This window comes from Coffea arabica, chromosome 9c (genome assembly GCF_036785885.1).
Source record: "Coffea arabica cultivar ET-39 chromosome 9c, Coffea Arabica ET-39 HiFi, whole genome shotgun sequence".
NCBI lineage: Eukaryota > Viridiplantae > Streptophyta > Magnoliopsida > Gentianales > Rubiaceae > Coffea > Coffea arabica.
In genome coordinates, this window is record NC_092326.1 from 17,072,654 (window position 1) to 17,144,742 (window position 72,089).

Genomic DNA, 72,089 nt, shown 5'->3' on the forward strand with positions numbered 1-72,089 from the left:
AAAACAGTTCAAAAGTAACTTTGGAAACAGTTTAAAGGTAAATAATGCAAGAAAACGGTACAAAAGTAACTTTGGAAACAGTTCAAAAGTAAATAATGCAGGAAACGGTTCATAAATAACTTCAGAAATAGTTTGAGGTCACTCACCTCCATGGCTCAGAAATCATCCATCATATAACATTGCCTTGCTCAAATCCAAGTCTTAGATCACAAACTCAAAGCAATCAAACCCTTTAAAACTTCGGACAGCACTTCCCCTAAATTTGCTTACTTTCCCAGCCATCATGGCTTCATTATATCTTCAGCCAGTCCCAAAGGTACACATACAACAACAAGTTCATCCAATAGCCATTCAGCAAGCTCCAAGTAATACGAGTACAATTCAAGCTAGGGAAAAGTTCGGAAATGAAAGTTAAGCTCAAAACCAGAAAAACAGTTTTGACGTCATTTTACGGTAATGGTACCAAAGGCGATACGATTGTCGGATGAAGGTGCAAGATACACCGTTTCAAAACTAAGAGATAGGGCTACAATATCACAGAATGTCACTCAACCCATTTTTGAGTGCAAACAGGTCAAAAATGCAAGATACCACATCAAAAACGTAAAACAGATTCACCAAAACGCATTCTAGCGGAAACATCATAACTCAGGCTCTACAAGTCCAAATCCAGAAATTCCAAAACCAGCTGAAAGCTAAGAAACATGGATAAATTTCATTAGAAGACATCAACAACCAATTCGGAAGCATTCCTGACCAAAACAACCAATTACAGAAGCAATTCCAAAATTCGGCTAAAACCAGGGTAGGAAGGGTAATTCTGTCTTTTCTCAAGCTACGCTACTCCGAGTGACCTGAAATTTTGCAGGCACCTCTAAAATATTATTACCTATAACTTTAATGAAGACCACTCAGTCCAGTTCTCACCCTAACGAGGTCAAATTTTCCAAAATAACTCCAGATTTTCTAGTTCGAAATTCACTGCGGAAATCAACTAGCAGTCCTGCTTTATTCACTCATATCGCAGCACACACAACTCCAATTCAGGTAATTCCAAAGCCATTTGAAAGCTAAGATACAGGGATAGAATTCTTAATAAGACATCAACAACCAAATCGGTAGTATTCCCAGTCAAACTACCCAATTACCAAAGCTGATTACTATTCTCGGATAGAAACAGGGTAGCAGGGGTATTTCAGTCTTTTCACAGGCTACCGAGCTTAGATTCGGCTGAAAATTTACAGGCAACTATAAAACCTCATTCTCTACAACTTTTATGTTTTGTGCTAAGGCCAATTCGGCCTCTAACCTGGTCAAACAGAAACGGGCAGAATTGAGGAAATGAAACCCTAACTGGAAATTTTTGCATTCAAGTCAGAAATTTTCCACTAAAACATCTCTTTAGCTATCACAAGTCATTAATTTAACAAAATCAAGAACAAAGAAAGGATGGCTAGACATGATACCTTGAAATATCAAGAAAGGTAATGGCTTAGGGGTTTTTCTTCCAAAACAACTCCACCAAGAGCTTCAATCTTCCTTAGCTAGCAAGTTTTATGGAGTGGTTTGCAAATTAATCGGTTAAAACTCAAGATTTGGACAAGAAATTGAAGTGGAAGATGAAGGAATTTTCTTTCTTTTCTCTCTCTCTAATTTCAGCCAAAGGAGACAAGAAAATGAATGAATTTTGGTCAAAAATCTGATTTTATTAAAGTTACCAATCTTGGTCAAAGTCCAACACCTTTTTGATTAGCCAATCACAATTAAGCTTATGAACTTCATTGAACCTTTAGGAAGTTTAGCAATTTATGATTAACCAAAAGTCACACTATGGCCCCAACTTCTTTTAATCTTTACAATTAACTCCAATGAGTTGTCAACAATATACCGCATTTACCGCACTAGCGGGTCCCACATCCATAACGCACTTCAAATTTAACGTGGACTAACTTGTATCAAGGAAATGATTTGAAAACTATATTTCCTTATAAAAATGTATAAAAAATGAATATATTGAAGAAAACAAACTTAGAGACAAGAAAACAAAATAATGTCGAGAAAATATATAAAAATTTTCGGTTTCTCATACTCATATTTTTCGGGGCGTCACATCGGATATATAATCCAATGAGACTTGCACGTTTATATTTTTTGTACTGTCCGAAGGGGTAGTGCATGAGGTAAGGTAGGATCTGATCTTTTCGAAGACGGCAAATTCACTGAATAAATTAATCGAGACATTGCAATCTCTGTTACACATCATCTTATGTGTTGACCAAAGCAGGCAATCCATTCGGACTTCGTCCTCATTTTTTAGGACAAAGGTCTCTTCTCACTCCAAATTTTTCAAATCATTTTTCACTCAATCAGTTGATCGGATTCATCAGGTATTGTATGGTGCCTACCCTAAAGGATTGCATTTTCATGTTAGGCCTACCCTTGGCATAAAAGGGTTCCCCCATAGGACATGCTTACCGATTTTACAATTTTGTTTACTAATTTTGGGTATTTTTCTTTTATTTTTTCCCCCTTCCCCTGCATTCATAAAAATATTTCAAGAAGGTGAAAATATTTTTCTATATCTGATAACCATTTTGATCCAATAAGGTTTGAAAATTACAAGTATTACTTGATTCTTGGGCAGGCCTTGCAATGAAAACATGAAGGATCTATCTGGAAGCGTTAGGCTAAAACCTCTAAGAGATTTCATAATTGTTTTTCAAAGAAAAATTCTGTATATTTGACTTGTTAATACATTTTGTTCCAAAAGAAAAAGAGACAAAAAGTGTATATATGTGGAGCTCTTTAAAAGTTTTCTCTCCTCATTTGCATTATAATTGGACGAGAAATTTTGTTTTAGACAACTATTGTTTTGTATATAATCATGTACATTTCATTCTTTCTTTTGCTCATTGGAGATTTCATGATGAATTTTAAGAAATATGACCAAGTTGAGATTTTTCAACCTCTTGCCTGAAATTCACAAGATTAGTGATCCAAACTGTACAATAAGATTGCTAGGGATTAAAAGAAACCACTCAAACTGAGAGGTCACTCAAAAGGCCCAATGAGATACCTTTTCTCCTTCACTATACAATCCCTATTTTGCCCACTTTTATTTGCCCCCTCCAAAAAAAATCAGTCGCATTGATTGATAAATTGCAAATTGGGGCAATCTTGGCTTGAAAATGCCCATTGTGTTTAATCAGATTCTATCCACATCTCAGTGAAAGCAAAAATGTACATTATTCTTATTTGTTTTGAAAATTTGGAATGATACTTCAAGCGTTCGTTTCTCTATCTATACAGATTTTATCATTTGCTCTCCCATTTGAGTTTTTGAAAGAATAATTTTGTTTCGAATAAGAGCTTTAATGATCACTACCCTACATTGGAAAATTCTTAGATATCAAAAAGGGAGTGGATTTTAATGACCATTTCGTTACTTTGGTTGTCATGAGGTGTAAGAATGATACTTTGGCCATCGTTTCTACAACCTAAACGCTGTTTACCCCTTTCATCCTCATTTGAGCTAAAATAGGTGGTTCTTTTCAAAAGCACTTACGATCGCAACCCACATTGGGGAAGGAGATTGGAGAATTTTGTGAAAAAGGGCAGAAAAAGGCAAAAATGCTAAAACCAAAAAGGGAAAGAACCGCAAATTGGGGAGATTCGATTTTTACCTGGGTTTCAATTTTGAAAAAAAAGAAGAAAGAAGGGGAAAAAGAAGAGTTTTGTCCAGCGGATCACCTATGGATCAACAAGGGTCTTCCTCAGTCAGTTAATTCAGATACAGGCAAGAAATTTCGCATTAATGAAAGTTTCCTTTCAGAGTTAATGTAAGGAACGGAATGAAAAGTTAGGTCATCTTCTTTTTCAGTCAAACCTTCTATCCCTAGTTCTCCCTTTTGAACATGCAGAATAAATCATTTTGTTTGGCAACCCCTGAGGATCGCAAACCCCACACTGGGACAAGTTTGAGTTGAAAAAGAAAGAAAAGTCCCAAGAGGTGAAAAGTGATAAAGCAACAAAATCAAAAGGAAAAAGAACCTCGGTTCAGCATAAACTGGAGCGAAATTTTTGGAAAAGTTCAAAAGAATGGCAGAAGGACAAAAAAAGAGAACAAAATGAAAGAGAAAAGAGTCTCAATTAAGAATAAACTGGGGCAAGTTCTGATTTAACCCTAAAATAGGGTTGGCGCAATAATGCGATCTTAGATCATTCAAACCGTTTTTGAAATCCGCTTTCAAACCTTAACCTTTCTAAGCACCCCACCTGACCCCATTACAAAAGCCGGAAGCCCTGACTTTTGTTCTTTGCAATATCTCTGTCGAGAAATTTTCTAAATTAATTGGCAAGTGATGCTCACATATTGATGTCAAGAAATTTTTTAGATGTATTTTTGAATTGATTAGATGACGTTGACACTGCTCATCATGTGAAAGTCCGCAAGGGCGCATTTGAAAAGAAAAGAAAAGGCAAGCAAAATGAATGCAAAAAAGAGTTCGATACTGAAAGTCCTCGTTAAGTAATGATAAAAGTCAAACGAAGTCCAGGATTTTTCGAGTTTAAAATAGGGGCAATTTTGGAAAATTACGATCTTCGGTGCAACGTCCTTGAAAGTCTTATTCTTTAACTATCGTTTTCAAGCCATATTACAAGCTCATAAAGTCCATCGTTGACTTATCCTTCATGACAATTCAAAGTGAGGATTATACTTCTGAGGAATCCATCAATCATTTGTGATCTTAAGGCTATAACATGTTTCCACATGTTTAACTATCATTTCTGCCCACATGTTAGAAGCCTAAAAAGCTTATATGTGACTAAATTTTCTTAAGAAATAAGAATGACAAACTATTTGCTTTCACTAAGATGTGATATGGAATGGATTACATACCATTGGGCACAAGAATAAGACAGATCCTAACCTCCCATTTTTCTTAGTCACCGCAAAATCAGAAATAATACCGACTTGATTGGTCCTGAAAGATGAGTTAACAAGGAGTGGTGACCCATTACCTTAAGTATTGATGCTAAAGTGGAAAAAATCTTTTGTAATTTGGTATTATTTTGAGAAATTCATCATGAAATTTTCTGTATGAGTTTAAGCAGCACATTTAATTTTCTTCACGTTATATGTTAGGAAATACAGATTCTTATTTTGTTTAAATAAATGGAGAGTTATCCAAACAAATTTTTGCAATCAAATGGGTCCACATTGGGGTAAATTTTTATTTGTAAGATTTTGCAAAACAAGCCTACATTGGGGCAAGTTTTTTCGCAGTACATTTGAGGATTTCGTCCAAAAGTCAAATAATATACTTTTGAATCAATCACACTGATCTGTTCATGAGTAGTAGTTGCATTGATTTTAAAATAAGAAATTTAAGTACATGTTGTACTTTAATAAGCCCTCTGTGCAGGTATTCATGGCTGAAATGATGAAGAAGCATCTATTCTGGTGAAAGACCGATACCGAAAAAGTGAAACAAGAAGAAAGAAGGAGGAAGGGTTCGATACTGGGGCAAATTATTTTTGAAAAAAAAATCCAAAAATCAAAAAAAATCAAAAATCAAAAAATCAGAAAAATCAAAATCAAAATCAATTTCTTGTTTCCTAGAAATCAAATTTAATTTTTGTTGGCAATGTCTCAGCGTATGCCACGCACCCTTCTATCCCCCTTTTCTTGACAATCACACTTAATTTCTTAACCGACCGAAGGCAGGCTCGGGTGTTAATCCCACTGACCGATTAAAACCATGTCGGCAGGCTCGGGTATGGATCCCACTGACCAATCGAAGGCAGGCTCGGGTATTTATCCCACTGACCAATTAAAACAATGTCGGCAGGCTCGGGTATGGATCCCACTGACCAATTGAAGGCAATTCGGATATTATCCACTGGCCGATGCTATGGCAGACTCGGGTTGTTATCCCACTGATCAATAGTGTGGTTGGTTCAGATATTTTTCTCACTGACCAATTGAAAGCAGGCTCGGGTCTTAATCCAACTGACTAATGAAGGCAGGCTCGGGTGTTGATCCCACTGACCAATTATTGATCCAAGTGACCAATTGAAGGCAGGCTCGGGTGTTGATTCTACTAACCAATTGACCGAGTTTCAGCAGGCTTGGGTTTAATCCCACTGACCGGTTGTCAAGGCAGGCTCGGGTGTTATCCCACTGATCAATTCTCAAGGCAGGCTCGGGTTTAATCCCACTGACCAATGCATCACATTAGAGCAAATCTTTGGATAATTTTCCAAGCAAGCCTTATACAGTTTCTTCGTACATACCAGCATTTCATTTTCACTGCCACTAGCCATGGGTCAGTCCCACTAGTGAGCATTTCATTTTTAAATTTTTTTGTTGAGGTCATTTTTTTTCCTTGTTCGGGTCAGTCCCGTTTTAAAATTTTCATCTGGGTTAGTCCCATTTTAAAATTTTGTTAAAAGAGGTCAGTCCTCATTTCAAAAACGGCAGTCGTTCGAATAAGTGGGATGACGAATGACACAGGTAAGTATTTGGTGTCAACGTATTTGTCTCAAGTTTCTTCGAAACTCAGACAAAGAGGGGCAAACTGTAGACACCAAAATTTTACTCTTTTATTTATTTATTATTTTTGTTTTAATTTATCTCATAATTTCATCTTAGACATTTTTTAGCATTTTGGACATCAAGTCTTTTAATTTAGTTTTATTTGTTAATTTGACTCATTTTTATTTTTGCTTATTTGTCTATTAATTTTATTTTAAGACATTTAAGCATTAAGATTTTTCAAAAAAAAAAAAGAGAATTGCTCACAAAAAGTGGGGCTGTTACAAGTGGTATCAGAGCCACTTCGCGTGGTCTCTGCGCGGAGTGAGACTGGGCCAAGTGGTGTTGTGGTCCTAATTTCATGAATATGTCTAAGTGCTTGTTTGAGCATAAGCTATGAACCTTGAAGTGTTATAGGTCTTTAATCTTTCTCATGGTATTTAAGGACCCTAGATAAGTATGTCGGACAGGAATTTTGATTTGTAGATGGTTTACTCTTGGGACTGGCCAGCTCGAGATGTGAACTATCTTATTTCAGATTCTCGTGCCCGAGTACCCCAGAATTGAGGTGATGCAAGCTACTAGGTATTTGAGCCCTGTGTTTTGGAAACGAGCCTTGTAGTTTGGAAACGTGAACAGGCTTTGTCTGACTAAAATGAGCACAAGAGATCAATGGACATCTAGTTTGGATAGTAAGTGACGTGAGAGACCAGACGGGCTGGTACTGGGATGACTTTTCGACCGTATATTACTAAGTCTATATTTGCTTACTTGCTTATCCGTCTTTTAATATAGCGTGTTATATTCGATATGTTATTGGTATGATAGATTTTGTTATGTTAGTCAATTTATTGCATTCATGCATGGAAGTACCCTTTTGGAAAGAAAAAAAAAAAAAAAAAAAAACCCCGCGGACATGGTCATAGCAGTGACACAAAACGAGACCAAGAGTCAAAGAGAAGAAAGGGAGGAAACAACACCTGAACCGAACATGGACCAAGAGTGCTACTTGTATTCAAGACTTTCTTATGACCCATTGTTTTGCCGACAGGCTACCATCTGAGGTCCAGCAACTCTGTAAAATGGCACGTAGGGTTGAGATGTATAATGAAATCGGGGGTATTCGAGACGAAATAGAAGTCCAAAAGAATCTAGTCGCATACTGGGAAGGGCGCTGGAAGCACGAGTATACATAGAAAATTGAGCTCCTGCACAAAAACTTAGAGCTAAAAAGGAAATATGAAGGGATTTCCGAGGAGGCCCTGGAAAAGGCTCAACGCATCAAGAATGCAAAGGTGCAAGTGAAAGCTTCCCAAATACGGAAAAGGGGTGCAGTGGGTAGCGTGAGTGAGGAACCTAGCGAAGCAATGACACCTTCTAAAGTACAGAGAGTGAACCAGTTATTCGGGCCGCCATGGACAATGGGGGCGGTAGATAAAAGATTTGTCAATGAAAGCCAAACCAGACAGGGGGAGATTTCTCCGAAAAGCAAAAAGATGACTTTCCACTTGACTTGTGACTATTGCGGAAAGGCCAATCACACTGATAATGATTGTTGGAGAAAGGGGAGGAGATGTCTGCGCTGTGGGAGCATCGAGCATCGAATTGCATATTGCCCGATTAAAGTGCGGAAAAAGAAAAGAACTCAACAACCAACCCAGACCGACCCTGCACCGTCAAGTGGAGAAGGGACTGGAATGAAGAACCTCGTTTCTTCTGACTCTGAAGACGGAGAAGGTACAGGCCATTGGTTACTTTAAATTTGAAGGAAAATTTCGAGGGCGAAATTTCTTTAAGGAGGAGAGAGTGTGAGAACCCGTAAAACCCTAATAGTTTTTCCTAGGGTTTATTACCCCTTAATTGCATAATTTTTGTATTTTCTGGCTTAGCAATATTTTCTTAGTGGATTTTATGAGCAATTATAGTTTTAAGATGATTTTTCTAGCATTGGAGAAATTTTAGAAAATTAAGAGTAAATAGTGGACGTGGGACCCACTAGTGCGAAAAGTTCGGAAAAATTCGGCCATTAAGGTTAAGTTTCGGATACTGTGAAAAATTTATCGGGTGTTAAGAGATAAGTAGTGTGTGTGAAGTGATTGATGTGAGAGAGAAAAGAAAGATAAGAAGGCATTAATGGAGGTGACAAGTGTCACTTTCCTATTGGGTGGACTTTAAGAATTACTATTCACAATTTTTGACCTTTGACAAAAATTAGTTAATATCTCCAAAAATTCACAAAATTCACCATTTTTCTTCCTTGTGTTGGCCGGCCCTCTCTCTCTCAAAGAAGAAGAAAATTCCTCAACTCTCAAGCTTCCATAATCTTCAATCTTCCATAAACAAAAGCTTAGACTAGATTTCACTCCATAAAATCCTATCTTCTAGTGCTAGTAAGGGTTGTAGTGAAGTTTGTTTGAAGCTCTAAGGTGTCCACAATCTCTCTTTCCCTTGTTTCTTGGTAAGTGATGCTACAACCTCTCCCCTATACCTAATGATGGTTATATTATGCTTAATGGTGGCATGAGTGAAGGAATATATGATTTGTTTCTTGATTTGGCTTGTTTTGGTGAATCTTTTATTTTATTGGGAATTTTTCTGGTTTAATATGAATGGGATGTTGTGGCCTTGTATGATGAATGGTAATGGTTGACAATGACTCTATGAGGTGTATTGGATAGGAAAATGCAATCAATTTTGGATTTGGATGAAAAATGGAAAGTTAGGGTTCTTATTTTTCCCAATTCTGTCCGGTTTTAGATCATAGGGTTAGAGGCAGAATTGGACTTTGCTCAAAACATGAAAGTTGTAGGTATTGATGTGTATAAGGTGCCTGTAAAATTTCAGGGCATTTGGATTAGTGTAGAGTGAGTTATGACGAAATTACTGTAGCTGTTCTGCTTTGATCAGAATGCGAAAACTGAGTTTGTATTTGGCTATTTTGACTGGAATTGGTCTGGATTTTGAAGTTGGTGTCTTCTGATGAAATGTAGCTGAATGTCGTGGCTAACATATGCCTTTGGAATTTCGGCATTTGGACTTGTATGGACTGAGATATACCGATTACAGTTTTCTGCGTTTTGCAAACCTGTTTTCGGAATTCTGGTATAGTATTTTGTATATTTGACCTAGTTGTGTTAGGAACTGGATTGAATGACCTTCTACAATGTTGTAACCCTGTTTCTTGGCTTTGAAACGGTGGGTTTTACACCCCCAACCGATAATTGTAGTGAGAGTTGTGCCATTACCGCATTATGAGGTCAAATCCGGTTTTCTTATCAAGGCTTAAGTTAAAGCCCTCTCTTAATTTCTGGTTTGCTATCATGCTTGTATATGTTTATAAAACCCTATTGGGGTTGTGATTGGCTTTGCTTTATGACTCGTTATCGAGTCTCATTGTACTTGTTGTGTGTTCTAGGGCGTGACGGTGGTTCACGACGTCCTTTTGAAGGAAGTGCTTGAAACAACATTTGCTTGATTAGTGAGTGTACTACTCACTTGTGTGCTATTATATGGCTTTGATATTTGAACTTGAGATGTTGAATGTTAATGGATTGATGTGAGAGTGTACTTTATCACTCTCACTTATTGTTTCACATGTTATTGAAAAGTTATTGGAAAGTTATATGAACTGTTATATGAAATGAAATACATGACTTGGTATCGATTGGACAAGTATCCAACGACTACAAATGTTATCATTGAGCTCAACCCCATTGGTAGTTGATTGAATCGAGCCGACAAGGGTTTGGTCGTGACAATTAATGAGCCTTGGGTAAAGTTATAAGGAATCTTGTAGTATGAGAGACTCTTGATTCCGGTATACTCGAGTAATACCACAGTGCAAGTGTTTGGAGTGCGGGCCCGGTAGGGGGATGTTTGGTGGAAGGAATGGGAGAGAAGAGGAGTCTACGGTTGGTTACTCTTCAACATTGACGGAGGGTCAATGAGGTTGGATCAAGAATGGAAGCGTGGAAATGGGCTCTTGAGAGCCGTCCGTATCCTTTTATCGATGTGTTTCATTCCTTAATTGTGTACTTGAAATGAAAGGTTATGCTATATGCTCTTAGTTGCTTATGTGGTAGTAACTCACTGGGCTTAAGCTCATTCCGTTCCATTTGTTTTCCTTACAGGAAAATGACCACTTTTGGAAAAGGTTGTGCTAGTTGGTTGTCAAGTTGAGCTAATGTAAATATATCTTTTGAATAACTCTGTGAATGAAACCCTAATGTGTATTGGGTTCATTTTCTTTTGATTGGCAAACCGAACATGTATATTCATGATGAATGGTTTTTGGCATGCCATTTGGTTGTAAATGTTAGATTTCAATGTATATATATGCTTGGTTGATATTTGGTTGGATTTCAGATCAACTCGTATTTCAAACGGCAAAAGAAAAATTTTGGCTACTCTCGGCCTAGTATCCGGATTCTGACGTGGCCGGTACTGCTCATCTTCGGCTTCGATTTTTATTTTTTTTTATTTTGTGCTTTTGACTAGTGTACGCGCGTGGGTAGGTTCAGGAACGCATTAGATCGACATTAATTGATCCGTTAGTCCTGGCGAGAGTTGGGCAGGCAGTCCGCTAACCCCTTTGGTTCGCCTTAGGGGAAAGTGGGGCTGTTACAAGATGTAAATAGAACTTTTGGTGGTTGTATATATTATAAGCAGTTCTCTTTTGGTTTAATATCGTTTTATTAGTTTTGTGTTTCGAGTCCTTGCGCGAGCTAGGTAAGCGACCCGCCGATACGCTTGGGTTCGCCCTTGGGAGAGGTGGGGTCGTCACATAATACCCAAAGGGACACTTGTCCCAATGCATGCCTGTCACTTGTCATCATTTTTACTTTTCCTTTTTTTTCCTTTTTCCCTTTTGTTCTTTTTTCCTCTTTTCTTTTTTTTCTTTTTTTTTTTGAAATTTAGTATATAGACAAAAAATAAATAAAATAAAACAAAATAAAGTAAAAACCTAAAATTGAAACAAATAAAGCAAAAATAAATTAATTAAACAAAGTTAAAAAATCAAAAATTTGGTGTCTACAGTTTGCCCCTCTTTGTCTGAGTTTTGAAAAAAACTTGAGACAAAGAAATAGACACCAAATACTCACATGTGTTATTCGGCTGCAAACTACTCGAACAACTGAGGACTGACCCCTTTAACAAAATTTTAAAATGGGACTGACCTGAACAGAAATTAAACGGGACTGACCCGAAACAGAAATTTAAAATCGGGACTGACCCGAAACAGAAATTTAAACGGGATTGACCCGAACAGAAATTTAAAATCGAGACTGACCCGAAATAGAAATTTAAACGGGACTGACCCGAACTGGAATTTAAACAGACTGACCCGAACAGAAATTTAAAATCGGGACTGACCCGAAACAGAAAATTTAAACGGGACTGACCCGAATAGAAAATTTAAAATCGGGACTGACCCGAGACAGAAATTTAAAATCGGGACTGACCCGAACAGGAAATTTAAAATCGGGACTGACCTGAAACTGAAAATTTAAACGGGACTGACCCGGACAGGAAATTTAATATCGGGACTGACCCGAAACAGAAATTTAAAATCGAGACTGACCCGAAACAGGAAATTTAAACGGGACTGACCCGGACAGGAAATTTAAAATCGAGACTGAGCCGAACAGAAATTTAAAATCGGGACTGACCCAAGACAGAAATTTAAAATCGGGACTGACCCGAATAAGAAATTTAAAATCGGGACTGACCCGAATAGGAAATTTAAAATCGGGACTGACCTGAGACAGAAATTTAAAATCGGGATTGTCCCGAAACAGGAAATTTAAACAGGATGCACACTAGTGGGACTGACCCACGGCTAGTGGCGATGCAAATGAAAAATGCTCTGGCAATCGGTCAGTGGGATTAAACCCGAGCTTGCCGTGATGAAAACTTGATTTGATTTTTTTAAAAAATTTTCGATTTGATTTTTTTGAATTTTGTTTTTTTTTTGAATTTTTTGAATTTTTTTTACTTTGACTTTTTTCCAAAATAATTTGCCTCAGTTTATTCTCAATTGAATTGGTTATTGGGATTACACCCGATCCTGCTTTGGTTGCATTGGCGGTATAAAGTCCAAGCGCAACGGGATGTTGGCGGCACAAAATCTAGGCCCAACGTGATCTTCATTTTTGTTCGACGAGCTATTTTCACAACAAGCCACTTCGAGGCTTTCCATTTTTGGCATTTCATTGAAACAAACTTCTCTGTCTGGAATAAAGATTGTCAACTGTTTGTTGTTCCATTGTGCTTTCCTTTGGCATGAAACATCAGCCTTGGCCCTTTCAAATATCTCTGCTCAGGAGTTCGGTGTTAGCGAAAGCACTTAGTGCCCTTTCGGGTTTTCGCTAAGGTCGCCTCACCCCTTTTGTTTTGTCTTGTGCTTTTTTCTTTCTTTTGTTCTCTTTTTTTTTGATTTTTCCAATTTTTCCATTTGGGAGAATCTTCTCAAAAATAATTTGCCCCAATTTCCACCAATTATTGTGCAGCCGATCATTTGATTTACGTTACGGCATGGTTGCTCCTCCTTAAGGCCTTGATTCGCAAGATTCTAACTTGCGCTTCTTCATCGATTTCAAGCCATGAATTCCAGCATAGGGGGTTTAACAAAGTATGACATGCACTTAAATTAATGCAACTACTACTCATGGGAAGAGCAGCGTGATTGATTCGAAAGTGTGTTACTTGACTCTTGGGCGAAAACTTCAAATGTATTACAGAAATTTTGCCCCAGTATGGGCTTATTTCACGAAATCTCATAAACAAAAATTTGCCCCAGTACGGGCCCATTTTGTAAAATCTCTCAAATGAAAATTTGCCCCAGTGTGGGCCCATTTAATTGCAAAAATTTGTTTGGATGTGGGCTTATTTTACAATATCTCATAAACAAAAGAATTTGCCCCAGTGTGGGACCCATTTGATTGAGAAATTTTGTTTGGATGACTCTCCATTTATCAAAGTAAGAAACTGTGTTTCCTAGAATCTTAGGAAGTAATCACATACCCACCTATAATGTGAAAAAATAAAAAGTTTTGTCTAAACTCATATAGCAAATTTCATGATGAATTTCTCAAAATAATACCAAATTTCAGAAGATTTCTTCCTCACCTTAGCATCGATACTTAGAGTAATGGGTCACCACTTCTTGTTAGCTCGTCTTTCAGGACCAATCAAGTGGAAAAATGAGAAGTTAGGATCTGTCTTATTCTTGTGCCCAAATTGTATGTAATCCATTCAATATCACATCTTAGTGAAAGCAAGTAGTTTGTCACCCTTATTTCTTAAGAAAATTTAGTCACATATAAGCTTTTTAGGCTTGTAACATGTGGACAGAAACGATAGCTAAACATGTGGAAAAAGGTTATAGCTTTAAGATCACAAATGATTGATGGATTCCTCATAAGCATAATCCTCACTTCGAGTTGTCATGAAAGATAAGTCAACGATGGACTTTATGAACTTGTAATGTGGCTTGAAAACGATAGTTAAAGAATAAGACTTTCAAGGACATTGCACCGAAGATCGCATTTTCCCAAAAATCGCCCCTATTTTGAACTCGAAAATCCTGAACTTTGTTTGACTTTTATCACCACTTAGCAGGCACATCAGCATCGAATCTTTTTGCATTTCCTTTGCCTTTATTTCGCTTGCTTTTCCTTTTCCCTTTTCTTCTCTTCTTTTTTCAAAGGTGTCCTCGCGGGTTTTCAAATGAAGAGCAGTGTCAACTTCACAGCTAATCAATTCAGAAGTACATTTAAAAAATTTCCTTGGCATCAGTATATGAGCATCACTTGCCAATTAGAAAATTTCTTGACAAAGATATTGCAAAGAAACAGAAGTCAGGACTTTCGGCTTTTGTAATAGGGTCTGGTGGGGTGCTTAGAAAAGTTAAGGTTTGAAACCAGATTTCAAAAGTGGTTTAAATGATCTGAGATCGCATTATTGCGCCAACCCTATTTTAGGGTTAAATCAGAACTCACCCCAATTTATTCTTAATTGAGGGTCTTCTTCTTTCATTTTTCTCTCTTTTTCTTTTCTTTTTTTTGGCGTTTTGCCATTCTTTTGAACTTTTCAAAAATTGCCCCAGTTCATGTTCAACTGAGGTTCTCTTTTCTTTCTTTATCTTTTGATTTTGTTGCCTTATCACTTTTCACCTTTTGAGACTTTTCTTCTTTTTCAACTCAAACTTGCCCCAGAGTGGGGTTTGCGATTCTTAGAGGTTGCCAAACGAAGTAATTTATTCTGAAGGCTCAAAAGGGATAACTAGGGATAGAATGTTTGATTGGAAAAGAAGAGGGTCTGACTTTTAATCCGTTCCTTACATTAACTCTGAAAGGAAAATTTTCATTAATACGAAATTTTTTGCATGCATCTGAATCAATTAACCGAGGATGACTTCCGTTCATCCATATCCGTGAAACATAGAGGATCCGTCGGACAACTTTTCTTTCTTTTCTCTTTCTCTCTTTTCTTTTCTCTTTTTTTTTTTCAAAATTGAAGCCCAGGTAGAATAAATTTTCCCATTCGGGGTTCTCTCTTTCTTTTAATTTTAGCATTTTGCTTTTTCTCCTTTTTGGAAAAATTATCCAATCTCCTTCCCCAATGTGGGGTGCGATCATAGGTGTTTTGAAAAGAACCACCGATTTTAGCTCAAATGAGGATGCAAGGGGTAAAACAGTGTTTAGATTGTAGAAACGATGGCCAAAGCATCATTCTTACGCTTCATGACAACCAAAGTAACGAATTGCTCGTTGAAAATCCATTTCCTTTTGATATTTGAAAATTTTCCAATGTAGGGTAGTGATCATTAAGGCTTTTATTTGAAACGAAATTATTCTTTCAAATGCTCAAATGGGAGAGCAAATGATAAAATCTGTATGGGTAGAGAAACGAACGCTCGAAGTATCATTCCCAAATTTCCAAAATAAACAAGGATAATGCACATTTTTGCTTTTACTTAGATGTGAATTGTGTGAGAACCCGTAATTTTTCCAATTTCTAGGTTTTATTATATTTCTAGGTTTTCTTATTTTCAATGATTTGTTTTCTACACTTTCTGTATCCGGAAAATTTTCTAGATAAATTTTATGAATAATTATAGTTTTTAGATGATTTTTCTCGTATTGGAGAGTTTTTGAAAAATTACGGAGAGATTATGGACGTGGGACCCACTAGTGCGAAAAGTTCGGAAAAAATTCGGCCAATAAGGTTAAGTTTCGGATACTGTGTAAAATTTATCGGGCGTTAAGAGATAAGTAGAGTGTGAAATGATTGATGTGGGAGGAAAAGAAAGATAAGATTGCATTTAAGAGGTGACAAGTGTCATCACTACATTAGCTAGGACTTATGACAACCATTCATGCTTTTTGACATTTTGACCAAGTTGTTAAATATCTTCAAAAATCACCAAAATTCACCATTTTCTTCTCCTCATATGGCCGGCCCTCTCTCTCCAAAAGGAAGCAAGAAACTCTTCAAGTTTTAGCTCCAATCTTGCTCAAGGTGAACCATTCAACCATTTGATCTTGCAATTACTCCATAAAACCTCTTCACTTAGTGTTTGTGAGTTGTTTGGTGGAGTTTTTTTGGAAAGTTAAGGTGATCAATAGCTCTCTCTCTCTTATTTCTAAGGTAAGTCATGATGAACCCCTTTCCTCCCTCTAATGATGTTTAATTTATGTTTGGTAGTGGCATAAGAGGCAATTTTATGGATTAATTCTTGATTTGTGGTTGAAATGATGAAGTTTTATTATTTTTGGGGATTTTTCTGTTTTAATATAAGCATGATTGTGTGGCTATCTAGGATGATTAGAAATGGTATATAATGACTTAAGGAGGTGGGAAAAGTGAACAATTGCAACCAATTTCTGGTTTGGGAAAAATTTCAGCAAGTTAGGGTTTTTGGGTTGCACAATCTGTCCGAATTTTTAGTACCTAGTTACAGGCCGAATTGGCTTTGGCTCAAAACATGAAAGTTGTAGGTATTGATGTGTTTGAGGTGCCTGTAAAATTTCAGGTCATTTTGAGTAGTGTAGAATGAGATATGTCGATTTTACTGTTGCTGTTCTGGGTGATCAGAATGCGTGAACTGCGTCTGAAATGGGTTGTTTTGGCTGGGATTGGTTTGGATTTTGTTGTTGATGTCTTCTGATAAAATGTAGAGGGATGTCTTAGCTACCATATTCCTTTGGAATCAATGCATTTGGACCTGTATAGACCGAGTTACACTGATTACAGTTTTGTGTGATTTGTAAACCTGCAATTACGGTTCAGGTTGTGGTATTCTGCATTTTGGACCTAGTTGTGCTAGGATTTGGACTGAGTGGCCTTGTACATTGTTGTAGCCCTGTCTTTAAGCTTCGATATGGTGGGTCTTACACCCTCATCCGATAACCGTAACGCATTTTGTGCCATTACCGCATTAGGAGGCCAAAACTGTTTTTGTTGTTGGGTCAAATGAGTTACATTTCCTGATTTTCTGGTTTGTTACTATGCTTAATTATGCAAATGAAACCTTATTGGGGTTGTGGTTGGCATGGTTTTATGACTCGTTATCGAGTCTCATTGTACTTGCTTACATGTTTTAAGGCTTACTCTTATTCCGGTCATTTCCTAGCTAACTTATGTACTTGTACTACTTTGAGCCTAGTGAACGGCTTTTGGGAAATGAGATGACTTTTGTGTGAAATGTTGGAACTGATTTGAGGAAATAATGAAGCCTTAATGGCTGGAAAAGTAAGAATTTTAGGGGAGGTGCTGCCCGATTTTCTAGGCCGTTTGGTTCCTTTAAGTTGGATCTGCCTTTTGGGTAGAAATAAAAAGGGCTTTTGGGTTGTTGGAACCTAGGTCTTTATGCTATCTTTTGTTCCCAAAAATCATGTTTTGTACCCTTGCATTAGTAATTATTTGGCGAGGCATACGACTAGTAGTCGAGCCTCATGTGCATTGTGTTTACTCGATTACGGATGTGAAACCTTCAATTGGTTTATTTTGGTTATTTTAGGGTTTCTTGGCGATTAAGGCCAATCTGAAGTAAAAACTTTTGAAGTTGAGCCGGTGAGTGTACCACTCCCCTCCATTGCTGTTTAACTTGATTTCTGCTCTGCAATCTGTTTAGTTGTTCGAGACGAGGGTGTACTTTATCACACTCGTTCTCTAGTCTGTTCATATGCCAATTTACTATGCAAAATTTGAATATGTTATCTGTGTCTGCATCTGTTCGGATTTCTATAACCTATGAGCTCAATCCTATGGCTAAGTTATTCGAGTCGGGCCGGCAAGGGCCTGGACGATTAGATAACGAACCACGGTAGTCTGTTCGGGGATTTTGGGTATTGAGACCCTTGATTCCGGGTATACTCGAGTATTACCATTTTGTTCGTTTGAGGTGAGCGGGCCCGGTAAAGGGGTGTTTGGTGGACGGAATTCGGTGATAAGAGGGGTCTACGGACGCGTTGGTTCTATATACGTTGACGGAGAGTCAACCGGTTTGGATCAAGTACTGCGCTGGAAATTTGGCTCCTGAGAGCCACCTGTATCCTTCTGATTTGAATCATTGGTTCCTTTGCTTTACATCTGACATGTGTGTCTGCTTTGTTAAATGTGAAATGCCATGATTGTAATGCTCTCTGTTTGGTACCTCATTGAGCGCAAGCTCACCCCTTTCTGTTCCTTTTGTTTTCCTTACAGGAAAATAAACCCTTTTGGTCTGGATTTGATAGATGGCTGCCAAATTGAGTTAGTTGAACATATCTTTTGTATAGCTCATGTATTAAAACCCTAAGTGTACTTTTGGGGCGTTTTCTCTTTTGATTTGGCAAACCGTGTATATGTATTAACTTTTGAAAGCTTTTGTATGTCATTTTGATTTGTAAACGCTAAAGTGCAGATGTAAATGTTTGTTAGCTATTTCGGTTGGGTTCTGACGGGTCGGTTACTATTCATGGCCGACTCCGGATTTCATTTTTTTTTATTTTGGGTTATTTTACCATTTTGACCTGTTTACGCTCGTTTGTAAGTTTCGGATCGCTATAGATAGTTCTAGTCTGCATCGTTAGTCCTGGCGAGAGTTGGACAGGCAGTCCGCTAACCCCTTTGGTTCGCCTTAGGGGAAAGTGGGGCTGTTACAGGTGGTATCAGAGCCTGCTTCGCGTGGTCTCTGCGCGGAGTGAGCTTGGGCCAAGTGGTGTATGGTCCTGATTTCATGAATATGTCTAAGTGCTCGTTTGAGCGTAAGTTATGAACCAGACATGTCATAAGTGTAAAGATCTTTATCATGGGATTCGAGGAAGATAGATATGTATGTCGGGTAGGAATCTGTAATATAGATGATTTACTCTTGGGACTGGCCAGCTCGAGAGGTGAATTGTCTTATTTCGGATTCTTGTGCCTGAGTACTCCAGAGTTGAAACGGTGTTAAGTATGTGAGATTTGCATTTTGGGAACATGAATAGGCTTTGTTTGGCTGGAATGAGTCCATGAGGTTATTGGATATCTAGTTTGCATGGTAAGTGACGTGAGGGATCGGACGAGGTTATTTAATTGGGTCTGGGACTATATCACCTTTACTCTTGATTTGCTTTGATACCGCTATGACATAACAGTGGTTTGAGTATTGTGCATAGGATTATCTGTCTAATTTGGCATGTATTGGTGTATTTGATTAACCGTTTTCTTGATACATGGTGTGTTATATGTGCATATGTCATTGGTGTAATTGGTATGCTAGAATTTGATTACTCTTGTCACTTTACTGTATTTATGCGTTGAATTACCTTGGGGAAAGGGGAAAAAGAAAAGAGAGAAAAAAAATATAAATATATATATATGTAAGGAATAAGCAGTCGTGGACGTGGTCGTGGCCGTGGAACTAAGCGAGGCCAAGAATCAAGAGAAGAAAAGGGAAACAATAACTGGACGAGGATCGAGAATGCCACTTGTACTTAGGAATGTATTATGACTCATTGTTTTGCCCGACAGGCTAGTACCCGAGTTCCAGCACTTCCGTAAGATGACACATTGGGTTGATCCGTATCAGGAAATTTCGGTTCTCCGAGATGAAATAGAGGTTCAAAGGAGGCTGACCGAGTACTGGGAAAGGCAATGGAAGCAAGAGTATTCGGAGAAACTTGAGCTCTTACACCAAAACATGGAGTTAAAGAGGAAATACGAAGAGATTTCCAAGGAGACTGTAGCAATGTCACAAGGTAATACTTCTATGGGGACGCCAGAGGAAGCTCAAAGGGCAGGAATTGTAAGGCCACAGGGGACGATCTTCCATGCCAAGAAAAGGGGCAAGAAAAGGGGTAAATTGCCAGAACAGGGTGAGCAAGGTAGGCCCTTGGCGAAGAAGGGTCGTGGAGCGAGGGGTGTGACAATTCTGGAGACACTTAAGGAGGATACGCCGGGAGGAAACTCAAGGGAAAAAAGACCACTGAGGGATATCTCACAAGGAGATCAGACCCCAATTCCTCTACCATATTGTGGCTATTGTAGAAAATCCAATCATTTTGAAGAGAATTGTTGGAAAAGAGGAGGGAGATGTCTGTGCTATGGGAGCACCGAGCATCGAATTGCTCATTGCCCGAGTAAAGCGCGTGAAAAGAAAGGAACCCAGCAACCAACCAAGACCGACCCTGGACCGTCAAGTGGAAAAGGGACTGGAATGAAGAATCTCGTTTCTTCTGACTCTGAAGACGAAGAAGGTACAGGCCATTGGTTACTTTAAATTTTGAAGAGAAAATTTCGAGGGCGAAATTTCTTTAAGGGGGAGAGAGTGTGAGAACCCGTAATTTTTCTAATTTCTAGGTTTTATTATTTCTAGGTTTTCTTATTTTCAATGATTTGTTTTCTGCACTTTCTGTATCCGGAAAATTTTCTAGATAAATTTTATGAATAATTATAGATTTTAGATGATTTTTCTCGTATTGGAGAGTTTTTGAAAAATTACGGAGAGATTATGGACGTGGGACCCACTAGTGCGAAAAGTTCGGAAAAAATTCGGCCAATAAGGTTAAGTTTCGGATACTGTGTAAAATTTATCGGGCGTTAAGAGATAAGTAGAGTGTGTGAAATGATTGATGTGGGAGGAAAAGAAAGATAAGATTGCATTTAAGAGGTGACAAGTGTCATCACTACATTAGCTAGGACTTATGACAACCATTCATGCTTTTTGACATTTTGACCAAGTTGTTAAATATCTTCAAAAATCACCAAAATTCACCATTTTCTTCTCCTCATATGGCCGGCCCTCTCTCTCCAAAAGGAAGCAAGAAACTCTTCAAGTTTTAGCTCCAATCTTGCTCAAGGTGAACCATTCAACCATTTGATCTTGCAATTACTCCATAAAACCTCTTCACTTAGTGTTTGTGAGTTGTTTGGTGGAGTTTTTTTGGAAAGTTAAGGTGATCAATAGCTCTCTCTCTCTTATTTCTAAGGTAAGTCATGATGAACCCCTTTCCTCCCTCTAATGATGTTTAATTTATGTTTGGTAGTGGCATAAGAGGCAATTTTATGGATTAATTCTTGATTTGTGGTTGAAATGATGAAGTTTTATTATTTTTGGGGATTTTTCTGTTTTAATATAAGCATGATTGTGTGGCTATCTAGGATGATTAGAAATGGTATATAATGACTTAAGGAGGTGGGAAAAGTGAACAATTGCAACCAATTTCTGGTTTGGGAAAAATTTCAGCAAGTTAGGGTTTTTGGGTTGCACAATCTGTCCGAATTTTTAGCACCTAGTTACAGGCCGAATTGGCTTTGGCTCAAAACATGAAAGTTGTAGGTATTGATGTGTTTGAGGTGCCTGTAAAATTTCAGGTCATTTTGAGTAGTGTAGAATGAGATATGTCGATTTTACTGTTGCTGTTCTGGGTGATCAGAATGCGTGAACTGCGTCTGAAATGGGTTGTTTTGGCTGGGATTGGTTTGGATTTTGTTGTTGATGTCTTCTGATAAAATGTAGAGGGATGTCTTAGCTACCATATGGCTTTGGAATCAATGCATTTGGACCTGTATAGACCGAGTTATACTGATTACAGTTTTGTGTGATTTGTAAACCTGCAATTACGGTTCAGGTTGTGGTATTCTGCATTTTGGACCTAGTTGTGCTAGGATTTGGACTGAGTGGCCTTGTACATTGTTGTAGCCCTGTCTTTAAGCTTCGATATGGTGGGTCTTACACCCTCATCCGATAACCGTAACGCATTTTGTGCCATTACCGCATTAGGAGGCCAAAACTGTTTTTGTTGTTGGGTCAAATGAGTTACATTTCCTGATTTTCTGGTTTGTTACTATGCTTAATTATGCATATGAAACCTTATTGGGGTTGTGGTTGGCATGGTTTTATGACTCGTTATCGAGTCTCATTGTACTTGCTTACATGTTTTAAGGCTTACTCTTATTCCGGTCATTTCCTAGCTAACTTATGTACTTGTACTACTTTGAGCCTAGTGAACGGCTTTTGGGAAATGAGATGACTTTTGTGTGAAATGTTGGAACTGATTTGAGGAAATAATGAAGCCTTAATGGCTGGAAAAGTAAGAATTTTAGGGGAGGTGCTGCCCGATTTTCTAGGCCGTTTGGTTCCTTTAAGTTGGATCTGCCTTTTGGGTAGAAATAAAAAGGGCTTTTGGGTTGTTGGAACCTAGGTCTTTATGCTATCTTTTGTTCCCAAAAATCATGTTTTGTACCCTTGCATTAGTAATTATTTGGCGAGGCATACGACTAGTAGTCGAGCCTCATGTGCATTGTGTTTACTCGATTACGGATGTGAAACCTTCAATTGGTTTATTTTGGTTATTTTAGGGTTTCTTGGCGATTAAGGCCAATCTGAAGTAAAAACTTTTGAAGTTCAGCCGGTGAGTGTACCACTCCCCTCCATTGCTGTTTAACTTGATTTCTGCTCTGCAATCTGTTTATTTGTTCGAGACGAGGGTGTACTTTATCACACTCGTTCTCTAGTCTGTTCATATGCCAATTTACTATGCAAAATTTGAATCTGTTATCTGTGTCTGCATCTGTTCGGATTTCTATGACCTATGAGCTCAATCCTGTGGCTAAGTTATTCGAGTCGGGCCGGCAAGGGCCTGGACGATTAGATAACGAACCACGGTAGTCTGTTCGGGGATTTTGGGTATTGAGACCCTTGATTCCGAGTATACTCGAGTATTACCATTTTGTTCGTTTGTGTGACAGCCCCACCTTCCCCTAAGGCGAACCAAAGAGGTTAGCGGACTGCCTGCCCAGCTCTCGCCAGGACTAACGGTACAGTATAAAGCGATCTATCACGTTTGAAACTTATAACGCGCGCAACAAGGCAAAAGGCCAAAATATCCCCAAAATAAAAGAAACGAACTCCAGAGTCGGCCATGAATAGTAACCGACCCGTCCGAAACCCAACCAACCATCGAAAACATATACAACATAACATTAGCCATTTACAAGCCACAACGGCAAGCCAAAACCATTCACTAAGGAAGTACACATTCGATTTGCCTATCAAAAGGAAATGAACCCGTTATACATTAGGGTTTCACTTCAAGAGCAATACAAAAGACATTTACATGCTCAATTCGGTAATTGACTATCCAATCCATTCTCAAAAGTAATTATCACCCTGTAAGGAAAACAAATAACACGGAATGAGCTAAAGCCCAGTGGTATACCACCCAATAAGCAATCAAAGTCATATAAGAATGAACTTTCATTTAAAGTGCACAAATAAGCAATGAAGCAAAACGGTAAAAGGATACGGTCGGCTCTCAAGAGCCCATTTCCACGCTTGCAATCTTGATCCAACCTCATTGACTCTCCGTCAATGTTAAAAGTACCAAACCGTAGACCACCCTTTACTTCCAATCCTTCCACCTAACATACCCCAACCGGGCCCGCACTTCATTTCAGTAGTTTTTGGTAATACTCGAGTTTACCGGAACCAAGGGTCTCATTACCACAAGGTTCCCCAGTACAGTCCCCGTGGCAATTCAATCTTCACGACCAAGCCCTCGCCGGCTCGATCCAATTGACTACCAAACGGGGTTGAGCTCAGTAATGCAGTAAGGCCGTTGGACATCGTCCAAACGACATCAATTCAGTTTCCATGAAATGGAATTCACCAACCAATATATCAAGTTCAGTAATGCAATAAAACGGTAGCCAATCAATGACAATATCAAAAGAGGTGAGGGCGGTCAAGTACACCCTCACCTTAATCAATTCCAATATGCAAGTAAGCCATCAAGGCATCACATAACATTTAACAAAGCCACATAGTAACAATTTAGTGAGTGGTATACTCACCAAGTAAGAAAGTGGTGTTTCATACACCGTGGTCACCAAGACGTCGTGAGCTACCGTCACGCCCTAGAATCATGCAACAAATGCAATGAGACTCGATAACGAGTCATATAGCAATGCTAAACACAACCCCAATAGGGTTTCATATGCATAAATGTGCATAATAGCAAACCAGAAATTAGAAAATGGCCTTAGTCTTGGCCCCAAATAGAAAACTGTTTTGCCCTTATTATGCGGTAATGGTGTAAAATTCTCTACGGTTATCGGTTGGGGGTGTAAGACCCACCGTTTCGAAGCTATGAAACAGGGCTACAACAATGTAGAAGGTCACTCAATCCAGTTCCTAGCTTAACTAGGTCGAAAATGCCAAATACTATACCAGAATTACCAAAACAGGTTTGTAAAACACAGAAAACTGTAATCGGTATATCTCAGTCCATACAAGTCCAAATGCCGAAATTCCAAAGGCATAAGTTAGCTAAGTCATCCAGCTACATTTCATCAGAAGACACCAACTCCAAAATCCAAACCAATTCCAGTCAAAATAGCCAATTACTATCGCAGTTTTCGCATTGTGCTCAAAGCAGAACAGCTACAGTAATTTCGTCATAACTCATTCTACATTCATCTAAATACCCTGAAATTTTACAGGCACCTCAAACACATCAATACCTACAACTTTCATGTTTTGAGCAAAGTCTAATTCGGCCTCTAACCCAGTGGTCTAAAACCGGACAGAATTGGGATTTTAAGAACCCTAACTTTTCAAATTTCCAACCAAATCCAAAATTGATTGCATTTGCCTATCCAATACACCTCATAGAGTCATTATCAACCATTACCATTCATCATACAAGGCCACAACATTCATTTCATATTAAACCAGAAAAATTCCCAATAAAATAAAAACTTCACCAAAACTCTTCAAATCAAGAAATAAATCATATAATCCTTCACTCATGCCACCATTAAGCATAATATAACCATCATTAGGTATAGGGGAGAGGTTGAAGCATCACTTACCAAGAAACAAGAGAGAGGAGGATGTTGGACACCTTAAACCTTCAAACAAGCTTCACTAAAGCACTCACTATCACTAAAAGGTAAGATTTTATGGAGCAAAAACTAAGTTAAACACTTGATTTGGTGGATTTGGACTTGTTAGAAGCTTGAATGTTGAAGAGTTTTGTCTTCCTTGGAGCTTGAGAGGGCCGGCTATGGTGGAGAGAAAAATGAGGAAATTTTAATGAATTTTGAAGATATTTAACCTTTGGTCAAAAAAGTCAAAATTTGGAATAGTATTTCTTAAGTCATATCCAATAGGGAAGTGACACTTGTCACTCTCATTAAATGCATTCCTATCTTTCTTTTCTCTCTCACATCAATCACTTCACACACTCTACTCATCACTTAACACCCGATAAATTTTAAACAGTATCCGAAACTTAACCTTATTGGCCGAATTTTTCCGAACTTTTCGCACTAGTGGGTCCCACATCCAATATATATTCTTAATTTTCTAAAAATTCACCAATGCTAGAAAAATCATCTTAAAACTATAATTGCTCATAAAATCCACTAAGAAAATATTTCTAAGCTAGAAAATGCAGAAAACATGCAATTAAGGGGAAATAAACCCTAGGAAAATAATTAGGGTTTTACGGGTTCTCACACTCTCCCCCCCTTAAAAGAATTTCGTCCTCGAAATCTCTCACCTTAATTCCCGAAAAGGTTTGGGTATTTCTTTCGCATTTCCTCTTCCATCTCCCAGGTAGCTTCCTCCACTCCGTGGTTTCTCCATAGCACTTTCACTAGCGGAATCTTCTTGTTTCTGAGCTCTTTGACTTTTCGATCGAGTACCTGAACCGGTTTCTCTTCATAGGCCAGTGATTCATCTACTTCGATATCCTCCGGTTGTAAAACATGAGATGGGTCAGGATGGTACTTCTTTAGCATCGAGACGTGAAATACATCGTGGATTCGAGAGAGACTGGATGGTAGCTCCAATCGATACGCGACCACTCCAACCCTCTGAAGGATCTTGTAGGGTCCAACGTACCGCGGTTGAAGCTTCTTTCCTTTACCCGTTGTAAGACTTCGTAAGGGTGTGATCTTGAGAAATACGTAGTCCCCAACTTCAAACTCCAAGTCTTTTCTTCGGTTATCCGCGTAGCTCTTTTGGCGACTTTGGGCAGTTTGGATTCGTTGCCGTATCAACTTAACCTTCTCGTGAGCCTCTTCCATCCACGGAATAGTTGTCGGGTCTAGTGTTTTCTTTTCGCCAACTTCATCCCAGTAAATCGGCGACCGGCACTTGCGTCCGTAGAGAGCTTCGTACGGAGCCATTTGAATTGACGAATGGAAGCTATTATTGTATGCAAACTCTACTAAGGTCATGTGCTGACCCCAATTGCCTCCGAAGTCCAAGATGCACGTTCGCAGCATGTCCTCGAGAGTTTGAATTGTCCGTTCTGACTGGCCATCCGTCTGAGGATGATAAGTAGTGCTTAAATTGAGTTTCGTCCCCAGGGTTTCTTGGAACTTCTGCCAAAACCGAGATACGAACCGTGGATCCCGATCAGAAACGATGCTTACAGGAACACCGTGTAGTCTTACAACCTCATCCATGTACAGTCGAGCCAATTTGTCCATTGAGTACTTGTAACGGCCCCACCTCCCCCTAGGGCGTACCAAAGGGTTCGGCGGGTCGCCTGCCCAGCTCTCGCCGGGACTCAGTCGTTCACTACAGTCCTCAATTAAATTACAATATAAAAATCAAATATGCATCAAATTCTCCAAGAATTACATATCACGAACCCACTTAAGTCCAAACGTTCATACAATCCCTAATAACAACTATTACACAAGAAGAAATCCAAAACTCAAACCATACGTGAGATAATCCATCCGGTCACATGAATACGTGCTACAAGCACTTCCTTCATCTCGAGCCCTGTGGAGGGGAATAAAACATTTTTGGGGTGAGCTAGAAGCTCAGCGAGTAACCATTAAAATCAGTAATCAATTCAGTTTCACAGTCGTTCATTTCAGTGATGTCATGATTTCAAGATCAAATGTACACTTATTGCTCTCGTGAGCCAGCAAAATCGTTGTACTTAAACACCCAACACTCCAAACAAACATTTAACAGTAAACAGTCAGTGGGGAGCCATTTGCTCCAGATGAACAGTACACAGAGGTGGAGACGTTGGTGTTCAGCACACGAATTCCAAGCACTCATTTAAGCCAAAACATGTCATGGGCCACATGCAAGCACTCATGATATGCAATCAAGTAAATAGTGCAAGAAACGGTTCATAAGAAGCTTTAACAATAGTTTGGGGTCACTCACCTCCACGGCTCAGAAACCATCCATCATATAACATTGCCTTGCTCAAATCCAAGCCTTAGATCACAAACCCAATGCAAACAAGTCCCTTCAAAGTTCGGACAGCACTTCCCCTACATTTGCTAACTTTTCCAGCCATCATGGCTTCATTATTACTTCAGCCAGTCCCAAAGTCACACAAATAAGTTCATCTAATATCCATTCAGCAAGCTCCAAGTAGTACAAAGACAAGTCAAGCTAGGGAAAAGTCCGGAAATGAAGGTTAAGCTCAAAACCAGAAAAACAGTTTTGACGTCATTTTGCGGTAATGGTACCAAAGGCGCTACGATTGTCGGATGGGGGTGTAAGACCCACCGTTTCGAAGCTAAGAACCAGGGCTACAACAATGTAGAAGGTCACTCAGTCCAGATCTTAGCACAACTAGGTCGAAAATGCAGAATACCACAACCTGAATCGTAATTGCAGGTTTACAAATCACACAAAACTGTAATCAGTACAACTCGGTCTATACAGGTCCAAATGCACTGATTCCAAAGGCATATGGTAACTAAGACATTCAGCTACATTTCATCAGAAGACACCAACATCCAAATCCAAAGCAATTCCAGTCAAAATGGCCAATTACAAGTGCAGTTTTCGCATTCTGATCAACCCAGAACAGCAACAGTAAAAACGCCATATCTCACTCTACACTAATCCAAATGACCTGAAATTTTGTAGGCACCTCAAACACATCAATACCTACAACTTTCATGTTTTAAGCCAAGGCCAATTCGGCCTCTAACTATGAGATATAAATTCGGGCAGAATGAAGAATCAAGAACCCTAATTTTTCAATTTTTGGTCCAAAACAGAAATTGATTGCAATTGTCCACTTTTTCCACCTCATAGAGTCCTTAAACATCATTTCCAATCATCATACATGACCACATAATCATACTCATATGAAAACAGAAAAATCCCCAAAAATTATAAAATTTCACCAATTCAACCAAAACCAAGAAATAATCCATAAAGTTGCACCTTATACCACCACTAATCATGATTTAAGCATCAATTAAAGAAGAAGGGTGATTCTTCACAACTTACCTTAAGAACAAGAGAGAGAGAGCTATTGGTCACCTTAACTTTCCAAGAAACTCCACCAAACAACTCACTATCACTCCCTTATGTGTTTCTATGGAACAAAAACAAGTTTAGATGGTTGAATTCTTGGATTTGAGCAAGAGAGAATCAAGAAGTTGAAGAGGTTTTCTTTCTTCCTTTCCTAGAGAGAAATTCAGCCAAGCTTGAAGAAAAATGGAAGATATTTGGTCAATTTTTGGTTTTATTTAGTAATTGGTAAAAGGTTGAATAGTAAGTCAATTGTAGGATTTAATCTCCAAGTGACACATGTCAAGACACTTGTCCCTCTCATTAATGTCATGCCTAACCTTTTTGTCTTTCTCACACCTATGCACTTGGCACCTCTAAATATCTAATAACACCCGGTAAATTTTACACAGTATCCGAAACTTAACCTTATTGGCCGAATTTTTCCGAACTTTTCGCACTAGTGGGTCCCACGTCCATTATATACTCTTAATTTTCCAAAAACTCTCCAAGGCTAGAAAAATCATCTAAAAACTATAATTACTCATAAAAATTCCTCAGGAAAATTTCCTAAGCCAGGAAATGCAGAAAACATGCTATTAAAGGAAATAAAACCCTCGGAAAAGATTAGGGTTTTTACGGGTTCTCAAACTCTTTTTTTTCAGGGCGTCACAGTACTTCATGTTCACCGGCAAGAAATGGGCCGACTTGGTTAATCGATCAACGATCACCCAAACGGCATCGTGTCCTCTTTGTGTCCTCGGTAAACCTGAAACGAAGTCCATGGTGATGTTTTCCCACTTCCACTCGGGTATCTCCAAGGGTTGTAACAAACCCGATGGCTTTTGATGCTCCGCCTTCACTTGCTGGCAAATGAGACATTTCTGCACATACTGCGCGATTTCCCTCTTCATATTGTCCCACCAATAGGTTCCTTTCAGGTCTTGATACATCTTGCTGCTACCCGGATGGATTGTATACTTGGACCTATGAGCTTCCTCCAAAATTTCTGTTTTCAACGAATCGTCCTTTGGTACCACCATTTGATTTCGATACTTCAAAATACCCTCAGGACTCAAATTGAAGTCCGTTGTTTCTCCCTTTTCCACTTTCTCTCTCCACTTCCGTACCATCAAATCCTCGCCTTGCGCCTCTTTTATACGTTCCAATAGAGTGGAGGTCACCCTTACATTGCTAAATATCACCTTACGACTCCCAAGACAGGGTTTCCACTCACATACGGATTCTAACAAATCCCACTCCTTAATCATTAGCCCTGCCACTTGCACTTTACGACTCAAGGCATCTGCTACCACATTTGCCTTTCCCGGATGGTAATTGATCGTGCAGTCGTAATCTTCCAGGAATTCCATCCATCGCCGTTGTCTCATATTCAGTTCCTTCTGGGAGAAGAGGTACCTAAGACTCTTGTGATCCGAAAACACTTCGAAGGTCACCCCATATAGGTAATGCCTCCACTTTTTCAGTGCAAACACAACTGCAGCTAATTCTAGATCGTGAGTCGGGTAGTTCTGCTCGTGAAGCTTCAATTTCCTAGAGGCAAAAGCAATCACATTCCCGTTCTGCATCAAAACGCATCCCAATCCTTCTCGCGACGCGTCTGCATATACTGCAAACCCGTCCACTCCCTTTGGCAAGACCAGTACCGGAGCCATGGTCAATCTTTTCTTTAGTTCCTGAAAACTCGTTTCGTATCGGCCATTCCAGATAAACTGGCCATGCTTCTTTGTCAGGTCAGTTAGAGGTCCTGCCAATTTGGAAAAATCCTTAATAAACCGTCGGTAATACCCAGCTAGCCCTAGAAAGCTACGAATTTCCGTGGGGGTTTCTGGCCTCTTCCAAATTGTCACGGCCTCAACCTTTGCCGGATCCACTGAAATGCCTTCGTGGGAGATCACGTGCCCTAGGAATGCCACTTTTTCCAACCAAAACTCGCATTTACTAAACTTGGCGTACAGCTTATGTTCCCTCAATGTCTGCAACACCACTCTCAGATGCCCCTCATGCTCCTCGCGTGTCTTAGAGTAGACCAAAATGTCATCAATGAATACAACGACAAATCGGTCTAGATAGGGTTTAAAAACCCTATGCATTAGGTCCATGAAGGCGGCGGGAGCATTGGTCAGTCCAAAGGGCATCACGGCGAACTCGTAATGCCCGTATCTTGAATTGAAAGCAGTTTTCGGAATGTCCTCCTTCCTAATCAACAACTGGTAGTATCCCTGTCGGAGGTCCAACTTCGAGAAGACCACTGCTCCTTGCAGCTGGTCAAACAACTCGTCGATGTGGGGCAGTGGATACTTATTCTTGATGGTCACGTTGTTCAGCCCCCGGTAATCAATGCACATCCTCAACGTTCCATCCTTTTTCTTCACAAATAGGACCGGAGCTCCCCAAGGAGACTCACTCTCGTGAATGAATCCCCGCTCCAAAAGGTCTTGCAATTGCAACTTAAGCTCTTTAAGTTCTGCAGGCGCCATTCGGTAAGGGGTTTTGGAGATAGGTGCGGTTCCAGGTAAAAGATCTATTCGGAATTCTATCTCCCTTTCCGGAGGTAAGGCCACTAACTCATCAGGAAAAACATCCGAAAACTCCCTTACTACGGCCACGTCTTCCACCTTTAACTTATCCGTAGGGGTATTAATTAAAAAGGCCAAAAATCCTTGAGCCCCTCTACTTATCAGTTTCCTAGCTCGAATGCCCGAAATGAGAGCAGATGAGGCTAACCTACCCCTTATATCCAACCTTAAGGTTGCCTCGCCAGGAATGCGAAATTCTACTATTTTCATTTTACAGTCCAGTTGGGCGTTATATTTGGCTAACCAGTCCATACCCAGAATCACGTCGTACCCCTTAATGGACAAGCTAATCAGGTCTCCTAGAAATCTCCTTTCACCTACCCATACATCGCAATCCCTATAAACCATACTAGTCACCAAACGTTGATTCCCCGTAGGTGTACTAACCTCTAAGTCATATGGTAAGTTAGCAGGTTTTATATCGATGCCACACATGAAATCAGGGTTAACAAACGAATGAGTGGCACCAGGATCAATTAAAACTTTGGCAAAGCGGTGGAAAATAGGGATCGTACCTTCTACGACCTCGGAAGACTCTGGGATCTGGTGGGGCTCTAAGGAATATACCCTAGCCGGAACTTTTGGTTTGGATCCGTCTCCCTTGGCCGATCCAGTATTGGTCCTCGACGGTAGTTGACTCCCCTTTCCGTCTTGTTTCAGGACCGGACAAGTAGCTAGTTGATGGTCCGCACTTCCACACCGCAGGCATTTACCCAGTTTCCTCCAGCAATTATCCTCGGTGTGGTTTGTCTTCCCACAGTGCCCACAGGGACCGCGAGGTGCAGAAGCCGAGCCACTCTGAACGTTTCCCCTCGGTCCTCGCCCAGCTTGACCACCCCTGAACGGAGTCCCTCTGCCTGATCCGGACTGTCGACCACCACCCATGCCCCGTCCAAATTTGGAGGGAGTGCTCTTCTCACCCTGTCCAGAAGTACTCCCAGGAAAGCCACGCTTCTTGGCCTGGAAGTTTCGGACCTGTAGCCATGCACTTTTCACTCCTTGGGCTTTTTCCATTGCCTCGCTAAAAGTAGTGATTTGAGCCGCCGCGAGGTCTTTCTGGATCTCAACGTTCAAGCCCTGAATAAAGCGCCTCACCCGTCGTTGCTCGGTCATGATTAGTTCAGGCGCGAATTTGGACAGGCGGGTAAACTGGCTCTCGTACTCCGCCACCGTCTGAGCCCCTTGCCGGAGCCGGATAAACTCGTCCTCCTTCCTCTCCTGGACTAGAGGAGGGAAAAACTTAGCATTAAATTCTCGGATGAAGTTCACCCAAGTTCTCGGTGTCTGTTCCCGCTCCCATTTCTGCCTAATTACGTTCCACCAGGAACGGGCAGCTCCCTCGAGTTGAAACACGGCAAAGGTGACCTGCCGTTCCTCTGGGTAGTGTAGGGCCGCGAATATATCTACCATCTTCTCCAGCCATTTCTCAGCAACATCAGGGTCGGGTCCCCCAATAAACTTTGGCGGAGAAAACTTTTGAAACCGTTCTAGCGCTCTATCTTCACTCTCGACATGATGGCCAGGGTTTCCGGGGTTAGGGTTTGGGTTCTGGCCCTGTTGTTGCACTACTTGTGCGAGTAGGTTGGTCATTTGCTGCATGGCAGCAGCTATTTGTACATTGGGGTCTAATTGCGGTCCAGGGTTAGGTCCAGTAAAGGGTTCCCCCGTTTCCCTAACCGGTGCGGTTTGTCTAGTTCCGCGCCCGCGTCCCCGACCACTTCGTGTTCCTTCCATAGGGTATACTTTGTCTAGGCAAGAGTACTAAACCAAAGCGGTAACAAAACATGTAAGTAACACATAACTTTTCACATAACACATATTGATGCATTTCAAACAAGATCACAAGCACACATATATACAAGCCAAACATATATTTACAATCAGTCAGTCAAGTACGGCCAAAGCACGTACGTACATACACGATCCTCCCGAGGATAGGCCTATCAAAAGAAATTTACACGTAGCTAACCCTACATCCAAAACGGTTAGCTAAGGCTCTATCCCTATCCCTATGTACATACCAAAACCACCACCTATCCAAAAGAAGCCTCTAAGATCAAGGCCTAATCAGTCGCCGGGGTCTGAAACCCAGGCGATGGGGTAGACTCCTCCCCAGCCTCGGCCCCAGCATACGAGGCCTCATCACTAGACTCCTCGAGTCCGTCATCGCACAGATTAAGGATCGCCTCAGCACGACCCCTGACCTTGCGAGCTCGCTTAGTCTCGCGCTCGCGTGCATCTCTCAACTGATCACATAGGTCATCGACTCGATCCTCGGCCTCATGCACGTCATACTCTAGCTCCATGATACGTGCGGCTTGCTTCTCATTGGTTGCCTTAGCCTGAGTCACCTCGGCTTCCAGCGTAGCAACCACAACTTCAAGCTTAGTGTTATCCTTAGCAAACTCCTCACGTTCCTTAGCCACCGCCAACACTAGGGCGTTCGGATAGGCGTAGTTGCTACGGCACTCGCACTGTCGAACGCGGCTGGCCGGGCTCCAATGCACCACGGCCCCCTTTTGCCTAAGTTGATACTTAATTGGCGGCAGCGAACTACGAGGACGATCTCCTGCCGGGCGGTCACTCGGATCACCACTCGCATCCATCCTATAACAAAGGAAAATCACATGAATAAACTTAATAGGCATAAACAATAGCATCCTCAAGTCGAGCACTTCTATTATACCCAGGCTAATTCAAACCTAGGCTCTGATACCACCTGTGACAGCCCCACCTTCCCCTAAGGCGAACCAAAGAGGTTAGCGGACTGCCTGCCCAACTCTCGCCAGGACTAACGGTGCAGTATAAAGCGATCTATCACGTTTGAAACTTATAACGCGCGCAACAAGGCAAAAGGCCAAAATATCCCCAAAATAAAAGAAACGAACTCCAGAGTCGGCCATGAATAGTAACCGACCCGTCCGAAACCCAACCAACCATCAAAAACATATACAACATAACATTAGCCATTTACAAGCCACAACGGCAAGCCAAAACCATTCACTAAGGAAGTACACATTCGATTTGCCTATCAAAAGGAAATGAACCCGTTATACATTAGGGTTTCACTTCAAGAGCAATACAAAAGACATTTACATGCTCAATTCGGTAATTGACTATCCAATCCATTCTCAAAAGTAATTATCACCCTGTAAGGAAAACAAATAACACGGAATGAGCTAAAGCCCAGTGGTATACCACCCAATAAGCAATCAAAGTCATATAAGAATGAACTTTCATTTAAAGTGCACAAATAAGCAATGAAGCAAAACGGTAAAAGGATACGGTCGGCTCTCAAGAGCCCATTTCCACGCTTGCAATCTTGATCCAACCTCATTGACTCTCCGTCAATGTTAAAAGTACCAAACCGTAGACCACCCTTTACTTCCAATCCTTCCACCTAACATACCCCAACCGGGCCCGCACTTCATTTCAGTAGTTTTTGGTAATACTCGAGTTTACCGGAACCAAGGGTCTCATTACCACAAGGTTCCCCAGTACAGTCCCCGTGGCAATTCAATCTTCACGACCAAGCCCTCGCCGGCTCAATCCAATTGACTACCAAACGGGGTTGAGCTCAGTAATGCAGTAAGGCCGTTGGACATCGTCCAAACGACATCAATTCAGTTTCCATGAAATGGAATTCACCAACCAATATATCAAGTTCAGTAATGCAATAAAACGGTAGCCAATCAATAACAATATCAAAAGAGGTGAGGGCGGTCAAGTACACCCTCACCTTAATCAATTCCAATATGCAAGTAAGCCATCAAGGCATCACATAACATTTAACAAAGCCACATAGTAACAATTTAGTGAGTGGTATACTCACCAAGTAAGAAAGTGGTGTTTCATACACCGTGGTCACCAAGACGTCGTGAGCTACCGTCACGCCCTAGAATCACGCAACAAATGCAATGAGACTCGATAACGAGTCATATAGCAATGCTAAACACAACCCCAATAGGGTTTCATATGCATAAATGTGCATAATAGCAAACCAGAAATTAGAAAATGGCCTTAGTCTTGGCCCCAAATAGAAAACTGTTTTGCCCTTATTATGCGGTAATGGTGTAAAATTCTCTACGGTTATCGGTTGGGGGTGTAAGACCCACCGTTTCGAAGCTATGAAACAGGGATACAACAATGTAGAAGGTCACTCAATCCAGTTCCTAGCTTAACTAGGTCAAAAATGCCAAATACTATACCAGAATTACCAAAACAGGTTTGTAAAACACAGAAAACTGTAATCGGTATATCTCAGTCCATACAAGTCCAAATGCCGAAATTCCAAAGGCATAAGTTAGCTAAGTCATCCAGCTACATTTCATCAGAAGACACCAACTCCAAAATCCAAACCAATTCCAGTCAAAATAGCCAATTACTATCGCAGTTTTCGCATTCTGCTCAAAGCAGAACAGCTACTGTAATTTCGTCATAACTCATTCTACATTCATCCAAATACCCTGAAATTTTAAAGGCACCTCAAACACATCAATACCTACAACTTTCATGTTTTGAGCAAAGTCTAATTCGGCCTCTAACCCAGTGGTCTAAAACCGGACAGAATTGGGATTTTAAGAACCCTAACTTTTCAAATTTCCAACCAAATCCAAAATTGATTGCATTTGCCTATCCAATACACCTCATAGAGTCATTATCAACCATTACCATTCATCATACAAGGCCACAACATTCATTTCATATTAAACCAGAAAAATTCCCAATAAAATAAAAACTTCACCAAAACTCTTCAAATCAAGAAATAAATCATATAATCCTTCACTCATGCCACCATTAAGCATAATATAACCATCATTAGGTATAGGGGAGAGGTTGAAGCAACACTTACCAAGAAACAAGAGAGAGGAGGATGTTGGACACCTTAAACCTTCAAACAAGCTTCACTAAAGCACTCACTATCACTAAAAGGTAAGATTTTATGGAGCAAAAACTAAGTTAAACACTTGATTTGGTGGATTTGGACTTGTTAGAAGCTTGAATGTTGAAGAGTTTTGTCTTCCTTGGAGCTTGAGAGGGCCGGCTATGGTGGAGAGAAAAATGAGGAAATTTTAATGAATTTTGAAGATATTTAACCTTTGGTCAAAAAAGTCAAAATTTGGAATAGTATTTCTTAAGTCATATCCAATAGGGAAGTGACACTTGTCACTCTCATTAAATGCATTCCTATCTTTCTTTTCTCTCTCACATCAATCACTTCACACACTCTACTCATCACTTAAAACCCGATAAATTTTAAACAGTATCCAAAACTTAACCTTATTGGTCGAATTTTTCTGAACTTTTCGCACTAGTGGACCACCCACATCCAATATATATTCTTAATTTTCTAAAAATTCACCAATGCTAGAAAAATCATCTTAAAACTATAATTGCTCATAAAATCCACTAAGAAAATATTTCTAAGCCAGAAAATGCAGAAAACATGCAATTAAGGGGAAATAAACCCTAGGAAAATAATTAGGGTTTTACGGGTTTTCACAGTTTGAGGTGAGCGGGCCCGGTAAAGGGGTGTTTGGTGGACGGAATTCGGTGATAAGAGGGGTCTACGGACGCGTTGGTTCTATATACGTTGACGGAGAGTCAACCGGTTTGGATCAAGTACTGCGCTGGAAATTTGGCTCCTGAGAGCGACCTGTATCCTTCTGATTTGAATCATTGGTTCCTTTGCTTTACATCTGACATGTGTGTCTGCTTTGTTAAATGTGAAATGCCATGATTGTAATGCTATCTGTTTGGTACCTCATTGAGCGCAAGCTCACCCCTTTCTGTTCCTTTTGTTTTCCTTACAGGAAAATAAACCCTTTTAGTCTGGATTTGACAGATGGCTGCCAAATTGAGCTAGTTGAACATATCTTTTGTATAGCTCATGTATTAAAACCCTAAGTGTACTTTTGGGGCGTTTTCTCTTTTGATTTGGCAAACCGTGTATATGTATTAACTTTTGAAAGCTTTTGTATGTCATTTTGATTTGTAAACGCTAAAGTGCAGATGTAAATGTTTGTTAGCTATTTCGGTTGGGTTCTGACGGGTCGGTTACTATTCATGGCCGACTCCGGATTTCATTTTTTTTTTATTTTGGGTTATTTTACCATTTTGACCTGTTTACGCTCGTTTGTAAGTTTCGGATCGCTATAGATAGTTCTAGTCTGCATCGTTAGTCCTGGCGAGAGTTGGGCAGGCAGTCCGCTAACCCCTTTGGTTCGCCTTAGGGGAAAGTGGGGCTGTTACAAATTGAATATAATTAGACACAATGGACATTTTTTAAGCAAAGATTACCCCAATTTGTAATTTATCAATCAATGTGACTGATTTTATTTTGGGGTTAAGTGAAGGAGAAAAGGTATCTGGTTGGGTCTTTTGAGTGACCGCTCACCTTCTTTTTTTCTTTTAAACTCTGAGCACCCTTATTGTATAGCTCGGATCACCAATTGAGTGTACGTAAGGATTTTAGAAAGCATACACTTGTGAAATTTCAGGCTGGAGGTTGAGGAAATCTCAATTTAGCTTTATTTCCCAAAATTCATCATGAAATCTCCGATGAGCAAAAGAATGAAATGTACATGAATACAATAATTATCCAAAACTTTATTGCTGAAAAAGTTTAAAACAAAATTTCTCGTTCAATTATAATACAAATGAGAAGAGAAAAACTTCTGAAGAGCTCCACATATATACACTTTTTGTCTCCTTTTCTTTTGGGCTAAAAATATATTAACAAATCAAATATACAGAATTTTCCTTTGAAAAAAAATTATGAAATCTCTTAGAGGTTTTAACCTAACGCTTCCAAATAGATCCTTCATGTTTTCATCGTAGGGTATGCCCAAGAGTCAAATAATACTTTTCACACTTTCCGGATCAAAAATTGTTATCAGATATAGAAAAATATTTTCACCTTATTGAAACATTTTTATGAGTGCAGGGGAAGGGGGAAAACAAAAAAGAAAAAAAAACACCCTGAGTTAGTAAGCAAGACTATAAAATCGGTATGCATGTCCTATGGGCTCGCCCTTTTTATGCCAAGGGTTGGCCTAGCATGAAAATACAATCCTCTAGGCTAGGCACCATACAATACCTGATGAATCCAATCAACTGATTGAGTGAAAAATAATATGAAAAAGTTGGCCAATTGGAGTGAGAAGGGACATTTGTCCTAAAAAAATGAGGACTAAGTCCGAATGGATTGACTGTTTTGATCAACACATAAAACGATGTGTAAAAGGGATTGCAATGTCTCGATTACTTTTATTCAATGAACCTTAGACTTAAACCCTAAAAAGGATTAAACAAGTCAAGAGGATAGGATGAAATTGATGATTTATTCAAAATTGACTAGATTACCTTAAAAAGGGTAAAATGGTCAAATGCATTGAACGAAACTTGATTATTTATTCAAAATTGAACGGATAACCCTAAAAATGAATTACACTAATCAAATGAATTGAATGAAATCAATTGATCAAACAGATCGAGTGAAATGATGATTTATTCAAAATCGACCGAATTGCCCTAAAACTCGGCAGATTGGTCAGCTGAATTGAATGAAACTGAAGATCTCTTCAAAATCGACTCGATTGCCCTAAAAATGGGTAAATCAATCAAATGAATTGAATGAAATTGGCGATCTATTCAAAATTGACTAGATTGCCCTAAGAATTGGTAAATTAGTCAAATGATTTCTAAATCGACTATACTGCCCTAAAAATGAACAAATTGATAAAATGAATTGGATGAAATTAATGAATAAAATGGACCAATGGAGGGAATTGAATTGACAGCTTATTTGAAAATCAATCTATCCACCGGTAGTTTCAAAAATTTATTGCGATGCATTAGTCTATGAGCCTTCTAAAATCAAATTTTGGCCTCAATTTATTTATCGTCTCAATATTGAGGAATTACTTGTGAATTTCTTCAAATTAATGTCCTTTAAGCAAGGGATTTTTACCAATTTTCATAAAATGGCCAAAAGGTGATTATTAGACGCTCATATTCCAAAGATCGCTCTTGAAAATGATCGGATCCTACCTTACCTCGTGCACTACCCCTTTGGATGGTACAGGAAATATAAATGTGCAAGTCTCATTGGATTATATATCCGAGACACAGGGCGGTTTAATCCTAGCACGGGATCCCCTAAATGGCATTCTCTCTAAGGTGGATGCATGATGTCAGTGTATTAAAGCGATAAAACATGCAATTTGAAATGAAATATGACCTAAGGAACCCTTTATACGCCAGGGTAGGCCTAAAATGATATGCTATTATTAATTTACGAATGAAATATACCAAAATTTCTAAACGTGCAAATAGCCTATCTATAAGGGTAGGTCCTAAAAGAGGATCATGTCAGACCTCTCATTTCCTAACGTTTGTGAATGCAAAAGATAAGAAACAAGGGAACGTTAGTTCAACACATAATCACATAACACGTTGGACAATTAGATGTTATAAAAAGCAACAAAGACAAATAAGGAAAGAGGGGTGAGATCCCTTCTCTCGTGCCTAGTGTCCTTAATAGGGTAAGGTCGACTCTACCTTAGGCAATTCTAATATGGATGCATGAAGTTTGGCTCACTAATGCATCTAGACTCGATAAGGCTTTGGCTCCCAAGCCTTCAGACCTAAAGGCGAAGGGTCATCACTCCCAGGGCCTTCGGTCGGTGGCTCGAGTGATCCCTTAGGTAGCGCTATGGGCGCAGAGCACACCATCCGCCTACCCAAGGCAATCGATCCTAATCCTACAAGGAGGTGTGGGAAACACCCACGAAAAAAGAAAAAAATAGGGTAAATAAGACTATGCATGCACGTATGAGGTGTTTTTTTATTGAGGGGAGGGATTAAATACCATAAATGCGGACGGAGGTTCTAAGGCGACTACCCCCCACCCAACAATGCAAGCGCGGGATAACATAAATAAATCATTCATCCATCCAATCAATCGTGCGCAAATGGATGAGGGAGTGAGTTGATATGCGCGAAATGCAAAAATACTAAAAAAAGGAAAAAATGCAATCCTAAACATCCAAATGCGATATATGAAAAGGTTAAAAGAAGGAAAAGATTGACTAAATCAAATTTGCTCGGACTCTCTAAGTCCCTAGTGGAGTCGCCAACTGTCGCGCCCCATTTTTAAATAAGAAAAATAAAAGATGAGTTTAGAAAAAATGGCTTTTGATTCAATTTTTGATTGGAAAATGAAATTTTGATTTAAAAAGAAAATGAAAAACATGGGTCTAAATGAGACTTGAAAATGCGACGATTTGACCCAAAATATAGTTTAAAAAGGGTTTTTTGAATGAAAAATAGAGTCGCCACTTGGTATAGAGTTAAGGTGTACCAAGTCACCTAAAAATGAATTTTTAAAGAAAAAAGTGGAAAACCCTTTTTAAACGACTCCAAGTTTACAAAAGTCAGAGAAAAAGATTCGGGAGTCACATTTGAAGAAAGGGAAGGCAAGGATAAGAATCCAAGACACCCTTTCAACCTAGCCAAGGCTAGTTGCGCGATTTAGTCAAAGATTTTCTTATTTTAACCTAAAGATTTATCACATTTGAATGTTCTATATGAATGCATACCCTAGACCTAGGAGGGTATCGGAGGGTCGAAATGTATCTTCAAATCTTACTTGGTACCAATCACATTAATTGTGACACCCAATAAAGACTCTTCGAAGAAGTCACGAATAATGCAAGTCATGAGACTCGAAAGAAAGAAAAGGAAAATAAGAGTAATTATACAAATATACGTGGCCTAAAGGAATGCATCATGTCGGGTGCGGGGAACTAATGTTCGTGACTCCAATGTTCCCTTTAATAGAGGGAATACGAGCGTGCTAAGGTTAAAGAGCCAAACTCATCCATATCCCATACCCAAGGGGTTTTCCTAATCTAAGCAAGCAAATGATTTAACCTAGTTTCTAATTCTTAAATGTGAATGCAAGTTTAATGTCATGTTTCATACAAAGGGGTAAGTAATATATATATACGGGAAAATATGGGGAAGGGATATACGTATAAGGAGGGATGTCATGCAAAAAATGATAAAATACCCTAACAAGTAAAAAAATGCATGAGAATGTAATGTAGTCATACAAATATGATCTAGCGTCGGAGGTCCCTAAGGGTTTAGCATTGGACTACCCCATATCTATGAATTCTCACTAGCATTGGACTAGTGAAAAAGTCGGAACAAAGGACCACAACTAGCGTTGGACTAGTGTGTATTCGGGAAAGGGACCACAACTAGCATTGGACTAGCGTGGTGACGTCACACATTTATTACAATCAAATAAATCATGTAAAGGCTAATAAAGCAAATAAACACATAAATCACATATAACACATAACACATAAGCATGGTATCTAGATGCAAGGCCCTAAGAAAGCAAGTAACACGTAGCACGTAAGCATGCAAATCACAGAGGGCAAATAAAGCAAAGGAAGCCCTATCTATTACATTAGGGAGGCCCTACTACAATCTAAAGGGGAGACAAAATAAATAAATCTCTACCTATTACAAATTTGGCATTCAAGTGCCTTTCAAATGATCAAAATTGAACTAAAATAAATATTCAAAACTAAAGCCAATAAGTAAGTAAATGATGAAGATAAAACACTTTCAATAGGCATGCAATTAAACACATAAAGTCACATAGGGCATGTAGGATCAAATAAAGTGAGAAATAAGGGATAAGGTGTACCTCCCTTGAGTTGGGGCCCTAATTGAATGAAATCACTTATTTACCCTCCAAAATAAAAGAAGAGTCAAGGCATCACTTTAATTAAAAAAATAATCACGTGAAATGGGAATAAGCATGAAATTGAATCAATCAAAGGCACTTGAAAAGAAGGCAAACAACCGATGCTTAAAGAATTAAAACAAGTAGGGCCTTAATTGCAAGGATTAACAAAGTTATGGGGATCAAATCATAATCATCACAAAGATCTGAGGTCAAAAGTACAGAAAACACAAAGTTTAGGGACCTATTTGCAATAAAATTAGGGACCCAATTGAAAGAAGTTGAAAGTGTCTAGGGTCACAGTATAGTTAAGAAGAAATCCAGGGACTGATTTGCAAATCCAGTTACCAGATTCTTAAAAAACTAGCCATTGGGCCATTTTATTCATTTCTTGGGCCGAAACCCCTCTTAGCCCAACCGAAGCCCAAGCAAAACAAACAGGCTAGCCTATCTTAAGTCCAAGCAAAGTCCAACTAAAAAATATGCGTGGGTTTTATCCCCTAGCCCATGTCAACAACCCAAAAAAAATAAATCATTAATCCACTTATCAAACCCAACAATAAGTCCAAACCAACCCTAATTTTATTTTATGAAACCCAACAAGATAAAAACCCAACTAAAGTTTGCTAATCTCTGATTATGCATCAAAATCCCAACATTAATCTATCCAAAAATCACATAAAACATGTAAAAGGTAGATTAAACTAAAAATGAAATAGGTTAGATTATTCCAAGCTTTGGGCCATAGCAGAATAAGGGAAAGCTCAATGCAACAAAAAGCAGGGACCGAATTGAAGGACTTATGAAGGTGTTGGAGGCAAATTATGAAGCTCAGAAAATCCAGGACCAAATCACAAAACAAAAAGAAAATGGAGGCACTGAAATTGCAATTTTGGACAAGTGATCATTGTGATGGCCCCACCTCCCCCTAAGGCGAACCAAAGGGTTTAGCGGACCGCCTGCCCAGCTCTCGCCGAGACTTACTGCATTCCTCAAGTAAATTACAAGGTACAACTCGAATAATACATCCAATTCTCCAAAAATTACATATCACAAGCGAATCGAAAACTAGTTCTAAGCGTAGAATGTAAATATGCCTCCGATTCAATTCCAAATATTTATACAGGCCCAAAAGTACATAAACCAAAGCCAAATCTAAACTATACAAGATGTACGCCATCCAGCCACACAGAGATCCAAATACAAGTTCTTCCTTTACTTCGATCCCTGTGGGGAGAAGAAGATAATAGGAGGTGAGCTAGAAGCTCAGGGAGTGACCAGTAAATCAACACCCAAGTATATTTCACAATAAAGCATTGATATGATGTCATGATGCAATAATCAAATGTTCATTTATTGCTCACGAGAGCCAGTGAAATTCTTGTACTCAAATATCCAATGCTTGTTTAGATCAGGTAACCGTGAAACAAAAGTAAGGAGCCATCGTGCTCCAAAGAATGTGTAAACAGTAGTGGAGATATTGGTTCTAAGCATAAGATTTTTCAGGAACTCATTGGAGCCAAATTATGTCATGGCACACACCCGAACCCAAATGATATGCAATGGAGTCATAAATGCAAGAATTTGTTCAAAAGTAACTTTGGAAATAGTCGAGGGATCACTCACCAACCACGACTCACGAACCTCATCCATCATTTATTATTGTCTTGCTCAAGTCCAAGCCCTAGATCACAAATGGAAATAAGGACTAAAACGATCAAAGCGGAAAAACAATAAAGGAATGCATCGGGCGTGCGCGGAAATGAAAATGGTACAAAATGGGTTACACGATTTTGCCCATAACTGGAGCTGTGGTTATCAGATCAAAATGCACTAGGTAGTGTCTCGAAGCTTAGACGAAGAGTTACAACTTTCATGAAGACACCTCAACCTAGTTTTCAGTGTATCCAAGTCAAATTTGCCAAATATAGAACTAGAACTCCAAAGGCTAGTTTATCTTTCTCTTGAAACTTTAGTAGCATGCCCCTTGTGTTTACCTAATTTTCCAGCCATTTATGGCCTCATTATTTTTCCTCAACCAATCCCAAAGTCATACATATCATAGATTCAAGTAAATAGCCGTTCCATAGGCTCATAACAACATAAGAACAAAAATCAAAGTGATAACAAGTGCGGGAAATGTAACCTAGCAAAAAACAGATTTGACATGTGGTTACGGAAAGAACACATCCAAGGCTACGCTTATCCGATTGCAGAGTAAATTATACCGTTTCGAAGCTAAGACATAGGGCTACAATTTTCATGAAGATCACTTAGTCCAGTTTCCAATGTAACCTAGTCAAATTCCCAATTTACAGAACCAAAATCCAACTAGTCGGCTAATTAACCGCACTACCTTTAAATGACTCTATCTCAGGTTACCAAGGTCCGATTAAGGTGTTCTTGGAGGTGTTTAAAAGATAAGACAGAATACTAAAACTTTCATGTTTTGGAAAATAGCTAAATTTGTACGGACCATAGTGAATAAATACGATTAACTGGATGAATTGTCCAAAACGGATCAACATAATGCAATAAAACCGGACAGAAAGAGGGGAAATTTTTCCAGAAATCTGGAATTTTTTGTTTTCAATCCAACCTTTCTTGATTTCTTGCTCTAATCATCACTAAAACCACTTATATAAGCTTAGATACCACATATATCATCCATATAGAAAGTATTATATAACAACTTAAACCAAAATAAAAGAATCAAAGCCATGGTTTAGCCTTATACCTCAACAAATGAAGCTTGTAAGAGTAATACTTCACCTCCTCTTGGAATTCTTGTTTCCCCTAGCTTCTCAAGCCCACAACTCACACTTTAATCGTTTAGAATTTTAATTCCTCACTTGGATGGCTAAAATCAAGAAGAAGGAAGGTGGTTGCTGCTCTCTCTTTCTCTCCTCTCTTGTCTCGGCTAAGGCAGAAATAATGAAGAGGAAAGATGCAAAAATTGGGGATAAGAAGGAAGACCGCCTTTTGGTCAAGAAACCCTTAGGTGGCGACACACCTTTCATTTTTCTCTTTCTTTTCCTTGCTATTTTTAGTCCACATTTTTGGTCAAGCTAGCTGGCAATGAGGTGGAATATTTTGCTCAAGTATTAATGCTCATGTGATAAGAAAGTGGTGGTCAAGTGGTGTGTTCAATCGGTAGTGCGCGGTACCCGTTCGTTCGTGCCGTTTTTCTTTAAAACACACGTACTAGGGTTTTTACTTCCTATTCACTAACTTTTTATCAATTCTTCTAATCACATATTATTTCTCACCCAAAAGTCACTCTTAAGTACCAAATTTGATCCTCGCTCCGTACCGGATAATTACACAACGGATACAGGAAAAATCCTATTTCACTTCGAATTGAAATCGGAAAGGAAAATCCTAATTTTCTATGATCATTGGCACTTTTTCTAGGGTGATTAAGTAGCAATATGGTATAGAATAATAATTTCCAAATAAAAGGAAATTTTTCAAGAAATATGTAAGGAATTTGCAAGTCCTCACACGTAAGCCTCCCCTATTTCCCTTAGCTTCCCCTCTGTTTTTTTTCCCTTTCCGTTGCTTAACCCGCTGCCGTTTCCTTTTCTTTTCTTCAGTACGCCGAAGCTTTCATCTCCACTCTTTGCCTTGACTTCTGGTTCTTCTTAGCCGCCCCTAGCCCCTTGTTTCTAGTTCTCTCCTTTGTTGAAGACCTTTTCTCTTCTCTGTTTCTTAGCCTTTTCCTTCCCTTAATTCCTTTTTTCAAACCCGTAGCTTCCTTCTCACTCTCAGCTGTCCAAAACTATCTCTCAAAACCCTAGCCACCCTTCTGATTTTCCTCTCCCTCGGCTCTCAACTCTCTCGGTTATCTCTTCAGCCGCAAACTTTCTATCGCCTCTTTGGCTCCTCTCTCACTTCCTCTGTTTTTCACCACCGAAGCCCCCTTTTTTTCTGTCCTTTTTTTCTTCCTTGGGCCTACAAGTGTCTAACACCTAACCTTTTGGGTGCCTTGTTCTCTAATACCCCAAAGGGACACTTGTCCCAATGCATGCCTGTCACTTGTCATCATTTTTACTTTTCCTTTTTTTTCCTTTTTCCCTTTTGTTCTTTTTTCCTCTTTTTTTTTTCTTTTTTTTGAAATTTAGTATATAGACAAAAAATAAATAAAATAAAACAAAAGAAAGTAAAAACCTAAAATTGAAACAAATAAAGCAAAAATAAATTAATTAAACAAACAAAGTTAAAAAACCAAAAATATGGTGTCTACAATAAAAACATAAAATTACATCCAAATAAACTTGTAAACCAAGATATTTCACATCAATAGACAGAAATGTAACATCACAATGGTAGGATACGGGTGGCTTCAAAACCAGTTCAATTCCCTGAGCTTGAACGTCTGTTGACACTCCGTCAACAAAAATACTCATGGTCCGTAGACTCCACTTACTTTCCCCGTTCACCTTATCAACCCCTGCTGGCCAGTCAACAGCACACAACAGCTCAAGCAAAATAAATCACTTAGCTTTGAACAAAGCTTTAACAAAGAACGAAATCCCAAGATTAGCATGGAACTAATTTCGACCAAGCCCCGACTGGCTCGAATAGTTCGTCTATCCTTGGAACCGGGCTGGAATCAAGCCATGAGATATCCAATCTCTCAATAGATGATATCTCTCAACAAAGTATGTCGCGCCCCATTTTTTAATAAATAAATAAATGGTTTAAAAATGTATTTTTTTGATTCAATTTGTGATTTGAAAAATGAATTGTGATTTAAAAGGAAAATGGGTCTAAATGGGGGTTTTGAGAGTACGACGATTTGACCCAAAAATTATGGTTTAAAAAGGGTTTTTGAAATAAAAAAACGGAGTCGCCACTTGGTAATGAGTTAAGGTGTACCAAGTCACCTAAAAATGAATTTTTTAAATGAAAAAATGGGAAAGAGTAGTAAGAAACCCCTTTTAAACGACTCCTAGTCCACGTAAACCAAAAAAAAAAAAAAAAAGGTTCGGAAGTCACATTTGACGAAGGGGAAGGCAAGGATAAAAATCCAAGGCACCCCTTCGACCTAGCCAAGGCCAGTTGCGTGATTTAATCAAAGTTTTTCTTATTTTAACCAAAGAATTTATTACATTTCGATGCACTACATGAATGCAAAAGAAAGAAAAAATGCAAACCTAAATTCTAAAATGTCTCTTGTAAGGTTTTTGGTCCCAACCACATGAATTGTGGCGGCCAACAAAGGAAAACCTTATAGAGGTCGATTAATGCAAATGATGGCTAAAGTGCAAGTGTGCAAGTGTATAAAAAGGTGCACGTGTGAAATTGTATGAAAAGTCCAAGTGTTTGTGTGCAAGTGTATGGAAAGGTGCATGTGTGAATTTGTATGAAAAATCCAAGTGTTTGTGTGCAAGTGTATAAAATATAGTGATAAGTGCATATAGGTGTAATTAAGTGCAATTTTGTGAAGTAGAAATCAAAATGAACAATAAGAAAAGGAAAAGTGATGAGGAAATGTGAATTGAAAAAAATGAGTAAGTGATAAATGAGAATGAATGAACCTAAAGGAATGCATCAGGTCGGGTGTGGGAATGACTCCTAACTTTTTCGACTTCGATTTTCCCTTTGATTAGAAGGCAAAACTAGCGTGCTAAGGCTATCGAGTAGCCACACTCGCTCGTTTCCCTTATCGGAAGGGGACACTCAAGCAAAATGAACCCTATAGCTAGTATGGGATGCAAAACCTAAAATGAGAGGAAAAGGGGTTTGAGGATCATGCCAAATGATAAAACTAAGGAAAATGCGTGATATGTGGTGAACAAGCAAATGATGTACTATCGAGGGAAAATCCCTAAGGGTCTAGCGTTGGACTAGCCCATTCTATGAATTCCGACTAGCGTTGGACTAGTGGAAACGATAAAAGAAGCCACACCTAGCGTTGGACTAGTGTGGTGACGTACATTCATCCATTCCATTCATCCACACTATGGAAAGCAAGTAGACATACTAAATACTCATAAACACGTAGCACGTAACATTTAGCATGCTCGACTAGATGCAAGGACCTAATAAAGCGATTAAACACTTAACACGTAGGCATGCAACCAACTAATGAACCTATTACATTCACTAACTAAAACAAAAAGGGGAAGGGGAAAATGGACCAAATTGCTCGCCACAGCCCTATCTATTACAAGCCAAGAGGTGTACACATACCCCATTTAAAAGAATAATTTAATAAAAGCAAGAATGAATGAAATAATGGAACTTAAGAATGGTAATGAGAGCAAACTAGGCATGCGATTCACACTTAGCACATTGGATCACATAGGAGAGACAAAAGGGATAAAAGAAATTATACCTCCCTTGAAATGAAGCTCTAATGGAGTGAAATCAACTTATTTACCCTCCAAAATAATAAAAGCATCAAGGCATCACTTTAATCAAGAAAATAATCACAAAAGATAAAAATAAATCATGAAATTAAATGAATTAAATCATATAAACAATCTACATGCAAGAAATTAAAACAATGAAGGACTTGATTGCAATAATTAACAAAGTTTGGAGGTCAACATTAAAGAAAAATAAAGTTCAGGGACTCATTTGCAATTAAAGTAAGGACCCAATTGAAAGCATCGAAAGTTTGTAGAGCCATAGTGAAATTAAAGAAAAGTACAGGGACTGATCTGCCAATGCAATTCCTGGTTTCTTAACGGATCAAGCCACTGGGCTATTTTATTTGTTTGTTTGGGCCAGAAACCATCTTAACCCAACCGTGACCCAAGCAAAACAGATGGGCTAGTCTATTTTAGGTCCAAGCAAAATCCAACTAAAACATATGGGCTTTATCCCTCAACCCATGTCAACAACCCAGAAAAAACAAATCATTGATTCCTTTGTCAAACCCAAACAACAAATTCAAACCAAAACCTTTGAATTGTAACCTTCCTAAACCCAACAAGAAACCCAACAAATATTATTACCCAAAAACCCAAACTATACTAAACCCAACAAGATTAGCAAATCAATTAAAATTAGAAAGTCACCATTATGATCTAAAACAAGAATTAACCTAGCTAAAAGACTACTTATGCATATTAAGAGTTTGATTAAAATCTAAAAGGGAGAAACAAGCTCACTTTTCCAAATTTTCGGGTCATATCAAAATAAGAAGACTTGGGAGGTTCAATCATGACGAAAATAAGGACCTAATTGGAGGGATCATGAAGGTTTTGGGGTCAAAATTAAAGAAAAGTAAAGTCCAGGGGTGGTCAATTTATGTTTCAAATCATGACTTAATTGAATGAAATCTGGAAACTACACAAGCTTTAATGTGATTTCACCAAAGAGTAGGGGTCAATTGGCAAATTTCCAGATTTGTACAAACAAATGGTTCTCTGAATCTTTCTTCTTCAACGAATTTCACCAGAATTTCATCTCCTTTCGCAACAAAATCCATAAGCAAAACAGAAAATCAAAAACCAAAGGGAAAATGAAACAAAAAATTAAACCAGAAACCTCTGTCAAACACTCTCTTGGCCCTCGGTTCTTCACCTGCGAACTCGCTGGCTATCTTCTCCGTATGTATACATAAAAACGCAGAAAATCTCTTCTCTTTGGTTCAAGACTTTGGCTTAGGTATTTTAGCAAACAACAAATAAGCATGAGAAACTTAAGCAATTCTCTACTCAAATGAAGTCTCAATTGGCCCCAAAGTTATCAGAACAAGAAGAAATTACAATCCAATCAATACATAAAACGTATGCTAAAAATCTTGAACAATCAGTGGGACAATTGCAAGAACACAGCCACGGCAGACATGCTCAAAGCTTGGGGATGAACTGAAATTCAAAGAAGGGGAAAAGGTTAACTTACAGTGCTCTGGCTCAAACGGCAGTGACGGCGGATTCTGGTGGTAGTGGCAGCTCCGGCTGTCCCTTCGCCCTGCTTCCTTTCACGTTCAAGCGGCAAAAGACCGTTGACAGGTTCAGGCTTGACATGGCCCGTTGCCCTCTCGGTCTGCCTCTGCTCACCACCCCCTGCAGCAGCCATTTCTCCTCCACGACGCCAGTCTCAAACTCAACAACGACAGAGGATGAGGCAGCGGCATCGACGGCCTTAGCAGCTGGAGTGGGAGAAGTAGAACCCTCCTACTGGTTGTTTTGACCACGAGGCCGCGACAATTTGAGCGATGCCGACGTTGCTGCAGTTGCTCCGAGCTTTATCCGCCGCACCCTTCCTCTGTTTCTTTCTTCTTCTGTTTCTTTTTAGCCTCCGATGAAGCACTCCCCTTTTCCTCTCAACCGAAGCTTTTTCGATTTTTCAGTTTTTCCTCTGTTTTTTTGGCTTCCCCAAATTCCGCCCTCACCCCCAATTTCCAGATTTTTCCTGCGTTCTTTAGCCGAAGCTCCCCCTATTTTCCCCCTTTTGTTTCTGCTCTTCTTTTTTTTCCGTTCCTGCCTGCTGAAGCTTCCTCCCCAATTGTTTCCTTGCCGACCCAGCTCCCCATTCCTACTCTCTCTATTTTTCCAGCTTACCCCCCCTTGACTCAACCGCCAGCCTCTCTTCTGTTTTTCTCTGTTTTGTTTTTCCCCGTAGCTCCCCAAATCTCCTCAGCCGTAAGCCTCCCTTCCTCTGTTTTTTTTTTCAAACCTCGCCGCTGCCCTTTTTGCTCTCTTTTCCTTTTTGTTCCTTTCTTTCATTTTTCCTCCCACCAAGGCCCTTCTCCATTTTCATTTTTTTTCTGTTTTGTCTGTAACCCCCCTAGCCGGCCATCCCCAATCCTTTTCTTCTTTTTTTCTTTTTTTTCCAAAATCCCTATCTTCTAAGTGACTAAGCACTTTGCCACCTATGTGATGTGTTGTTAAAAAACTAAAAGTGACATTTGCCTCCATGCATGCCTATCCACTTGTCATTTTTTCCTTTTTCCTTTTTCCTCTTTTCCCTTTTTCCTTTTGTTTTTCCTTCTGAAATTTAATGTGAAGCCAAAAATAGCTAGAACAAAAATAAAATAAATAACAATAATAAAAATAAAATAATAAAATAATAATAAATAATAATAATAAATGAAAACTCTAAAATTGAAACAAATAAAGCTAAGATTAAAATAAAGTTAAAAATTAAAAATTTGGTGTCTACAGTTTGCCCCTCTTTGTCTGAGTTTTGAAAAAACTTGAGACAAAGAAGTAGACACCAAATACTTACCTGTGTTATTTGGCGGTGAAAACGTCTCAAACAAATGGACGCTTTAGAAACGGGGACTGACTCCTTTATCAAACTGTGAAATGGGACTGACCCAGACAAGAAAATTAAACAGAAAATTTAATCGGGACTGACCCGAGACAGGAAATTTAAAATCGGGACTGACCCGAGACAGGAATTTTAAAACGGGACTGACCCGAACAGAAATTTAAAATTAGATGAATTGAAGTGAGATGGAGTGTTGGTGGGGTTGACCCATGTTTATTGGTGATGCAAATGCAAATGAAAGAAGCGAAAAGAAGTGTTAATGGGACTGATCCACGGCTAGTGGCGGATGCAAATGAAAGGCACACTAGTGGGACTGACCCACGGCTAGTGGCTGAACAAAATGAAATGCGCACTAGTGGGACTGACCCACGGCTAGTGGCGGATGCAAAATGAAATGCTTACTGGCGGGACAAACCCAGCTCCAGTAACAATGAAAATGAAATGCTTACTGGCGGGACAAACCCAGCTCCAATAGCAATGAAAATGAAATGCTTACTGACGGGACAAACCCAACTCCAGTAGCAATAAAATGCTTTTGACAATCGGACAGTGGGATAAAACCCGAGCCTGCCGAGGTCGGAGGGATAAAACCCGTGCCCAACGAAAGTAAAAGCGGTCAGTGGGATAAAACCCGAGCCTGCCGAGGTCGGTCGGAGGGATAAAACCCGTGCCCAACGAAAGTAAAAGCGGTCAGTGGGAAAAAACCCGAGCCTGCCGAGGTCGGTCGGAGGGATAAAACCCGTGCCCAACGAAAGTAAAAGCGGTCAGTGGGATAAAACCCGAGCCTGCCAAGGTCGGAGGGATAAAACCCGTGCCCAACGAAAGTAAAAGCGGTCAGTGGGATAAAACCCGAGCCTGCCGAGGTCGGTCGGAGGGATAAAACCCGTGCCCAACGAAAGTAAAAGCGGTCAGTGGGATAAAACCCGAGCCTGCCAAGGTCGGTCGGAGGGATAAAACCCGTGCCCAACGAAAATAAAAGCGGTCAGTGGGATAAAACCCGAGCCTGCCGAGGTCGGAGGGATAAAACCCGTGCCCAACGAAAGTAAAAGCGGTCAATGGGATAAAACCCGAGCCTGCCGAGGTCGGAGGGATAAAACCCGTGCCCAACGAAAATAAAAGCGGTCAGTGGGATAAAACCCGAGCCTGCCGAGGTCGGTGGGATAAAACCCGTGCCCAACGAAAGTAAAAGCGGTCAGTGGGATAAAACCCGAGCCTGCCGAGGTGAACTTGATTTGATTTTTGATTTTTTGAGTTTTTGATTTTTTTTTTTTCATCATTTTTTGATTTTTTGATTTTTTGAGTTTTTGATTTTTTTTCCTGATTGAGAGAGACTTGTCGAAATAATTTGCCCCAGTATGATGAATTGGTCAGTGGGATTAAACCCAAGCCTGCCCAATGGAATGTTGGCGGCACGAAGTCCAGGCCCAATGTGATCTTGTGAAGTTGGCGGCACGAAATTCCAGGCCCAACGGGATGTTGTGAAGTTGGCGGCACCAAGTCCAGGCCCAACTTGATATTTGTGATGTTGGCGGCACGAAATCCAGGCCCAACGTGATATTGTGAACAAGAAATTGAATTTGATTTGTCAAGAAAGAAGCAATTAAATTTGATTTTTCAAGAAACAAGAATTTGAACTTGATTTTTGACTTTTGAATTTTTTTTTCAATTTTTCTGATTTTTCGAGAGAATCTTTTTTCAAAATAATTTGCCCCAGTGTCGAGTCCATTTTTCCCTCCTTCTTGCTTCTCTTTGCAGTATCGGCCTTCCGCCTCACTGGATGCCTTTCGTCATTTTGAACTATGAATACCTGTACAAGGGGTTCATCAAAGTATGACTTGCACTTAAATTCCAGGAAAAGAGCAGCGGGATTGATCCGAAAAATGTTATTATTTGATTTTTGGACAAAAACCTCAAATGTATTACAAAGAATTTGCCCCAGTATGGACTTATTTCATGAAATCTTACAAATAAAATTTTGCCCCAGTGTGGGCTCCCTTGATTGCAAAAAATTTGTTCAGATGATTCCCCATTTATTTGAACCAAGAAAAATCGCACCTTCCAAAATTTAGAAAGTAATCATTTGAACGTTGAATGCAGAAATTTCATGATGAATTCCTCGAAATAACACCAAATTCAAGAAAATTTCTTCCTCACTTTTAGCATTGGTGCTTAGGGTAACAGGTCACCACTTCTGGTTGGCTCATCTTTCAGGACCAATCAAGTGACTTTATTATTTTTTGAAATGGCTAAGGAAATGGGAGGTCAGAATTTGTTTGGTTGTTGTGCCCAAAATTGTAATGCATTCAACATCACATCTTAGTGAAAGCAAAGAGTTTGTCACCCTTATTTTTCAAGAAAACTTAGTCAACATACAAGCTTTCTAGGCTTGTAACGTATGGACAGAAGCGATAGCTAAACATGTGAAAATTGGTTAACCCTTATGATCACAAATGATTGATGAATTTTTAAAAGCATAGCCTTCACTTCAAGTTGTCATGAAAGATAAGTCAACGATGGACTTTATGAGCTTGTAATGTGGTTTGAAACGATAGTTAAAGAAATAAGATTTTCAAGGACATTGCACTGAAGATTGCTCTTTTCCAAAATTGCCTCTATTTTGAATTTGCAAATCTGAACTTTGTCTGACTTTTATCATCACTCAACAGGGAATTTCAGCATTGAATGTTTTTGCACTTTTCCTTTGCATTTATTTTCCTTGCTTTTCTTTCTTTTCTTTCTTTTTCCAAAAATGCCCTTCGCAGGTTTTCACATGATGAGTAGCGTCAACTCCATACCCAAGCAATTCAAAAATACAGCTAAAATTTTCGACATCAGAAATTTTCTGGACTGGGCTATTGCAGAGAACAGAAGTCAGGACTTTCGGCTTTTGTAATGGGGTCAGGTGGGGTGCTCAGAAAAGTTAAGGCTTGAAAGCAGATTTCAAAAGCTGTTTAAATGATCTAAGATCGCATCATTGTGCCAACCCTCTTTTTAGGGTTAAACCATAACTCGCCCCAGTTTATTCTCAACTTGAGGCTCTTTCATCATTTTCTTTTCTGATTGAATTTTCTTTTGGCCTTTTGCCATTTCTTTGAGATTTTTCAAAATTGGCCCCAGTTTATACTCAACCGAGGTTCTCTTTTCTTTTCCCTTTTGATTTTTCTTTATCACATTTCACCTCTTGAGGCTTTTCTTTTCTTTTCAACTCAAACTTACCCCAGTGTGGGGTTTGCAATTCTCAGGGGTTGCCAAACGAAATAATTCATTCTGAAGGCTCAAAAGGGATAACTAAGGATAGAATGTTCGCTTGGAAAAGAAAAGGGCCTGACCTTTATCCCGTTCTTTACATTAACTCTGAAAGGAAACTTTCATTAATGACGAAATTTCTCGCATGTATTTGAATTAATTGACTGAGGAAGACGCCTGTGAAGCATAGATGATCCGCCAGATGAAATTCTTCCTTTTCTTTTTTCAACATTGGAACCCAAGTGGAATCAAATTTCCAATTTGCGGTTCTCTCCCTTTTAGCCTTAGCATTTTGGCTTTTCTCTCTCTTTTGGAAAATTCTCCAATCTTCTTCCCCAGTGTGGGGGGCGATCATAAGTGCTTTGAAAAGAACCAGCAATTTTGGCTCAAATGAGGATGCAAGGGATAAAGCAGTGTTTAAATGGTAGAAACGATGGCCAAAGCATCATTCTTACGCTTCATGACAAACCAAAGTAAAGAAATGCTCATTGAGAATCCATTCCCCCTTCTGATATTCGAAAATTTTCCCATGTAGGGTTGTGATCATCAAGGCGCTTATTTGAAACGAAGTTATTCTTTTAAAGGCTCAAACGGGAGAGCAAATGATAAAATCTGTATGGGTAGAGAAACGAATGCTCAAAGTATCATTCCAAATTTTCAAAACAAATAAGAATAATGCACATTCTTGCTTTCACTTAGATGTGAATTGAATCTGGTTAAACCAATAGGCATTTTTCAAGCAAGGATGGCCCCAATTTGCAAATTATCAATCAATGTGACTGATTTTATTTTGGGGTTAAGTGAAGGTATCTCATTGGGCCTTTTGAGTGACCATTCACCTCTTTTCCTGAGCACTCTTATTGTATGGCTCGGATTGCCAATCGAGTGTAAGGATTTTAGGAAGCATATACTTGTGAATTTTCAGGTTGGAGGTTGAAAAAATCTCAATTTAGTTTTATTTTTTCAAAATTCATCATGAAATCTCCAATGAGTAAGAATAAAGAATGAAATGTACATAAATATACACAAAACAATAATTGTCCAAAAATTTTATTGTTGAAAAAGTTTGAAACAAAAATTCTCATTCAATTATGATACAAATGAAAAGAGAGAAACTTGTAAAGAGCTCCACATATACACTTTTTGTCTCCTTTTCTCTTTGGAACAAAATGTATTAACAAATCAAATATACAAAATTTTCCTTTGGAAATAATTACAAAATCTCTCAGATGCTTTAGCGTAGAGCTTCCAGATAGATCTTTTATGTTTTCATTGTAGGATCTGCCCAAGAATCACACAATACTTGCAATTTTGACACCTTATTAGATCAGAAGTGTCATCAGATATAGAAAAATATTTTCCCTTTTATTGAAGTGTTTTTTATGAATGCAGGGGAGGGGGAAACAAAAGAAAAATACCTTGAGTTAGTAAGAAAGAATATAAAATCGGTATGCATGTCCTATGGGGGGACCCTTTTTGTGCCAAGGGTAGGCCTAGCATGAAAATGCAATCCTCTAGGGTAGGCACTATACCATACCTGATGGATCTGATCAACTCATTGAGTGAAAAATAATTTCGAAAAAAATTGATCAATTGGAGTGACGAGAGACATTTGTCAAAATGAGGTCAACGTCCGAAGGGATTGATCACTTTTGATCGATACAAGAATTTGCAAAACGCACGGGTAGAGATTGGGATTCGTTGACCAAAATTTCTCAGTAAAGCACGGGTCAAAACCTCAACTGATCAAATGGCTGGATGCAATGGATGGTTTTCCCAAAATCAACTAAATTTCTCAATTTGGAATTCAACATTGAAACCCTAATTGGTTAAACGGGTTGAATGAAATTGATAATTTATTTAAAATCGATCGCATTGCCCTAAAAAGGGAAACGGGTCAAATGAATTGAATGAAATTTAATTTATCCAAAATCACCCTAAAAGGGGTAAATTGATCAAATAAATTGAACGAAACTTGATTTATTTAAAATCGGCTCGGTTGCCCTAAAAGTGGGTAAATTGGCCAAATGAATGAAATTGAATTAGTGATTTATTCAAAAATTGGCCGAATGACCCTAAAAAGGGTAAATTGGTCAAATGAATTGACGATTTATTCAAAATTGATCATGAATTGACAAAATGGATTGATTGAATCGGCCGGCCATTGATGGTTTCAAAAAATTAGTCTATGAGCCTTCTAAAATCACGATTTGGCCTCAATTTATTCATCGTCTCAACAGGAGGAATCATTTGTAAATTTTTTCAAATTAATGTCCTTTTACGCAAGGGAATTTTACCAATTTTGATAAAATGGCTAAAAAGGGATTATTAGACGCTCATATACCAAAAAATCACTCTTATGAAGATGATCGGATCCTACCTTACCTTGTGCACTACCCCTTTAGATGGTACAAAATGTAAACGTGCAAGTCTCACTGGATTAAGTATCCGAGACACAAGGTGGCTTATTCCTAAACAGGGGATTCCCTATGTGGCATGCCCTTTCTATGGTTTATGCATGATGCCAGTTTATTAAAGCGATAAAATGTACAATTCGAAATGAAACGTGACCTAAGGAACCCTTTATTTGCCAGGGTAGGCCTAAAATGCTATGCAATTACCAAAATCTATGAATGCAATATACCAAAATCTTTAAACGTGCAATAACCTATCTACGAGGGTAGGTTCTAAAAGAAGGTCATGCCAGACCTCTTATTTGATAGGGTTTGTGAATGCAATGGGGACATAAAACCAAGAAAAGTTAGTTCAGCCAGATAAATACACATAACACATTGTAGCAACGAAATCAATTCAAAGAAATAAAGCAATAAAAGGGAGAAAGAGGTTGGACCCCTCCCCTCGTGAATAGTGTCCCTAGCTCAGGATAAGGCCGACTCTACCCTAGGCAATTCTAATATGGATGCATGAGGCTGGGGGTTCGCTAATGCATCTAGACTCGATAAGCTCAGGTCCCCGAGCCTTCAGACTTAGAAACCAAGGGTCATCAATCCCAAGGTTCTTTGTCGGTGGCTCGAGCGATTCCCCAAACACCGCTACGCACACATCGTGTCGCGGCTACGTGTTTGAGTGAATCTATCAAAATCCTCAACCTTCGACTAAAAGCTAAAGGTTATCAACCCATAGCTTAAAGCGGAAGATTGAGTGACCCATCGGATCGTGCTACACACACATCGTGTCGTGATCACACGTCCAAGTGGGTCACCTAATCCTAATAGGGTGGAGTGGCGTGACAAGCCACTAAAAGAAAAAATAAATGGGGGGTAAAAATAATTAAAGCGTATGCACGTATGCTAGTGCTCGTTTGGAGGGGAGGGATCAAGAACCAACGCGAGGTTCTAAGGTGATGTCCCCCACCCAAATGCAATGCAAGCGCGAGATAAACAAGTAAACATACATCCAATCAACCAATCATACATTTCACGAGCGAGGGAGTAGTTGGATACGCGTGAAATGCAAAAATCCTAATAAAAGGAAAAATGCAATCCTAAACACCCAAATGTAATATATAAAAAGGTTAAAAGAAGAAAAATGGTTGATTAAATCAAATTTGCTCGGACTCTCGAATGTCCCCAGTGGAGTCGCCAACTGTCGCGCCCCATTTTTTAATAAATAAATAAATGGTTTAAAAATGTATTTTTTTGATTCAATTTGTGATTTGAAAAATGAATTGTGATTTAAAAGGAAAATGGGTCTAAATGGGGGTTTTGAGAGTACGACGATTTGACCCAAAAATTATGGTTTAAAAAGGGTTTTTGAAATAAAAAAACGGAGTCGCCACTTGGTAATGAGTTAAGGTGTACCAAGTCACCTAAAAATGAATTTTTTAAATGAAAAAATGGGAAAGAGTAGTAAGAAACCCCTTTTAAACGACTCCTAGTCCACGTAAACCAAAAAAAAAAAAAAAAAGGTTCGGAAGTCACATTTGACGAAGGGGAAGGCAAGGATAAAAATCCAAGGCACCCCTTCGACCTAGCCAAGGCCAGTTGCGTGATTTAATCAAAGTTTTTCTTATTTTAACCAAAGAATTTATTACATTTCGATGCACTACATGAATGCAAAAGAAAGAAAAAATGCAAACCTAAATTCTAAAATGTCTCTTGTAAGGTTTTTGGTCCCAACCACATGAATTGTGGCGGCCAACAAAGGAAAACCTTATAGAGGTCGATTAATGCAAATGATGGCTAAAGTGCAAGTGTGCAAGTGTATAAAAAGGTGCACGTGTGAAATTGTATGAAAAGTCCAAGTGTTTGTGTGCAAGTGTATGGAAAGGTGCATGTGTGAATTTGTATGAAAAATCCAAGTGTTTGTGTGCAAGTGTATAAAATATAGTGATAAGTGCATATAGGTGTAATTAAGTGCAATTTTGTGAAGTAGAAATCAAAATGAACAATAAGAAAAGGAAATGTGATGAGGAAATGTGAATTGAAAAAAATGAGTAAGTGATAAATGAGAATGAATGAACCTAAAGGAATGCATCAGGTCGGGTGTGGGAATGACTCCTAACTTTTTCGACTTCGATTTTCCCTTTGATTAGAAGGCAAAACTAGCGTGCTAAGGCTATCGAGTAGCCACACTCGCTCGTTTCCCTTATCGGAAGGGGACACTCAAGCAAAATGAACCCTATAGCTAGTATGGGATGCAAAACCTAAAATGAGAGGAAAAGGGGTTTGAGGATCATGCCAAATGATAAAACTAAGGAAAATGCGTGATATGTGGTGAACAAGCAAATGATGTACTATCGAGGGAAAATCCCTAAGGGTCTAGCGTTGGACTAGCCCATTCTATGAATTCCGACTAGCGTTGGACTAGTGGAAACGATAAAAGAAGCCACACCTAGCGTTGGACTAGTGTGGTGACGTACATTCATCCATTCCATTCATCCACACTATGGAAAGCAAGTAGACATACTAAATACTCATAAACACGTAGCACGTAACATTTAGCATGCTCGACTAGATGCAAGGACCTAATAAAGCGATTAAACACTTAACACGTAGGCATGCAACCAACTAATGAACCTATTACATTCACTAACTAAAACAAAAAGGGGAAGGGGAAAATGGACCAAATTGCTCGCCACAGCCCTATCTATTACAAGCCAAGAGGTGTACACATACCCCATTTAAAAGAATAATTTAATAAAAGCAAGAATGAATGAAATAATGGAACTTAAGAATGGTAATGAGAGCAAACTAGGCATGCGATTCACACTTAGCACATTGGATCACATAGGAGAGACAAAAGGGATAAAAGAAATTATACCTCCCTTGAAATGAAGCTCTAATGGAGTGAAATCAACTTATTTACCCTCCAAAATAATAAAAGCATCAAGGCATCACTTTAATCAAGAAAATAATCACAAAAGATAAAAATAAATCATGAAATTAAATGAATTAAATCATATAAACAATCTACATGCAAGAAATTAAAACAATGAAGGACTTGATTGCAATAATTAACAAAGTTTGGAGGTCAACATTAAAGAAAAATAAAGTTCAGGGACTCATTTGCAATTAAAGTAAGGACCCAATTGAAAGCATCGAAAGTTTGTAGAGCCATAGTGAAATTAAAGAAAAGTACAGGGACTGATCTGCCAATGCAATTCCTGGTTTCTTAACGGATCAAGCCACTGGGCTATTTTATTTGTTTGTTTGGGCCAGAAACCATCTTAACCCAACCGTGACCCAAGCAAAACAGATGGGCTAGTCTATTTTAGGTCCAAGCAAAATCCAACTAAAACATATGGGCTTTATCCCTCAACCCATGTCAACAACCCAGAAAAAACAAATCATTGATTCCTTTGTCAAACCCAAACAACAAATTCAAACCAAAACCTTTGAATTGTAACCTTCCTAAACCCAACAAGAAACCCAACAAATATTATTACCCAAAAACCCAAACTATACTAAACCCAACAAGATTAGCAAATCAATTAAAATTAGAAAGTCACCATTATGATCTAAAACAAGAATTAACCTAGCTAAAAGACTACTTATGCATATTAAGAGTTTGATTAAAATCTAAAAGGGAGAAACAAGCTCACTTTTCCAAATTTTCGGGTCATATCAAAATAAGAAGACTTGGGAGGTTCAATCATGACGAAAATAAGGACCTAATTGGAGGGATCATGAAGGTTTTGGGGTCGAAATTAAAGAAAAGTAAAGTCCAGGGGTGGTCAATTTATGTTTCAAATCATGACTTAATTGAATGAAATCTGGAAACTACACAAGCTTTAATGTGATTTCACCAAAGAGTAGGGGTCAATTGGCAAATTTCCAGATTTGTACAAACAAATGGTTCTCTGAATCTTTCTTCTTCAACGAATTTCACCAGAATTTCATCTCCTTTCGCAACAAAATCCATAAGCAAAACAGAAAATCAAAAACCAAAGGGAAAATGAAACAAAAAATTAAACCAGAAACCTCTGTCAAACACTCTCTTGGCCCTCGGTTCTTCACCTGCGAACTCGCTGGCTATCTTCTCCGTATGTATACATAAAAACGCAGAAAATCTCTTCTCTTTGGTTCAAGACTTTGGCTTAGGTATTTTAGCAAACAACAAATAAGCATGAGAAACTTAAGCAATTCTCTACTCAAATGAAGTCTCAATTGGCCCCAAAGTTATCAGAACAAGAAGAAATTACAATCCAATCAATACATAAAACGTATGCTAAAAATCTTGAACAATCAGTGGGACAATTGCAAGAACACAGCCACGGCAGACATGCTCAAAGCTTGGGGATGAACTGAAATTCAAAGAAGGGGAAAAGGTTAACTTACAGTGCTCTGGCTCAAACGGCAGTGACGGCGGATTCTGGTGGTAGTGGCAGCTCCGGCTGTCCCTTCGCCCTGCTTCCTTTCACGTTCAAGCGGCAAAAGACTGTTGACAGGTTCAGGCTTGACATGGCCCGTTGCCCTCTCGGTCTGCCTCTGCTCACCACCCCCTGCAGCAGCCATTTCTCCTCCACGACGCCAGTCTCAAACTCAACAACGACAGAGGATGAGGCAGCGGCATCGACGGCCTTAGCAGCTGGAGTGGGAGAAGTAGAACCCTCCTACTGGTTGTTTTGACCACGAGGCCGCGACAATTTGAGCGATGCCGACGTTGCTGCAGTTGCTCCGAGCTTTATCCGCCGCACCCTTCCTCTGTTTCTTTCTTCTTCTGTTTCTTTTTAGCCTCCGATGAAGCACTCCCCTTTTCCTCTCAACCGAAGCTTTTTCGATTTTTCAGTTCTTCCTCTGTTTTTTTGGCTTCCCCAAATTCCGCCCTCACCCCCAATTTCCAGATTTTTCCTACGTTCTTTAGCCGAAGCTCCCCCCTATTTTCCCCCTTTTGTTTCTGCTCTTCTTTTTTTTCCGTTCCTGCCTGCTGAAGCTTCCTCCCCAATTGTTTCCTTGCCGACCTAGCTCCCCATTCCTGCTCTCTCTATTTTTCCAGCTTACCCCCCCTTGACTCAACCGCCAGCCTCTCTTCTGTTTTTCTCTGTTTTGTTTTTCCCTGTAGCTCCCCAAATCTCCTCAGCCGTAAGCCTCCCTTCCTCTGTTTTTTTTTTCAAACCTCGCCGCTGCCCTTTTTGCTCTCTTTTCCTTTTTGTTCCTTTCTTTCATTTTTCCTCCCACCAAGGCCCTTCTCCATTTTCACTTTTTTTCTGTTTTGTCCGTAACCCCCCTAGCCGGCCATCCCCAATCCTTTTCTTCTTTTTTTCTTTTTTTTTTCCAAAATCCCTATCTTCTAAGTGACTAAGCACTTTGCCACCTATGTGATGTGTTGTTAAAAAACTAAAAGTGACATTTGCCTCCATGCATGCCTATCCACTTGTCATTTTTTCCTTTTTCCTTTTTCCTCTTTTCCCTTTTTCCTTTTGTTTTTCCTTCTGAAATTTAATGTGAAGCCAAAAATAGCTAGAACAAAAATAAAATAAATAACAATAATAAAAATAAAATAATAAAAATAAAATAATAAAATAATAATAAATAATAATAATAAATGAAAACTCTAAAATTGAAACAAATAAAGCTAAGATTAAAATAAAGTTAAAAATAAAAAATTTGGTGTCTACAAAGTACTCACCCCAACGGCACACAGCACAAGGGGTTCAACTCAAGCCGTGTAATCACCCCAACAGCACACAGCAAAAGGGTGTTACTCAGCACCAAGCATGTATTCTCACTTATTGAGTAAACAACAGAGAATGGGCTTAGGTCGAGTGAGATAAAGTACACCCTCGCCTAAGTACCCATTCAACATATACAAATCACATCGATAATTTATCATATAAACCAACCCAATTACTCAATCAAAATAGTTAGTGCAAATCAAGGCACTTTATACGGGTCCACCGACTCCGTCCGGTTCGTCACTGCCTGTGATAGAAGATTATGCTCAACTATCAGTCAACCAACCATTGCAAATGGAAGTAAGGACTGAAATGGCCAAGACGGCAAAAATGGCAAAGAAATGCATGTGCGCGTGCGCGGAAATGAAAACGGTATAAAAATAGGTTACACGGTTTTGACCATAACTAGAGATGTGGTTATCCAATCAAGGTGTACTAGGTAGCATCTCGAAGCTAAGACAAAGGGTTAAAACTTTCATGAAGACCACTCAATCCAGTTCATAATTGATCTAGGTCAAAAGTACAAATTACAGAACGAAAAGGTCCTTGTCAGTACGGTTGTTAGTACTGAATTCAAATGACAATAACTCAGGCAATACAATTCCGTTTCAGGTGTTTTTAGTTTCGTTGGAAAGCTGAAACATAGGGCTAAAAGTTTCGTGTTTTGGCCAAAGGCTAATTTAATACGGATCAAGGTGAAGAAGCACAGCCAAAATGAGGAAATGTCAAAATTGTTCGCAAAACTATACCTATGGCAGCAAGGGTAATTTTGTCTTTTCAAGTGCTACAGTGAGATGAAATTTTATAGGTAACTATAAAACATCATTTCCTACAACTTTTATGTTTTGACCTAAGGCTGATTCGACCTCTAACATGGACTAAACGACACGGTCAGAAATAGGACAATTTTAGCATTAAAACTGGAAATCAATTCTTACAAATCACACTTCTTGCTGACCAAATTTTTATATGCTACAAACCTAGCAATTTGTAACCATGATTTCACTTCCATACACTGAGCATAAGCATTACCACAACATGAACACCAAGAACAACCATCCATTTCAACAACCAAAGCTGAAAATTACACTAGAAGGCTAGAATTTACTATAACCAGTACTAAAATCATGAAAGCTACCTAAACAAGCCATAACTTTCACTTGTAAACCAATAAGTAGCACAATCATGAACTAATACCAACCTTACCTGAAATTGGAGAAGCACAACAACCCCTAGGAAGCTTGAACCACCAAAACCCTCCACTCCAAGATAGCAATCCACCTTCCTAGGCAATTTCTATGGATTCTTTGGCAAATCTATCGGTTAGTTTGCAGGAGTGAGCAAGAAATCAAGAACCCAGAGTTGAAACTTTTCTCTTGAACCTCACAAGATGCTCTCGGCCCTCTCTCTCTCTTTTCCTCTTAGTTTTGGCTTTGTTTTTCCTTTGATTTACTAACTTAGAAAATATTTAAGCCAATGGTCAAAATATACTTTTTTTCCACCAATCAAAATTGAGCTTAGGAAAAACCTAGAAACTCTTAGATTACTAGTACACTTACTTTACTAATCCTCACACTATGGCCCCAACAACTTCTAATCTTTGCAATTAACTCCATAGATCACCAATTTAATGTAATTCACAAGCTTAATTACACCTCACTAATCTACTAACCACCCAACTGTGATAAATTACCTATCCTCTTGCTTACCAATGATTAATTACCTAGCCAAGCTCTCATTGTCTTCTAGCACCTTATAAAATAATATCCCTTAACACAGAACTCCAACTAGTTGCCAAAAATTATTGCACGTACCACCTAAATACCCTTTATTAGTGCTTCCCTTTCGAGTGAGATAAAGTACACCCTCGCCTAAATACCCATTCAAGATATACAAATCACATCGATAATTTATCATATAAACCAACCCAATTACTCACTCAAAATAGTTAGCGCAAATCAAGGCACTTTATTCGGGTCCACCGACTCCGTCCGGTTCGTCACTGCCTATGATAGAAGATTATACTAAACTATCAGTCAACCGACCATCACAAATAGAAGTAAGGATTGAAACGGCCAAGATGGCAAAAACGGCAAAGAAATGCATGTGCGTGTGCGCGGAAATGAAAACGATATAAAAATAGGTTACACGGTTTTGACCATAACTAGAGATGTGGTTATCCAATCAAGGTGTACTAGGTAGCGTCTCGAAGCTAAGACAAAGGGCTACAACTTTCATGAAGACCACTCAATCTAGTTTGTGAGAACCCGTAAATTTTCGTATTTTCTAGGGTTTTGTTTTATTTAATTTCACGTTTTTTTGTAATTTCTTAGAAAATTTTCTGACTCGTTTTATGAGTAAATAGGGTTTTTAAAACATTTTTCTAGTATAATTGAGTTCATGAGATTTTTGGAGCGTATACTGGGCGTGGGACCCGCTAGTGCGGAAAGTTCGGTAATATTCGGCCAATTAGGTTAAGTTTTGTATACAGGGTTTAATTTACTAGGTGTTAAAAGATAATTAGAGGATATCATTTGGATGAGTGTTGAGGAAACAAAAGGATAGCTTAGCATTTATAAGGGTGACAAGTGTCACCTTGTGATTTATTCTTGAATTTTGACCACTATTCATTACTTTACTAATTAAAACAAAAAATTGACCAAAAATTTCTCATTTTCTTCATCTTCTTGGCCAGCCATCTTCAAGAAAAAAGGAAGAAAAACCTCTCCACTTTCTTACCTCTAATCTTTGTAACAGCCCCACTTTCCCCTAAGGCGAACCAAAGGGGTTAGCGGACTGCCTGCTCAGCTCTCGCCAGGACTACGGATCAGATTAGAGCTATCCGCTTCAATCCGGAACTTACAAACTCGCGTAAACAAATCAAAATAGTAAAACAACCCAAGATAAAATGAAATGAAATCCGGAGCCGGCCATGAATAGTAACCGACCCATCAGAACCCAACCGAAATAGCTAACAAACATTTACATCTGAACTTTAGCGTTTACAAATCAAAATGACATACAAAAGCTTTCAAAAGATAATACATATACACGGTTTGCCAAATCAAAAGAGAAACGCCCCAAAAGTACACTTAGGGTTTTAATACATGAGCTATACAAACGATATGTTCAACTAGTTCAAGTCGGCAACCGATTATCAAATCCAGTCCAAAAGTATTTATTTTCCTGTAAGGAAAACAAAAGGAATAAACCCTAGGAAAATAATTAGGGTTTTACGGGCTCTCACATTATTTATGTGATCCTGTGCCATGCATTGCATTTTGGGTGGGGGGATATTACCGTAGAGCCTCACGTTGGTTCTCGATCCCTCTCCTCCAAACGAGCACTAGCATACGTGCATATGCTTTATTTTTTATCCCCCATTTATTTTTCTTTTAGTGGCTTGTCACGGCACTCCACCCTATTAGGATTTTAGGCGACCTACTTGGACATGTGATCGCGACACGACGTGTGCGTAGCATGATCCGAGGGGTCACTCAATCTTCCGCTTTAAGATTTGGGTTAATAACCTTTAGCTTTTAGTCGAAGGTTGAGGATTTTTTTAGATTCACCCAGACATGTAGCCGTGACACGACGTGTGCGTAGCAATGTCTGGGGAATCGCTCGAGCCACCGACAAGGAACCTTGGGAGTGACGACCTTTGGTTTCCAAGTCTGAAGGATCGGGGACCTATGACCTATCGAGTCTAGATGCATTAGTGAGCCAAACCTCATGCATCAATATTAGAATTGCCTTAGGATACAGTCTGTCTTACCCTATTAGAGACACTATTCACGAGGGGAGGGATCCAACCCCCTTTTCCTTTTCTTGCTTTACCTCTTTATATTGCTTTGCTACAATGTGTTATGTGTTGAACTAACCTTTCTTGGTTTTGTCCTTATTGCATTCATTAGCCTTAGGAAATAAGAGTCCTGGCATGGCACTCTGTAGGAGCCCACCCCGTTTGATGTGACACGTTTAAATTCAATGCTTCGCATTTGTAACATGAACACATTTCATTTTAGGCTCACCCCGGCATACAAAAGGGGGTTCCCTTTAGGCCACGTTTCATTTGTGTACTGCATATATAGTCGCTTTGATAAACTGGCATCATGCATAAACCCTAGAAAGAGAATGCCATTTAGGGTATCCCGTGTTAGGAATAAGCCACCTCGTGTCTCGGATATTTAATCCAAGGAGACTTGCACGTTTATATTTTTTGTACCATCCAAAGGGGTAGTACACAAGGTAAGGTAAGATCTGTTCATTTTCAAGAGCGATCTTTGGAATATGAGCGTCTAATAATCACCTTTTGGCCATTTTATCAAAATTGGTAAAAATCCCTTGCTTAAAGGACAATAACTCGAAATAATTCACAAATGATTCCTCATTGTTGAGACGATAAATATATTGAGGCCAAATCTTGATTTTAGGAGGCTCATAGACTAATGCATCACAATGAATTTTTGAAAATTACCAATAGGTGGACAATTCTACTCAATTTTGAATAAATCACCAATTTCATTCAATTGACTAGTTCACTCATTTTTAGGGCAATCCAGTCGATTTTTGAATAGATCACCAATTTCATTCAATTCATTTAATTAGTTTACCCATTCTTAGGGCAATCTTATCGATTTTGAATAAATCATCATTTCACTCGATATGTTTTGATCAATTGATTTCTTTCAATTCATTTGGTTAGTTTAATTCACTTTTAGGGTTATCCATTCAATTTTGAATAAATAATCAAATCTCATTCATGCATTTGACCATTTTACCCTTTTTTAAGGTGATCCGGTCAATTTTTGAATAAATCATCAATTTTGTCCAACCCAGTCAGCTAATTAAGGTTTTAATGTCAAATTTCAAATTGAGAAACCTAGTTATTTTTAAGAAAATCAACCATTGCATTTATTTGATTTGGATGAATTAGGGTTTTGGTCTGTGTTAGGAAATTGCAAATTTCTTCAAATAGCAAACTCGTCAAAGTTAAATTAATTTGTACAAATTCTTGGGCCAACCAAAACCATTCATTCGTTCGGATTTGTTAAAAGGTCTCCCACTATTCGATTAGCCCAAAAAAAAAATTTTCAAATTGTTTTTCGAATCAAATGTTACCAAGTTGATTGGATCCATCAGGTATGGTACAGTGCCTACCTCAGAGGATTACATCATTTTAGGCCTACCCTTGGCACAAAAAGGGTTCTCCCATAGGACATGCATCCGAATTTTTTGGATATTTACTAACTCTTGTCTTTTTCTTTTCCTTTTCTTTATTTTTATTGGAATAGCTAAGCGAGGGCTAGATCTAAAGGCAATTCCTTTCAAAATTCTCAGGTAATATTTAAACATAGCTTCCCATCGAAGCCCCATCATAACGCGATCCCGTAGTCAAACCCAAAGGAGTCGTGTAAACATGAGTTCACAACCGGAACAATCGGATAGGTCTGCTACTACCGCCCAGCCTGAGACTACGAGTTTGGGGGTTCAGCTAACCGAAATGCTTACTAAATTTGGTGAGATGGCTACCGAGATGGCAGCCCAAAGAAAGTTGATTGACGAGCTAATCAGCAGCGGAGTTCAACCCGAGCCCGTACCCGTCCGGCAGCCTGAGCAAGAGCCATTTGTCATACCTTCGACTCAAGCCACCGTTACTCCATCCTTCCCTATTCCACCCGAAGAAACTTTCACCTATCCCACCGCGAATTGTCCATACACTTACCCTCCTAATCCTTCATTTTTTCCTACTCACACGCAAATCCGACCACCACAAGTCACTTCGAATATGCTTCCAGAGCAGCATACTTTTTATCCCACCACTACAGAGCCCTTATTGCCAGACCATCCTGTGCAAACCAAGCCAGAGATAGGAGAATCTTCTGCTCCTGTTGATATGAAATTGCTCAAGCGCCTTGACCGTTTTGATGAATTTATGAGAAAAAGTTAGGGGTTGAACAAACAAGGAGTCCTGGATTATGATGAGCTTTGCCTTTTTCCGAATGTGCAATTGCCTGAGGGGTTCAAAACCCCGAAATTCAACAAGTATGATGGGACGGGTAATCCCAAGACACACCTCTGACTGTTCGCCAACAAATTGGGTAAGCCAACAGATAATGAAAATCTACCTTTAAGGCTATTCCCAGAAAGTCTGGAAGGCGATGCACTTGATTGTTATTCAAATTTGAAGCCTGATGAGATAAAGACTTGGCTGGACCTGTCTAATGCATTTATAAGGCAATATGAATACAACTGTGAACTAGCACCGACACGGACCACACTAGAGGGAACAAAGAGGAAGCTATCTGAGGATCATAAAACCTATGCTAAAAGATGGAGGAAAATAGCTGCAAAGGTTGAGCCGCCAATGACTGAAGATGAAATCATCCGCACCTTTATTAAAGCACACGATCCCCCGCATTTTGAGGAAATCTTTCGCATGACTGGATGCTCATTTGCTGCTATTGTCAATAAGCTTGAGGAATATGATGATTTTGTGAAGGCTGGAAAGATTGTTAATGTGTCTGCCCTGAAAACTCAAGTGGAAGCTTTGCAAGGCCAAAGTAATAGTGGAAAGAAGCAACAACTCCAAAAGAAAAAGGGGGAAATCACTGTTGTCTGGGATCGAAACCCTATCCCAAGACCCAGACTTCGACAATACCCTACCTACTCCAACCCTTACCCTTACTATTCAAACCCTCATCCTATCTATCACACCAATACCAATATCTCGCATCCTCAACCTCGCCCAAATTACACCAACCCGCCCACAGTTTCTTTCCAAATATCTCAGCCAAATTTTCAACAAAACCGTCCCCGACCTCCTTATCACCAAAGATTTTCCCACCAAATAGACCCACCTATAACTACCCACAACCTGCTGAAACCTACAATCAAAGCCGTACCCGAACATTCACCAACCTAGGCAGGCCTCTGGACCAATTGTATGAACAATTAAAGGCTGCCGGTAAAATAAGTATGATTCCCCCTCCAACTTACCCTTATGGCATGCCTGCTGGATACGATCCACAGGCTATTTGTGCCTATCACTCGGGAGCACCTGGCCACCCAACCGCCAATTGTAAAGCACTTAAGCACAAAATCCAAGACATGATTGAGGCAGGGGAAATAGTGTTAAGGGGAAAAGGTGAACAAGGACCGAGTATAAGTACAAACCCCTTTCCTAAACACAAGGACACCTTCGAGGCATCCACCTCCAATGACGAAATTTGAAAATCCTGAAGGAGTTTTGCACAATTTGGATGGCCGAGTATCTTCCCTCTCGAAGGGAATTTCGGTAAATCTAGGGATTGTTATTTACTAAAGTTCACGAAAACTATTTCTTGCATATGTGAATAGCTTAATCAAAGCATCTTTTGCAATTGAGTTTTTGTCTTGTTTCCGCTTTGATTTGGAGTTTCATCAAATGCACAATTTGTTTTATTTGTTTATTTGATTATTGTCCTGAATTTTAATTCTTTTAGATGGGCAAAGATGAAATTATTTGACCCTTTGAATATCACTGTCCTGGATTCCGATAATACCATACATTGAAAATCCCTTCATTAAGAAATCCCTTCATTGAAAAATCCCTTCATTAAGAAAGCTCTTCATTGAAAATCCCTTCATTGAGAAAAGCTCTTCATTGAAAAATCCGTTCATTGAGAAATCTCTTCATTGAAAAAATCTCTTCATTGAGAAATCTCTTCAGTGAGAAAATCCCTTCCCTGCCAAGTTTGAAGCTGATTGATCAAGGCAACATCAGGAACAATCGGCTCTGATTGATGAAAAGTGTCTGAATGCTATGTCATGGCCAAAAGGTACCAAAAACACATGACCCAAAAAGTCCACTGGCGATCTTTTGAGGAAGGCAACAAAGTACTTAAACGAATTTTGCCAGTGCAGGATGAGGCCAAAGGCAAATTAGCTTCACATTGGCAAGGGCCATTCATTGTTCAAAAGGTATTACCTGGCGGAGCACTCATTTTGGCAGAAATGGATGGACAGACATTTCCTCAACCTATCAACTCAGACATGTGTAAGAAGTTCTTTATTTTATTATGCAAATTTCTTTTAGAAGTCATGCAAGAGACGAGACAAAAGTCAGGCTATCTTCCTTTCCGATCAAAACATTTCATCCCTAGTCATCCCCTTTGAGCTATCAGAATAAATTACTTCGTTTGGCAACCCCTGAGAATTGCAAACCCCACATTGGGGCAAATTTATTTTGAGAAGAGAGATGATCAAGAGGGATCAGAAAGAAAAGGAAAACTCCACACTGGGGCAAATTTTATTTTGAAAGAGAGATGATCAAAAGGAAAAAGAAAAGAGAGAAAGAAAAACCTCACACTGGGGCAAATTTAGTTTTTAAAAGGAAATGTAAAAGTGAAGAAAAATGTGAAGAGAGAAATCCAATCAAACTGGGGCAAATTTTCCTCAGTTTCGTTCAAAAATTGGAGATAATCTCAAAATGATGCAATCTCAGGTTATTTCACACCTCTCATTAAAAAATTTTTCTTTCAAGCCTCAACTTTCCTTGAAAAACACCCCACCTGACCTCATTACAAATGCCCAAAGTCCTGGCTTTCGTCACTTGTTGTATTTCTATTGGGAAGTTTGCTAATCAACTGGCAAGTGATGTCCATAATGTCTTCGCTTAAGTTTATAAGGGAAGCGCATTTTACTGATGCCAGCAATCTCCAACTTACATTCCTGAGTCGATTATGGTCGAGCTCTTCCATTGCTTCCTTAGGTGAAAACCCGAAAGGGCACCTCAAAAGAAAAAAAAAGGAGGGGGTGCGAGGCAACCTTGATGAAAACCCGAAAGGGCGCCAAGGTAGGTTTCTGCAGTGAGCGAGCACGAGGAGGAACAACTGGTGGTTTGGTTCATTTGGGATTTCTCTTCGTAATACTTCTACCAGTGTCGACTTCCGGAACAAAGATATCCAGGGATTCGAATATGACATCCGTTGGCCAAAACTGTGTCGCTTTGTAAAAATATTCTTTTGCAAATATATTCTTATGAAACTCACTTTTCCTCAATTGCTTGTATTCATGGCATTTTGCAGGATTAAGCACAGTTGGTTGTGTTTTACATTCTTTTGCATATTCATTCCTGCATGACATGTGAAGTTACCTTGCATACATCATTCTTGGTCATTGAATTTTGGTGAATAACAATCCCCGTGGTTTATTCGAAGCATATTTGGATTCAGTCATCTCTTGAAAAGGGTTAAGGTTCAACAAAGCCAGTTACGCAGGCTTCACAATATGGCAAAATACATACTCGGTCAGTCTGCGAAAAGCAGAAACGTTTGGAAGTGACAAATCCAACTAAGTCAAATGCCACAGTAAAAGTTGGCGAAGGCATCAAAAGACTCATGTTTACACGATTCTCAAAAGGCAAACGAATCAAAATGATAGTGGCACTTTTCTTTACCCTTTCTCTTTTGCAGAAAATTTCGTGCGTAGGTAAAAACAGTCACACTTAGTGTGACGGCCCCACCTCCCCCTAAGGCGAACCAAAGGGTTTGGCGAGTCGCCTGCCCGGCTCTCGCCGGGACTCAGTCGTTCCTTAATCAAATACAGAATAAATCACAAGAATAAATAGGGCAGCAATCCAAACTTAAAGCGGAACTTATATATATTGCTATCTCAAAAGGAAGTACAGCCATCAAATGTACAAAGGTTCTCACTTCACCATACAACCAGCCCGTGCCAAGCACTAGGGCGAGAACCATTACAAAAGAAACAAAATACCTAGACTAGGCTAGTCTATGCTCTCATCCTGCTCGCCGTCCCCTGTTAAG